Source organism: Acinonyx jubatus, chromosome A3 (genome assembly GCF_027475565.1).
Source record: "Acinonyx jubatus isolate Ajub_Pintada_27869175 chromosome A3, VMU_Ajub_asm_v1.0, whole genome shotgun sequence".
Classification (NCBI taxonomy): Eukaryota; Metazoa; Chordata; class Mammalia; order Carnivora; family Felidae; genus Acinonyx; species Acinonyx jubatus.
The window spans coordinates 4,855,716-4,926,024 of record NC_069388.1 but is presented as its reverse complement, the minus strand read 5'-3'; the positions used below and the strand labels follow the sequence as shown (position 1 = coordinate 4,926,024).

The following is a 70,309-nucleotide window of genomic DNA, read 5'->3' as shown; positions in this document are numbered from 1 at the left end:
TTCATGGTTTTATGGCTGACTTTACGTTTCCCGGAGGGAAGGAGATGTATTTCTGCAGTGCCCTGATCGAAGGAGCCATTCATAGCATGTTCTTACATGTTCCGTGTCAGCCTGATGAGACCTGTCCGGCCGAGGCATAAACTTTTGTACTAGCTGTCTCCGTATTCTGTTCAATAAATTCTGTGCTCTGAATATATTTAAAGGATGCTTCAGTGTAAAATTATTTTGAATGGATGGCTTAAGAGCATTTGGATATGCTTTAGAGAACACACTAGAGCCCATCGCTTTATTCTTTCACCGACTCTTAGGAACATAAAATCCGTGTAAATGGAAAATCATAGATACTTTGCGTGACGGGAGCCGACTTAAGGGGTGACTTAGGTCAACTTCCTCATTTTACTGATGAGGAAACTGGTCCAGGGAGACTCAGTATGGGGGCCAGGCACGATCCCTGCACTTTCCTGGGGGGAGCGGGGTGGGGGCATTTGTCACTGATTGTATATACAGAGTCCTGGCTGGTGTAGATGGCTTCCAAGTCTGCGAGGTGGGGCAACTTCTGTCTTTCACAGTGGTGGACGGTTCTCCATCTCACAGTATTTTTAAGACGCTAACGACATTTTAACTCCTCTCGGGAGAGTGACACATGCAGCCCATAAGACTTCACGCAAGTCCAAAAGATACCGCAGAGTCCCCCCTGAGGCCCAAACCCACTGCCCTTCTCCAAAGACTCCTGGAGTTTCCCGTTTCTTGTTTGACTCTTTCCAGAGATCGCCCCCGCCCGTGTGTCCCTGTGCACATACCCTGTGCGTCCTTACACACAGCACACACTACCCGCCCTGCCGTGTCTGTGGCTTTGTGACTTGGTCATCTGTTCGACATCATTTCGTGTCCACACGCATTTTCTTAACGGCTCTCTCGTTTCCCTCTGTGATGTGTCCGCAATTAACTTACTTGGCCAGCCCTCTGTGGAGGTGCACTTAAGTAGTTTCTAGTCTTGCTGTTATAAACACGGCTATGGCAACACCCCTTTGCGTGAGCAAGAGTAGCTTGGGACGGGTCTGGAAGAGGAATGTTTGAGTCAGAGGGGGCTCGCATTTTAAAGTCTGTGACTTCCACATCGTCTTCCAAGGAGGATGCACCGGCTCGCGGTCCCGGCACGGCCCGCCTCCCCCCTGCCACCAGCACGTCGCGATGTCTGATGTTTTTTTGATCCTTGTTCGTCTGGAAAAGGCACACGGTTTCTTAGTTTCGGTCCACATTTCTTTGCACGAGGCTGAGCTGCCTCTCCCATGTGCAAAGGCCCTTTGAACACACTCGTGAAGATCTGGGATGGTGGAAATTCAAAGGAAGTAAAGGCTTACCGTGCAAAGGGCCAGTCGTAGAAGAGCAAAAATGAAGACTCTAAAGGCATACATGTGTGAGTGTGGAAGCAGAAACGTACAGTACTTTACTAATGGGAAAATCACTTGCAGCAGAGTGCATAGGAACGGATTGGGCAGCGGGAGATAATCCTTTATTGCCAACTAATGGAGCTCCCATTTGTGACCTCTCCTAGCGGCGTCACAGTTGTGTTAGTCTAAATGAGCATCTCTCCCTGCTTCCCAGGGGTCCTTTTCACACATGGCACAAATGAGGCACATTTCAGCAGCCCAGACCGTGGGCGGTCCTGTAAGGGGCTCAAAACGGTGGTCACCCTTAGACGGTTAGATCCAGGCTGTGGCAGAGAGGTGTCTGTGTTCCAGCCAACGGTCGGAGGAGCCGTTCTGGCATTCTCTCTCTCACTAGTATCCCATCCCATCACTAGTGCATCAGGAGACACATCTGCCACGGGGGAAGTTGCCAGGGTCCTGGGATGGGGGAGACCCAGCCAACCCCCCAGAAATGGAACCCCTCCCCCCGTCGGGAGCTGCGCTTAGAGCCGAGGCTTGTCCGAGTCCGAGTAGAACTTCTGTTTCTGTGTTCTTAGCAGCGTTTGACAAGCAAAATCACTTCGAAGAAGAAAAACAAAAACTTGGAGAAACACAATATGCGTGTTATGGACTTTTTGAAAAATGTGCCTTTAATGCTACTGCAAAAATGTTAGGAAAATGTGTATAGAAGGCAGGAGGCTTTTTAAAGTCAAGGCAAGACCCATTGTTATTTTTCAACCTCCCCCCCCCGCCCCCCCCTGCAGTCACATTGCCCAAGGTCCTAAATGTGACTCCCAAGCACAGAAAGTATTTTCCGTTCATAATGATGAAACCATTAAAGAGGAGGGGCTGGCAGCTCAGGGCTGGTGCTTTGGGCATTTTCTCCGGTGTTTCCCTCAGTCTCCGACATTGAGGATGAGTCTGATTTGTACAAACGCAACTGCTGTTCCCCACCCCCCAACCTCCCCCCCCCCCCCCAAGCTCAGAGCCCGGAACCTGCTTCGGATGCTGTGTCTCCCTCCTCCTCTGCCCCTCCCCCGCTTGCACTCTGTCTCCGTCTCTCAAACATAAATAAACGTTAAAAGAAATTTTTTTTAAGTCTGTTTCTTGGTTTGTCTCTCCCTCCCTCCCCGCCCTCTGCTCATTGGTTTTGTTTCTTCAGCTCTACGTGGGAGTGAAATCCTGTGGTATGTCTTTCTCTGCCGTTTTGCTTAGCATTATACTCTCTAGCTCCATCCCTGTCATTGAACATGGTGCGATTCCCTTCTTTTTTATGGCTGCGTAATGTTCCCTCGTTATACACCCCATCTCCCTTACCCCTTCATCAGTCAGCACACGCTTGGGCTGTTTTCGTGACTTGGCGCTTGTAGATGCCGCTGCCGTGAACACAGGGGAGCACGTACCTCTTTGAATCAGGGTTTTGGTAAATACCCAGTAGTGGGATTGCTGGAGCACAGGGTCGTTCTGGTTTTGACTTTCTGAGCAACCTGCCTGCTTGCCAGAGCAGCTGCACCCGGTGTGGGTCCCACTTCTCCACACCCTCACCGACACCTGTCGTGTCTTGTGCTCTCGAGTCTAGCCATCCTGCTAGGTGTGGGGCGACAGCTCATCGTGGGTTTGGCTTGCATCTCCCCGGTGATGAGTGATGCTGAGCGTCTTTTCCCACGTCGTGCGTTTCGCGATGCTTTTACCTTGTACCGAAACCCGTCACGTGTATAGTGTCGCATGCAAAGCGGTCCTCACAGGCTCACAACGAAAGCCGGTAACCCTCATGGCCCTGCTTCCCGCTTGTCCAGGCAGCAATCTTACTAGCATTTGTATTTCTTTTCTTTTTTTTTTTTTTAACTTTTTTTTTTAACGTATGTTTATTTTTGAGACAGAGAGAGACAGAGCATGAGTGGGGGAGGGGCAGAGAGAGAGGGAGACACAGAATCCGAAGCGGGCTCCAGGCTCTGAGCGGTCATCACCGAGCCCGACGCGGGGCTCGAACTCACCGACCACGAGATCACGACCTGAGCTGAAGTCAGACGCTCAACTGACTGAGCCACCCAGGCGCCCCTAGCATTTGTATTTCTTAATCATGTGGCTATATTACTTTTTCTCGAGTTTTCCTTCTAAGGAAGGTAAGGATTTAGTTCCAATATAACCTTTCTCTCCACCCCCGTCTGAAACACAGTCTCTTTCCCTCCCTCTCATAGTGTTATGTCACAGTTTTTGGCTCTGTCGGTATCCTTTTGCTTGATAAAGATTTAAATGTTGTTCACAGCAAGGTATTGTCTGTTCTACGATTATATTTCCCATTTACTTATTTATTTATTTACTTATACTTTATTTATTTATTTAATTTAAATCCACATTAGCTAACATATAGTGTAGTAATGGATTCAGGAGTAGAATTTAGTGGTTCATCCCTTCCATATGACAGTGCTCATCCCAACAAGCGCCCTCCTGAATGCCCATCCCCCGTCTAGCCCATCCCCCCACCCACCTTCCCTCCGGCACCCCTCAGTTTGTTCTCTGTGTTTAAAAGTCTCTTATGGGGGCGCCTGGGTGGCTTAGTCGGTTAGGCGCCCGACTTCGGCTCAGGTCATGATCTGTCTGTCCGTGAGTTCGAGCCCCACGTCGGGCTCTGTGCTGACAGCTCGGAGCCTGGAGCCTGTTTCAGATTCTGTGTCTCCCTCTCTCTCTGACCCTCCCCCGTTCATGCTCTGTCTCTCTCTGTCTCAAAAATAAATAAACGTTAAAAAAATAAAAGTCTCTTACGGTTTGCCTCCCTCTCTGTTTTTGTCTTATTTTCCCTTCCCTTCCCCTGTGTTCATCTGTTGTGTTTCTTAAATGCCACATATGAGTGAAATCCTACGATACTTGTCTGTGGCTGGCTGACTTATTCCACTTAGCATAATACACTCTAGTAGCATCCACATTGCTGCAAATGGCAAGATTTCATTCTTTTTGATCACCAAGTAGTATTCCATTGTATGTATAAACCACATCTTCTTTATCCACTCATCAGTCGATGGCCATTTGGGCTTTTTCCATAATCTCGCTATTGTCGATAGTATTTTTTTATGTTTATTTATTTATTTATTTATTTTGAGAGGGAGAGAGAGAGCAGGGAGGGGTAGAGAGAGAAGGAGAGAGAAAATGCCAAGCAGGCTGAGCTGTCAGCACAGAGCCCGGTGTGGGGCTCGATCTCATGAACTGTGAGATCATGACCTGAGCCGAAACCAAGAGTCGGAAGCTTAACCAACTGAGCCACCCAGGTGCCCCCATATTTCCCTTTTATATATAACCTTTATCCCCCTTCCCAAGTTACTAAATCCCAGTGTTTTGTTTGCTTAGTTTCCTTCCTCCCTTCCTTCCTTCCTTCCTTCCTTCCTTCCTTCCTTCCTTCCTTCCTCTCCCTCTGTCTCTTTCTCTCTCTTTGTCTCTTTCTTTCTTTCTTTTTCTCTCTCCCTTCCTTCCTTCCTTCCTTCCTTCCTTCCTTCCTTCCTTCCTCTCCCTCTCTCTTTTTCTCTCTCTTTCTCTCTCTCTCTTTGTCTCTCTCTCTGTCTGTCTCTTTCTTTCTTTCTTTCTTTCTTTCTTTCTTTCTTTCTTTCTTTCTTTCTCTCTCTCTCTCTCTCTTCCTTCCTTCCTTCCTTTCTCTACGCCCAGTGTGGAGACCAATATGGGGCTTAAACTCACAACCCTGAGGTAAAGACCTGAGCTGAGATCAAGAGTTAAACACTTAACCGACTGAGCCACCCAGGCACCCCTTAGTTTCTTATATATCTTTATAATTAATTCAGCCCCAGACTCTGACAGAAGTGTAAGAGCATTCACATGTCAGGTACTGTGTAATTTTTTTTTTTATGTTTATTTTTGAGAGAGAGCACAAGCAGGGGAGAGGCAGAGAGAGAGAAAGAGAGACAGAATCTGAAGTAGGCCTCAGGATCTAAGCTGTCAGCACAGAGTCCGATGTGGGGCTTGAACACATGAACTGTGACATCATGACTTGAGCCAAAGTCAGATGCTTAACCAACTGAGCCACCCAGGTGCCCTGGTACTCTGTGATTTTTATGTATTTTCTCAGAAAAGTCCCTCCTGGAGCCCTCCATTCTCTTGCTGCTCTCTGGACTGATTGGTCTCTAGACCTGCTGTACAGCTCTCATCCCAGGAAGGCCCTTCCTTCACCGTTATCTTCCTTTGTTCTCTTTTGGGTCGATCCCGTTTTCCAGATCTCTAGCTTCCTCTTTCTTGTTTTACATCCTCATTGTGGTGGAGCACATCCTTAAGCTGGTTTCTGAGAAAGGAGTATGGGAGATAACTTTTCTGAGAACTTTACATATCTGAAAATGGTCCATTCTGCCCTCACACTTGAGTGATAGTTGTACTGGGTATAAAAATCAAGGTCAGAAATCATTTGGAGGGTTTTGAGAACGTTGTTTGCTGATTGCCGGCTTCCAATGTTGCCCTTAAGAAGTCTAATACCATTTTAACTCCTGATCCATTTTTTTTTTAATTTCTGGGGAAATTATTCAACTTTAATTTCCAACTTTCTCTTGATTTTTATTTGCTATTATATTTATAATTTTCCAGAGTCTTTCCTTTCTAATTACTATTGTTTGCTTATAACAGCCTGCTCTTGCTAGATATATGTGTTCTTTTCACTGAGGATATTATAGTTACTTTTTTCTTGTTCTGTGAATAAGAGGGACTAGATAATGGCGATGGTCTTTAAAAGGTTAGCATTGTTTTCACTGAGGGTGGTATAGTTCTTTTTGTTGTTGTTCTGTCCCCTGCATTATCTGCTTCATACTAGTCACTTTGGACTAAGTTTTATTCTCTGTCATTTTGGAGGCTTTCCTTAAATGTCTGGTGATCCTTGACTGTCCTTTAATATATTTACGAGTTAAACACCAAAAGGCTGATGGGAAGCTGCATTTGTGTAGGTGGGCTTTGCTGAATGGTAGGTATCCATGCAGGCTTACTGGGCAGGGACCTCACAGATACCTCCCCGGGGAACTTCTGGCTCTGGAATCTTCCTGTCTCCTGCCTGGCAGCAGAAGACTGACCTCTCAAGGAAAAAAAACAAACTGTGAAACCCAACAGTGTAATGTGTAGAGTTTTATTTGCTACCTCTGCTTTTAGCATGACATCTTGCCCTGGAGAGTCTCTAAGTCCAGACATCCCCTGATAACACTTCAGGTTTCATACAGGGGTTAGGAAGAGAATCTGGGGCTAGACCTCCTTTGTAGACTTTGAAATAGTCCTGTTTTCAGCCCCAGGGCTCTTTTGCTTCTGAGGTTCCTTGGGCCACCACTTGCTAAGACTTTGGGGGCACGAGTGGACTTGCTTCTGACCCCTCCCCCTCAACTGGCCTGGCAGCCCACCTTTTCTCTGCTCTCTGTCACCTGCTGTCAATATGTTGCCCATCAGACCTCCAGACTCCAGAAGGTTGCTGCCATCTCTCATTGACTGTGTTCTCTTCTCCTTTTCCATGTGTCCATGTGATCTTGTGCCTTTTTGTTCTCTTTCTGTAATTTATTGGGATTTCAGAAGGAGGTAGATGTGAAGGTATGTGTTCTGCCTGGCCCATGTTGGGTGCTCAGTACGTACATGCAGTTCTTAATAAACTGACGGTTGATTTTTTTTTAATGTTTATTTTTGAGACAGAAAGAGAGAGAGAGAGAGAGAGAGAGAGCAGGGGAGGGGCAGAGAGAGAGGGAGAGAGAGAATCCTCTGACAGTGCAGAGCCTGATGTGGGGTTCGAACTCACGAATCTGTGAGATCATGACCTGAGCCAAAGTTGGGCACTTAACGGACTGAGCCACCCAGGTGCTCCCTGACAATTGATTTTAACAGAAGTAATGACCACCTAAGGTTTTTTATTAATTATTTTTCTCCTGGGGGATTAAAAAAATACCAAGTGTAGGAGTGAGAGTAGGGGGTTATTAATAACCCTTAGGAAGTAAATACAACCTCACTGGAAGAAGACCCATCCTCACTGAGGTTTTTGTTGAAAGCCATTCCTCTTAGAATGTGTCCCTGCTTCCTCTTGAAGCTCTTACCAGGAACGGTCTTTCCACACGTCTCAGCTCATTCTTCTGGCGAGGGAACTGAACCAGGGGCTCCACAGCTAAGGGTGGAGAGTCTTAGGTGCCTGCATGATGCTGAACATCTGTGACATCTCTGTGACTACGTGTGAGACCTGAGGGGGGCTCCCAGGGGACCCCATCCCATGTCAGGCTGTGTGGCCCCCCTATTCTGGGATAGCAGTTGGCCCCACCTGGGTAGGAAAAAACAGATTTCCTCAAATTTGCAGTTCTGGGCTCTTATTTGCTTATTTATATTATTTATTTAAAAAAATTTTTTTTAATGTTTTTATTTTAGAGAGAGAGAGAGCAGGGGAGAGGGGCAGAGGGAAAGAGGGAGAGAATCTCACGCAGGCTCTGTGCTCAGCTTGAAGGCCGACATGGGGCTCAGTCCCACGACCCTGGGATCATGACCTGAGCCGAAATCAAGAGTCAGATGCTCAACCGAATGAGCCTCCCGTGTGCCTTCTCTGCCCATCTTATTAAAAACAAAACAAAGCAAAACAAACAAACAAACAAACAAACAAAAAATATATATATATATGGCAACATGAAAATTCGGAACCAGATTTAGGGGATGTGGTTCTTCGGTTTGGAGCCTCCAATCAGCACCCAGAGCGTTGATTCATTCAACCAGTGTTTACTGAGCTCCTACTATGTGCCCACGCACCTTCCCCACCCTGGGCACGTGGTGGGGGGACCAGACAGACAAGGGCCTGCTGTTCTAAACGAGAGAGGCCGACAAGAACTAAGGAAACAAAGCAAAGGCTCCTTACAGTGAAGGGTAAGGCGGTAGGACATTCCAGGCAGCGGGAGGGGTGAGAAGACCCTGACAGGTGGGGGCCCAGGTCGGCCCTGGGCCCTCACGTCCACCCAGTGGAGTGTGTGGGAGGAGGAAACCAGTCACTTAGGACCATCCGGCGCGGATTAGAGGTCTCCAGCTGCTGCCAGGCTCCCCCCGCAGTGAAGCAGAACCTGCTCCCCGGCCGCCGATGGCCGGGAGGTGGCCTGGGCCGCGGCCCCGATGCGGCCCCGATGCGGCCCTGATGCGCTTCTCTGCCTCCTCTGCGTCAGGAGCCGCCACCCCCGCCCTGCCCCCTGCAGCCTCCCTCTCGCCTGAGTCACCCAGGCCCCCCGGGACCGGCTGAGTGCGGGCGGCAGAGCCCGCGTCACTGTGAGCTGCTCTTTCCCAGGCCAGTAGCACCGCTGGGAGGTTAAACACATTCGCTTAGAGAAGACAAAGAAATAGCTTCTTCTGATAACCAGCATCTGGTAGTTAATGGGCCTCTGAGAGCTGTATACAATTTAAACTTTTTATTAAAAAAAAAAAAAAAAGCTCATTTACTCTCCTGGGAGCTTGCGCTATGAAATTATAAACTGCACGGGTTTTTTTTTTTTTTTTTTAAACGTGACTGAACATAGAACGGAGAACATTAATTTTGTGTTGTTTTGTTTTGAACTAGAACTATAGGTTTTACTTTCCCCTCCGTTGATTAAAGCTATCCTGGGTTCTATGTGGAGGGTATTATAAGGAGCCAAGGAAGGAGCCAGAAGGCTGGCGTCTGTGGGCTTGTCCCCAGCCCCCTCGGGCCGCCCGGATGACCCCTCCTTATTTCAGCCCAGAGTCTGGGAAGCACGGCCTCTTGCCCAGGAGAAAAGGCCTGTGGTCTTTCTCTCCGGCCATGATATTTTCTGCCAGCATCAGCCGTTCCAGAATCAAGCGGCCCTGGGAGAGAGGGCAGCTCAGTCCAGTCCAGAGAGCCTCCCGTTAGAAGTGGCTCATGCTGTGCCCCACAGAGCAGCTCTGACTTGCTTTCCCCGAATACAGTCAAGGAATCCCACCCTTGTGAGGGACTGGAACCCCGGAAGGACACCCCAAGACAGAGACTTAGCCCTCGGGTTCTGGGGAGCAGCTGGGCAAGGCCCCTTCTCCGGTCTGTGCCTTCAGCATCCCCTCCGAGCAAGATGCAGTTACCCACCCCTCACCTACCCTGTTGCCCGCCGCCCCCCCCCCCCCCCACCATGAGGGACGCTATGCCTGGCGTGTGTCTGTGGCCTCTTCGCAGGTCTTGATGTGGGGATTAAGCGGGAACGTCAACGTTTGTTTACTAGGCTGTATTTACTGAGGTCGCTAGCACGTGTCAGGCACTGCCGAAGCTGCTGGAAAAGACGGCAGGGACCGACTCAGTCCCTCCCCATTCCCACGGAGCTCACAGCTGTGGTAGAGGAGGCAGAGAATAAACATGAATGCAAGAGGTCATTTCTGACGGTGATCCGTACGCATTATAAGGAAGAGACGGCATGATGGAACAGAGGCGGCTGTTCGGGGTTACTGATGGTTGGCCTCCCTAAGCAGGAGACTAGAAAAAGCCAAGCTTCTGAGGATGGGGGTGGGGGGGGGTGGGGGGGAGGGACAGAGAAACGGCAATGACACATGCAAAGGCCCTGGGGTAGGGCACGGTTGATTGTGATCGAGAGACAGAAGGAAGGCCCGTGCAGCCAGGATGTGGGGATGCACAGCCAGACCTTGCGGACATCAGTGACCGAGGAACTGGGACTTTATTCTGAGTGCGCTGGAAGCTCCTGGAGAGTTTTTAACAGGGCAGGGCGGTAGCCTGAACCAAAGAAGCATGACAGAGAGCCAGAGTTCACCTCCACTGCGTTTATTCTCTTTCACACATTCTCTGGGAGACACTCACTTCGCTTCCTTTCTTTAGAACCATAATCCCCTTGGTTGACTTTAATAACCAGCAGGAACATTTTTCAGGCTGTTTAATTTTATTAAAAGATTCAAATTCGATGACAAATGGTGTCATGGTTGCCTCAAGCCTCGGAAACAAGACTTGCTCAGCCATGGACACGTTATCGCCACCCACCCCCCTCCCCACGGGGGAACCGCACCCCCCCACCCCGAGGCAGTCTGAGACCGTAAATAATCTTAATTACTTTTTGTACTTCGGTAAATACACCAGGAACTCTCCTAGCTTGGCGAGACCTACAGAGAATATTAACTTGGTGGGGTTCTTCTCTTTTGCATTTTTGTTGTTGCCGTTGTTGTTGTTGAAGAAGAATGGGTAGATAAGTCAGAGCAATTTCAGCGGGCTGATGGAACCCCACACAATCTCACGGAAGACAGGGGCTTGCTCTGAAAGCATCATTAGCCTCACAGACAATTGTTGTTCAAGATCTGTGATAAGAGCCAGAGATAGGAATGGGGGGGGGGGAGGAAGGAGGGGGCGTATCACAGGCACAGAGTCCCGGAGACCCTTGAGCCCACCAGGATGCTAGTTAATTTCGCAGTAGACAGAGGAGGCCCTGGGAACACAGGCAGGGGCCTTGTGTCCTCCCCACCTTGATGACAGCCCCCCCCCCCCCCCCCCAAGCAGAGGAGGGCATCACACGGCGAGCAGGCTGCCTCCTTCTCCAGAAGTTGCCACGGAGCCCGGTGACCCTGACCTCTCCCTGGGATGGTCCCCAAAACACACTCGGAGGTTCCTCTCCCTCCTTGTCACTTAAGCACAGGGAGCCTTGAGAACAGAGGACGCCTGTGCGGGGCTAATTACAGAGCAGGCCGGTGTCACCGCGATCATTAGTATTAATTACTCTCCAAGGGCTGGAAACGCCGGGTTCCTCCAAAGACCTGCCCGCAGCAGCCAGCCTGGTGCGGGCGCGGGAGGCGCTCTTCTGGGCCCCGGGGAGCGCTGGCCCCGGAGGGCTGCGCAGTGTGGCCGGCTCGAGGCCCCGGCTGGCAGACGCAGGGGCAAGTGCAGGCAAGTGCCAGCAGTCAAGGCGCAAGATAGCCGAGGCGCCCCCAAGGAGACCAGCCCTCCTCCAGAAAGCTGCGGCGACGTACCCGAAAGCCCGAAGCAGCATCTTTAATTCACGGCTGCGGTTTGAGTTTGTCTCGCTAAATTCGGATTAATCGTCTTTAGACGACAAGCCGCGGGCCCGGCCGAGCAGCCCCGGCCCCGTGCGGACTGTCGCTCCCGGTCCCCCAAAAGGCCGCGGGCGGAGTGGGAGAAGGGGTGCTGTCCTCCACCCTCCCGGGAAACCCCGGAGCGAGCGCTCAGAAACGCGGGGCGGTTGACGCGGCCGCGCCCAGGTTCGTGGTCAGCGCTCGGGTCGAATCGCCCGCCGTGCTGTCCTGGGCTTCGCAGGTGCGCCTGGATTCGGGTGCTCAGCTCCCCCCCGCCCCAGGGGGCAGCGGGGCCGCGTCGCTCTCCACGGCGGAGACAGAGCCGAGCGGGGGATGGGCACTTCCTCACGGATGGATGGAGGGGTCGGTGCCCCGAGGGAGTCCCCCGGGGCGGCGAGGGGCCAGAGGAGCGGCCTGCAGGTCACACGTTAATTTCATAGCCACTGGAGGAGGGCCAGCCCTAGAGCAAGGGGCAGGGCGGGGAGAAGGGCCGCTCGGGGACATGGCCCCCCGCCCCTGAGGTCGGGCTTCTGCAGCAGGGGCCCGGACACCCCGTCACAGAGCACCAGGGGCGCCTGGTAGGACGTGGGGCGCTTCTCCGGGGAGTCGGGACTCGACCCGTCCGTGGGCCTTTGTCCAATGAAGAGCAGGCTTTGCCCGAGGGGGTCTAGCTCCATCTTGAAAAGCTCGTACTCCACGTGGGGGAGCCTGATGCCCAGCGGCAGGCACCCGTTGGTGGCTGTGACGTCCCGCTCGGTCCCCAAGGACCAGGCCCCTGGGCCCCCGCAGCTGCTCGGCTCGGAGAAGTTGAGCATGGCCGTGGTGACCTGGTCCATGGGAGTCACCCGGGCCCGCGTGACCTGAAACGCCAGCTCGGTGCCCCCGAGGACCTTGTTGGACGGCGTGCCCCTGGTGTAACGGCCGGCTGCGTAGACGGTGAAGGTGGGCTGACGGCAGGCGGGGTCCGAGAAATGGTGGTAATACCCTTCCCAGGAGCGGTTGTGCCCGTGGAAGGTGAAGAGCCTGGTGAGGAACAGCACGGCGGGGCGCACCTCGCACCCGGGGCTGACCCAGCGGCCGCCCAGGTGCAGGGGCAGGGCCACCTGGGGGGGCAGCACGGGCGGGTGGTGCTCGTTGGAGCCGGCGATGAGGCTGCACGCGGGGCAGGGGCGAGCGTGGTGCTGGCAGAAGGCAAGGAGGACGGTGAGTGTCCGACGTGGACGGGGCGTCGGGGCGCACCCTGCACCGGGGCATCGCGGGCCCCCCCCCCCCACCCCGTCACTCCCTGCCTCCCGTGCCAATGGCCACTTTGCCCTCCTCGGACCTCCGTAAGCTCCGCCCCCTCCTGGGCCTCCGCACCTGCTGCCCCCCCCCCCCCCCCGTGTTGGCCTGGCTGCCTGCTCCTTGTCCCCCCCCCCCCCCCCCGAGTCTCGGCTCCGGGAGGCCTTAGCGACACTTTTGCAGATGGCAGACCTCTTCTCTCCACCCCTCCTCCTCCCCTCGCTGGATGGTAGGTCCCGAGAGCCCCGGAGGCCCCGCGGCTACTCTGTTCCCAGCTCCCTGCACAGGGCCGGGCTCACAGCAGCCACATACAGCGTGGGTGAATGAGCCAGAAACAGAGTGGAGGTGCCTTACGCCCTGGGATTTGGAGGTTTTCTGTCCCACACCCCGCCTGCTTGGTCCTGAGATTCGGCCATTCGAGTTTGTGGCCTTTCTCCTGGCTCACTGTTAACCCCCCTCCCAGCCCCCCCTCACTTTTAGGAGCTTCCTAAGTGCCAGGGTTGTGCAGGGCCCAGCTCGGGCAACCGCCACGTGTTCTGGCCGAAGCTGCTGGAGCTCCGGGAGCCCACGGCCCAGCCTGGACGTGGTGGAGACGGGATGGACCATGCCGTCTGGAGCCTCTTCCCCGACCCTTCCAGACTGAAAACTTCACCCTCCTCGGAGCCGCACCCTCTCCACCTCGGGGTGGAGAAGAGGCACTCTTTTAGCTTCAAAAACGTCCCCCGGGAAGGTGGGCATCGTTCTCTCCCTCCCTTAGAAAGCACATGTGGCGACAGGGAGGCAGGGCCACGAAAATACTCCTGCCCGTTGCTCAGAGTCTCACCGAGGAGACCGTGGAACAGAGACGCCGCCCAAAGATGTTCATTCTCGTGTTATTTATCATAGGGAGGACCTGTGGCCCACAGGTCGTCAGCCACCGCCACGGCCCCTGGTTGCCCCGGGCTGGGAGCTGCTTTCCTCCCTCTTTGGCCTTAAAGTTGTCCCTGCTTTACAGAGTACCCGAGCTGGGCTTGCAGTAAAACCCGTCAACAGGAAACAGATGCCAAATCCACGTGTGGGGAAGGACTCAGGCTGCATTTTGGAGGAAAGAGGCTCAGTTGAGGCCAAAAAGGAACCAGATATAGACATCTTGGTGTGGGGTTTTTTGTGCATTTGTTTTCGTTTTGTTTTGTTTTGCTTTGGAAGGGAGCTGTTGCCCAGAATTTGATCCAGAGCATCATTCTCCAAGGTAAATGTCCTGGGAGCGACCGCTTGTCAAAGCAAGGCTTGACACTGGGGACTGGCAGACATCCCAGGAGGGGACCTCAGGCCAGGGGCACGGGCAGGACAGGCCAGGGAAAAGAGGGGGCATTTTGAGAGCCCAGCTGGGAAGTCAGCTCCATTTTTTTTTGTCTTGCAAACACACACACACACAATTTCCACCGATTGCTGCTGGGTGAGTTTTATGCCAAACAAGCGGCCTTTGGGAGTTCTCATTTAGAAAGAAAATACTGGATGATTAAGAACAGGGGTTTTTGTGTTTGTTTTTAGTTTTTTGCTTTTCTCATTTTCAGATCTGCCTCATTAGCAGCTTTTATTATTTGTGTCTATGATGGACCTCCACTTGCCTCGATTTCCATAATATGGAAACCTGCATTATTTTTGGCTTGGGGGATGTTGACGTGAGGGCAGAGGACGGGAAGGCACTTTGCAATGCCAGCGAATGGCTGCAGAAATGTGACGGACAGAAGTGAGCAAGCTGGGTATTTAGCTGCCGGGCCGGTTAATTGGAACGCTGGCTGATAAGGGTCGAATTTAGGCGTTTTAACCCACATTCGGACTGGTGTCACACTGATGGGGATTGACAGGGCAGGATGCATTACATCAAAATAACACCAGGGCTGTTCCCCCCCCACCCCGCTTCCCCCCCTCCCTTCAAATCTTCTGCAGACAGGACACTGGGGATACTGTTTGGTAATTTGGGGAAACTGGTGTTCTGCATAACAAATCGAGAGGTAGTGAGCCTTTCAGGTGGGAGAGGAGAGAGGAGAGAGAACAGGCATTTCCTTCTCTGCTGCGCTTGAAGGGGAAGAAAAATGAAAAACCTTTGTGGCGTCATCCTGCAGAGGTCTGGAGTTGCACGTGTTAATACACAAGGCCCCAGCCAGCAGAATTCACGCTTGTGCAGAAGCCAAACTCTTACTGGTTCAAACCTGTTACATAAAGTTATCTCTCAAACAGCACATAACAGTTTCTAATTAACCCCCAGAGGTGACAGCAGGCTTAGATGATTTTGGTCGAGTGTTGGCTGATTGATTAGGATTCTACATCCAGGCAATGAATTTGGGGATCAAATTGGTTTTAAATTAACTTCTAAAAATGTTCATGTTTACCATCTGGTTTGGGTCATGGGCAAAGCTTGGGCCCCAGAGAGCATAAGGTAACGACTAATTCGTTCCTTGGGGGTTTATCTGCAGCATTTTCTTCTCTGAAATGATCTTTTTTTTTCCCAGGGAGGGGGCAGTTGGTGAGCGGATATTTAATTTAATGTCTGTGCATCTGGCACTGCTTGCCTGTGCCCACATTCCTGATCTGCTTCTCAGTCACCGTTCAGGTTGTATTGGCCACGCTGACTGGTCAGGCAGCAGAATGGCAGGAGTCTGCGGCCCCAGAGTCCTGCCTGGGGAGACCTGAAAATTGTCATCTTCTGTGCCCCGGGGGTCCGTCCTCTCTGTATTCAGAGCCGTTTGCCCTCCTAATGAGGTAGTGGGCACCAGTAATCACCCCACTGCCAGAGCCTTCTCCTCTCTAAGTAGGATTAACGTCAGACCAGCCTAGAACATTGGCTGCCAAAAAGGGAATAATTTTGAGATCACGAAAAGAACTCGGGCTGATTTTCTGATTATGAGAACTTCTCACGCTTCTCTGCTGTCCGGATCCTGGCTTGGGAGGAGGTGGTGGGAGAGGAGAGGAGGGCAGCTGGGCTCATCCCTGGTGCCCTCCTTTGGGGTACTTTGGGGTACCCTCCTTTGGGGTACTGGCAAGCAGCTGCTCCCAGAGATGAGAAATTGCCCATCTGGTTTAGTTCCGTGAGTGTTGAGTACACAGTAGGCACTCGATACATGCTGAATGATGCGAGCATTGCCTAAGAGCTCAAAGAACACTTGGTGGCAGAACTCCTGAACTCATCCATCCAATCTATTTGTTCCCAGTTTTGGGTTTTTTTTTAAATGCTTATTAATTTATTTTGAGAGACAGAGAGTGGGTATGTAGGAGTGGGGAGAGGCAGAGGGAGAGGGGGAGACAGAATCTCAAGCAGATTCCAAGCTGTCAGCGCAGAACCTGACACGGGGCTCGATCTCATGACGCATGAGATCATGGCCTGAGCCAAAATCAGGAGTCGGTCGCTTAATTGACTGAGCCACCCAGGCGTTCTCACTTTTGAAAGATATTCCTTGGGGACCTTGTATTGACATTCTCACCATGGCATCCTACCTTGACTTCGCTTTCAATAAACCCTAACAAAAGTGAACTTTTCTGTAATTGTGAGTGTAGGCAGCAAACCCCTGTACCCCGGGACCTCTGACTTTGTTGCCGGCCTCCTGGTAACACTGTTGCAGATCCTGGGAACATCGTTTACACCCAATTAGGGAGAATAAAGAATTCGCGTTCTTAGTATTCCCCGTGTTACAAATTAGTGCTTTAAGACTCGGGTAACTATTTTAGTAGAAGCGGTTTCCGTTTAAATTCTTTTGTATTTTATTTTATGCTTCTACAGACACTTTTCTGAGGGGGGGTCCTTAGGCCTCACCAGCCCCACTGGAGAAGTCACGAGCCTCCCTGCGCCTTGCTGGCCAGGCTCTGCGTTCCGTGCCGAGAGTCCATTCTGCAAATGAAACTGAGATTCTTTCTGCCCGTGTGCTCAGCAGGCAAGAAAGGGCGACCGGGATCTGCCCCAAAGGGGGGCGGTTTGTTTGTGGCCGCTTCATTTAAAAATGTACGTTAAGCACCTCAAGTGAAATTCACGCTGGAGTTGGGGTGGGGGAGGCGGGTCTCACAGGGCAGGTCCCTGGGTACTGCCATCTCCTGCCCAGAGTGGAGGGGGGGGGTCCACGGGCCATCTGGGAGCAGAACCCCAGGCCCCACCCCGGACCCACAGAACCTGACGCTGCATTCTCAGAAGGTGCCCAGACGATGCCGTCTCAAGTCGGCGTCGTGAGAACAGTCAGCCTCAGAAGGGCTGCTGCCCCTGACTTGAGTATGAACATCTCTGGCTCTAGGCCAACAGGGAGGTCCACGCGGCGCTTTAGAGCGCTGCCCTCCGCAGGCTGTGTGGTTGTCCAGCAGAGCCCTGGAGAAGGGCTGACCTCTCCCTGGTTCCTTCACTAGCATTTAGTGGCCCCGACGGTACGCCAGACCCTGGGCCACGTGTGGCGACACCGAAGTGGGACCCCACCCTTGCGGAACGTCTACTTCTAGAGGAGAAGGAGGCGAGTAACAAGTAAACCATGTAGCCCAGGGCAAGCTGAGCGCTGGAAAGTGTGCAGAGTGGGGATTGGAGGGCACATCTGATCTGAGAACTGAGAGAGGCCTGCCCAAGCCCACATGGCCAGCAGGGCAGAAGGGGACCCTCTGGGGCCCACAAGAAGGATGTCAGGAGGGTCTGACACAGACAGGCTGAAAAACGGTTCTTTTGGAAGAAGCCAGCCCCGTAAAGACCCGAGTAAAGGTGTCTCAGGCAGAGGGAACAGCATGTGCAGATGTCCTGAGGCACGCAGGCCAGAGTGGGGGTGCGGAGAGGGTCCTAGGCAGGGACCGGACCATAGAGGCCCTGCTGGGTTGGGGCTCAGTGCCCACCCTTCCAGGGCCCCAGACTCACCAGGGCGCTCTGAAGCGGGCGCTGGTAGCCCGTGGGCCGGTAGTGCCTCCTTTCCACTGGGTCGGTGTGGACGTCCCCCAGGTATAGCTCGTCCACCAGCCGGGGCCCGGCCCGGGGCTGCAGCTGCACGTGGCGCTGCGTGCGGACCAGGCTGAGCTCGTGCATGGTGAAGCCCAGTGCCTCCGTGCAGTCCCGCTTGGCCCGGGCGCTCAGCAGCTCGTACAGTGCCCCGGGCAGCCAGGCCTGGGCCGGGGGCAGCCGCTGGGCACAGTCCTGGCCCGCCCAGGTCTGGTTGAGGCTCCTGGTGACGTCGAGCAGCGCACGGCGGCTGTGAAAGACGATGCCCACCTTGTGTAGCTGGTAGTCAGCCTCGGTGGCACCCCGGGTGACCCAGGAGGCCCGGCGCAGGCGGACCTTGCCCTTGATGAGCAAGGAGTGGGCGGGCTCCCGGCAGAAGGGGTCCCTGTAGTAGAATTGGTAGCCTCGGAAGAGACGGTTGGGGTAGAAGGTGTAGGAACGGGTGAGGAACTCGGGTCCCGGGCGCACCTCGCAGCTGTCGGACAGAGACGGGGGTCGGACAGAGCCATGAGAACCAGCGCGTTGAGCTGAGCGCCTCCCTCTGGGCTGGGCTCCTGCAGCCTCAGTTTTGCTGCATGGTCTCAGCCCCACCCTTGAGCCCAGCGGCCCGCCACGTCATGCACTGTGGCCTCCTTCAGCAGACACCCTCCCTTGTGGCACAGGTCCCGGTGGGTCCTGTGAATCCCTACTGGCCCAAGAAGTGTGCAGGCCTTGCGGCCAGAGGACCCAGGCTCCAATCTCATTTCCGTCCCTCAGTGGCTGTGGGTAATGCCCCGCTCCTTCCTCTGTGACGTGGAGGCATCAGACTCACCGTCAGGGCCTCCGGGAAGCCTGAAGCACGGTGACAGTGCCTGGGGGGTGCTTGGGAAACAGAGGTTCCCTTGCACCATTTGGGGAGCCCTGTGCTGTGAGCTGCAGGAGGCGGTGGCCTGTCCGTCCTTCCCCCACTGGCTCCCCGGCACCTGGCCCAGAGCCTGGCACCCCATGGCCCCTCCCTGGGGCCTCACTCAGTGAATCGTGACTGATGGGCACTTACATTCGGTCTCCCCTTCGCTAGGTTGAGTCCCCTGACCAAGTGTAATCCATGTTGGTTCAGAGTTTGCTGTGGAGGGTTCAGATGGGGCAGATGTTGGATGAGTTCCAGGGGGAAAAAAAGAGTAGGCAGGTACCCCCTTCGCATGGCTCACACCATCTATACTCTTATTTTCGCAAGAGTTTTCAGACCAAGGCCGATGGCGCAAAGGAAACATGTTCTTACCCAGCATGCAAACAGTTCCCTTTTCCTTTCTTTCGGTCTTTCTGATTACGTGAAGGAGAAAGTCCCTGTTGGAGCTAACGTGTCTTTAACGCCAACCTCCCTTTTCTCCCAGAGAGAACAGACTCTGAGGCAGGCGACGAATCCAGTGAGGATTTAATTATGTTGTCTTGTTTTCATTGACTTTCTTTTTACAGTTGCCTCCTATTTATGGCAGGTGGCTGTGCTCTCCCTATCCACAGTGAGATTACGCTTCCGTTAAAAATAATTATAGTGCGTGGTAAATGTGTGCAGTTTACTGTATAGCAATTATACCTCAATAAAGCTGTAAAAAGAAATGAATATATTTAGGTAAACAAAAGCAAGCTGGTTTAAAGAAAAATGGTAAGGAGATGCCAGTACAGGAGGTAGTTAAAAACAGAGAGGGGTGACTCATCCACCTGAGGGTGGGCCACAGCCCTGTCCTCACCTGCATCCCAGACGGGGCCGGAGGTGGGAGATTTGCCTAATGGGGTGCAGCAGGCCACAGCGGATAACTCAGTGGTTCCCGGACTCTGGATTGTTCCCGGCACTGCCCCCAGGAAGCAGCAAAGCCCGTCTAGAGGGCACGAAGAGGAACTTTCTAGGAAGAAAGTTCTAGAAGTTTCTAGAAGAACTGTCCTGGAATGCCGTTGTCTCAGGGCAGAAGCAGCCTGCAACCAGTTCTGATGTTCCCCACACCCCAGTTCTATCTCAGGGTGACCCGGGCCAGTGGCACCCGGACCTCACCTGGGTTTTGGAGTCGGGACCGGGGCAGAGCCTGGGCGTGCATCCAAAGTGGCTTTACAGAGCTCATGTCCCCTCCCTCCACCCAGAGTGCTAACAGATGTTTGGCCGTCGGGTTTCTCCCTGACCCCACGAGGTGCATGGGGGACGTGGAGAGCCCAGTCCCTGAGCCCGGAGCAGGACTGGCCCAAAAAGGGATGGCGGGGGAGGCAGGGATGTATTAGGTGGGGAGGAGGCCACTGCCTTCTCCCTCACCCAGGAGGGAGGACCGCAGAGTTCACGCCCCACTGATGAGGGCGGAGCACAAAGCCGGTTGCCCCAGAGCAGCAGACAGGGCCTCTGAAACGTCAGGCGAGACGGTCAAGGTAGAGAATTCAACAGACCCGAGGGACGCCTGGGCCCTCTCTCGCCTGCTGCTTCCTGCCTCAGGACTCTCAGCTGAATCTTACCACCTCTGAGAAGCCTTCCCTGACCACTCTCAAGAGAGCCCTCCCAGATCACTGGCTATCACATCCTTGGTCTCGTGTCCTTCGTTACAGAGCTTAGTGCCATCTCAAGTTTACGTCACTGATTTCTGTGTTAGCCATGTTCAAGCTTGTTCCCACCGTGGCTCCCCCAGACCTCGCGCGTAGGTGGCACTCGGTGAGGACTGCCTACCAGGCGCTCACATGGATTTCATTCACGCTGGGACGTGATGCCCAGCACGGCCCTGCCTACCAGGTTTGCTCTGTGGAGGGGGGCGGGCAAAGCCATGTGTTTGACAGCTGGTGAGCCTCTCGGACCACTGGACGAGTCGGGCCTTGTGGACGCTGAGGCGCAGGGAGGGTGAGGTCTCCCTGCCAGGGGCCTGCGATCAGGGAAAAACCTCAGGGTCTTACCCAGTGGAGACCCAGGGCCCATCGAGGCGTGGGGGCAGCAGTGCCGTGACGGGTGCTCTGTTGGGCAGGGGCCGTTGGCAGCGAGGCTCCCAGTGTAGATGGCTGTCCCCTCCCGTCCCAGTCGCCTCTGCCGTGTGGGCTGCAAAGCAGACGGACGTGGGTTAGTGGTCCTGACTCCCTGCAGAGACTCTGCCCGCCCTGCCTGCCTCCCCAACCCATCCTGGGCCACAGCAGAGAGCCAGGCACAGTCTGGCTTTGGCCTCTCCCCAGGGTGCCCAGCTCCCCCTCAGCCGCACCCAAATCAAGGTGCCTAGAATCGGCCTCTGGACCCATCGTCTCCTGCATCTCAGACGTGACTGCCATAGAGTACTAGCCTCCCGGAGGGGGATTACCCCAGGTCCCAGCGCTGGAAAGTCTCTGAGAGTTGCTGCGCCACACCAGACTCCCAGGAGCCCAGATCTTCCAAAGACTCGCCGGGCGCTGCCCGGTCCACCGAAGAGCCCAGGTTCTCCTTGACCTCTGCCCCACGGAGCAGGCCAGAACGGCCACCTGCCTGTCGAGACCACTCGCATAACGGGCCCCCCTTGGCGGGGCCCGTGTGTCGTCCGTCTGGGCGTCACGGGCCCCCCCGCTGGCACCTGGCACATAGCGGGCGTCCGCAGGCCTGTGGTGGGTGCCCGGGCTGATGCGTCCGGCTGACGGCGGGGCCGGGGAAGAATCGGAGGCCCAGGCAGGACGGCCGTGAGCCGCGGGGGCCTCAGATCCTCCCGAGGGACCCCCACATGTGCTCATCTTATGGAGACAAGCCAGGCTTGGCCACGGGGCTGTTCAAAATCCCTCCTGCTTGCTGTCCTGAGGCGAGCGCCCCGGGGCCTTCAGCTGCCGAAGGGCAGCGGTTTCTCCAGAAACCGTCATCTCCACTCAGAGGGCCGGGCTTGACACAACGCAGATGGCGGGATGTGTGGGAAGCTGGGCGGTGAGCAGCGTCCAACTATTACGGCAACGGGCCGTGTCCGGGGACGGCCGGCCTCGACCCGCTGGCCAGCTCCCGCGGCAGGGCTTTCCAACGGCACTTCCTCCCACCGAGCCTGGGGGCCACGCGATGGGGGGCCAGCGGGGGACCCGGGCCCTGATGGCCCAGGGGCCCCAGGAAGGCTCGATGGTGGAGTGGAAAAGCAGACGAAAGGGACATCCCGCCCCCTTCTCCTCTGCACACCACACCTTCCTGGCACCCCCCCCCCCGCCCAGGGCAGGCCTGGGGAGGCCTGAGGGTCCCACACCAGCCCCTTCGCAGCCGTCCGATGGGGCGCGTGACCCCTAAACTCTCTGTGCCCCCGCAGCGTCTCAGGAAAATGAGGCGGAGCAGATTCCTCACTTCCTGGAGGCCCCGGGGTCTCATTTGGAGACCCTTGGGATCCCCCGAGATCAGCTGAGAAAGCAGAGGTGACGCCCTGGTGACCACAGTCATGGCAGGCACAGTTTCTGTGAACCGAGTGTCACCCCCCGCGGGTTTTATTCGCTGCCTGACTTTCGTGACGGCCCTCGGAGGCGGGCGTCAGCATCAGCCTCCTCTTATGGGCAGAGAGACAGGCTGGGTGAGCTGGGCTTGGCTTGCACAGGGGCATGTGCTGCCCAAATGTGACAAAACCCAGGTGGTCAGACTGTGGCTGGCTGGTTTCACTATTGGCCGTCTTGCATCACAGGAAAGGAGAAAGGGGCTGTTTTCAAGACTCGGTGGGATGAATTTGCTGGATGGATGGATGGATGGATGGATGGATGGATGGATGGGTGGATGGGTGGATGAAAACGCTGATGCCCCACTGCGTCCTTGCTATATCCCCAGTGTGTCCTATAGCTGATTTATGGGTTTTAACCCACTAAATAGGAGGAATGAAAACAACCACCCTACCAACTGGGGCTGACATGGCCCCACATGGACACATGTGGCTGCTGGAGGGCTCTCAGGCCATACCAAGGGGAGTCTTGAAGAAGAAGCTTGTGGGGAGTTCCGTATTAACTTGGGCACATCTCGTTTCTTGCGGGGCGTGGGTGGGCGGGCACTGAAATTGGGCCACGTTGCCAGCGTGACCCTATCAGGAATCCTGAGCCAGGGTGCATGTCCGAGCCAGTACCTCCAACCTCCTCCTGCTCCCACGAGCGGCCTCATCAGGGGACACGGGGGCCCCTGGATTCAGTCCTGCGGTTAATGCAAACATCACCAGCGTGAGCAAACCCTGTCTGAGAGTGCTGATTTGGAGACTGCGTGAAGCAGAGGGAAGAAAAAAACCGAAGGGGTGGGTGTTACCTGCCTGGCCGGAAAATTGAGCTTATGTCTCAGAGCACAACAGCGGACGGGCCCTGAAGGTTATGTTGGCATTGTCTCCACCAAGCTCTGTTTCTGGAGGAAATGTTTTCTGTTCAAAAGAAAACAAGCCTTTCCGCCCTGTACTCTCTGAAGGTACCGAGAAGAGATGGCCCTTGATGTTAAATTCTGTCCCGAGTCCTCAGAGGGTATATTCCCGCTGAGCGTGTTTTAGTTTGTCCTGTTTTCCTAGGAGAAATTAGGATCTAGGGAAGTAATGAAGTCCCAACTGTGTTCGGAGCAGACACATGCAAAACACGACACACAATCGGAGACCTTCGTGGCGAACGCACCAGAGTGGCGCATAAAACATCGCCTCTTGGCCGTTTGCAAAGCTTCAATTTAAAGGTCGCAAACATGAAATCAACCAGTCACCGATGAATATATGGAGGGCTTTCTGTTGCAGGTTTTGAGGTAGCTTTTTGGTTTTTTTCTCCCCCCACCTCGTCTGCCCCCCCACCCCCCCCGAAAAGTCTTAGCGAAAGGAACAGCTGAACGCAGATGGTGCCGTGGGTCGGTTGCACAACTTTTCGCGGGGACCTGATAGACCGAGTTCAATGCATGGGCCAAATTGATTTTTATCAACCATGGGTTTTTAATTAACAGTGGTGTCCACTTACCGCCATCCATTATTTACTGTTTACCCACTAATTAAAAATTATGCTGCCTTCGCACTCGTAAGAGCAGGGACATTTGAAATTAGATAGCATCGTTCAAATTACCTGCAGAATTACATCCAGAGCGCCCGATTGCTCAGACCAAGCTACTGGGGTTTAAAATATGATCTGCTCCGAGCTGATGTGCTGTCGTGAGTCAGAATGCCAGAAACAGCCTACAGAGGCCAACACCGTATGGAGCCTGCCGGGGGCCTTAAGGGGGGGCGGGAGGCTCGCTAAGCCTCTTCTGAACACACGTCTGCAGACCAGCTGCTCTGTCTGCATTAGGGTGGTGAGTCCTTCCAGCAGCCCCAGGGGAAGCAGCCTGTCAGTGTGCTGTACCCCCCGGTCACATCTACAGACCCAGTGGTATAATCCGCACGACGACCCGTGACGTAGGTTCTGCCGATGCCCCCGTTTTGCAGATGAGGAAACAGGTTCGGAGAGGTAGAGGGACTTGATTGGTGTCACTTACCCCAGGCAGATGCTTCCTTCCCAATTAAAAAAAATAAATACATTTTGGCGAAATACACCTAACATAAAACTCATCACTTTATTATTTTTTTTAAGTTTATTTATTTTAAGAGAGAGTGAGTGGGGGAGAGGAGCAGACAGAGAGGGAGAGAGAGAATCCCAAGCGGTCTCCCCACTGTCAGCGCCATGCCCAACCACAGGGTTCAAACTCACACACCATGAGATCGTGACCTGAGCCGAAACCAAGAGGCAGACACTTAACTGACTGAGCCACCCAGGCGTCCCTAAAGCTCACCATTTTAGCCATTTCAATTTTTTTTTTAACGTTTATTTATCTTTGAGGGAGAGAGAGCGAGCGGGGGAGGGGCAGAGAGAGTGGGAGACACAGAATCCGAAGTAGGCTCCAGGCCCCGAGCCATCAGCACAGAGCCCGACGTGGGGCTCGAACTCACAGACCGTGAGATCATGACCCGAGCCGAAGTCGGACGCTCAACCGACTGAGCCACCCAGGCGCCCCAAAAGCTCCTCATTTTAGCCGTTTCAAAGTGTACAAGTAAACTCCAGTGGCATTTAGGTCAGTCACCATGCCGTGCAACCATTGCTGCTCTCTAGTTCCAGAATGTTCTTCTCACCCCAAAAGGAGGCCCTGTACACGTCAGTGAGGACTCTTCATTCCCTCCCCTCAAACCCTGGCAACCATTAATCTGCTTTCTGTCTCCACGGATTTGCCTATTTTGGGTATTTCATAGAAATGCTGTTAACAATCTGCGCCCTTTTCTCATCCGGTCTTCAGAGGACGTGGTTATATCCTCATTGTGCAGATGAAAATGAAGGCTTAGAGAACTTTCACACCCAGCTCCCCCGTCCGTGTTTTCTTTAAAGAGCACGATAAGAGTGGGCCTGAATGAAAAGGGGTGTGTAGCCAGACGAGTATCAGGTCTTCAGAGATCCTTCTTTTGGGGGCAAAAAGCAACAGAAAAGCAGTCTGTCTTCCTGTCCTAATTGGCTTGTTCTGAGGTTCTGGGAGGTGAGTCAGCTGATTCTGGGTGCGGCTATGAACATTTCTTACCCTCGTGGTTGTGCGCTGATTTTAGAGGGTGTTAAAAAGCAGCCACGGGGCGCCTGGGTGGCTCAGTCGGTTAAGCGTCCGACTTCGGCTCAGATCGTGATCTCACGGTCCGTGAGTTTGAGCCCCACGTCGGGCTCTGTGCTGACAGCTCAGAGCCTGGAGCCTGTTTCAGATTCTGTGTCTCCCTCTCTCTCTGACCCTCCCCCATTCATGCTCTCTCTCTGTCTCAAAAATACATAAATGTTAAAAAAATAATAATAATAATTAAAAAAAAAAAAAAGCAGCCACAGTTACCGTAGCAAACCCGTGCTGTGTGGTCCGCATTGCCGAGGACAAGACCGAATTTTAAAAGGGGGTTGGTCTGTGCTTGATTTTACAATATTAAGAAACGCTCAAAGTAAATAACATTTAATAAGTAAATGCATAAATGACTCACAGACAGCCCGAGGGAGGTGCACAAAACGAAGGGGGACAGGCGTGAGGTTAACTCATCACTGCACCTCAGAAATGCAAAAGGACAGTGGCTGTGTGTCCTCGAGCTGCTCTGACAAGGGGCCACAAACGGGGTGACCCACCCAACACAACTTTATTTTGTCAGACCCTCAGACCACAAGTCTGCAGTCAAGGTGTGGGCAGGGCCATGCTCTGTCCGGAGGCTGGAGGGGAGGATCCTTCAGGCATCTTCTGGCCTCAGGTGGCTCCAGCTGTCCCTTGGCTTGTAGATACATCGCTTCAGTTTTCACCTCCATCTACACATGGGCTTCTCTCCTGTCTTTCCAGTGTCAGCCTACAGATGCCACCGTATTTCTCTTTTGGGCGTCCCTAGCAAAGAGGAGGGATGCAACTTTCCTGCCTCGGGGCTGTTGTACATGCTGTTCCTTAGCCGGAGCACTGTTCCATGTGCTTTGTGCTGGGTTCTCCCTCTGCAGTGAGGTCTGAGAGTACATGGCAATCCCCGGCAGGCTGATATCAAACACCCTCTTCTCCTCTTTTCCATTCCCTCTTTGTTTTGTGTGGTACTCGCTGCGCCTGGCAACTATTTACCCGCTTTCTGTTTATTTACTTTTATTTGTTGACTTTTCAATTTGAAATAATTTCAGCCTCACAAAAATGTTGCAAAAGCAGTAGAAAGTGCTAGCATACCCTTCCCCTAGTTCCCCAAATGTTAGTATCACGCACATAGTTCTTGATCAAAACCAGGACGTTAATATTGATAACAATGTCAGGAACTAATCTACAAACCCTACGCACACTTCACTGACTGTCCCATCAGTGTCTCCTTTTTGGTCCAGGATCCGGTTCAGGATCACGCATCACATTTATTTTTCATGCCTCTTGTGTCCTTTCATTGGAGACACTTCTTTGGTTTTTGTCTTTCACGACCTTGCTGGTTCTGAAGAGCGCTGGCCAGTATTTCGTAACGTGTTTCTCAATTGAGGGTTGTCTGAAGTTTCTTCATGATTACATTCAGCCTATGTAGTTTTGGTCGGAATGCCATAGAGGTGATGTTGTGCGACTGCCAGCGCAACCCCCCAGGAGACACCTGGTGTCACGTCAGTTTGTCCCAATGCCGGTGATGTTCACTTTGATTATTTGTTTAAGGAGCTGACCGCCAGGTTTCTTCACTGTTAAATTACTGCTTTTCTCTTTGTAGTTAATAATTACTGTATGGGCATAGACTTAGAGATAATGTAAATATCTTGTTTTTCATTATACTTTAACCTCCACTAATTTCAGCATCCACTGATGACCACTGACGATTCTTGCCTACAACAATTATTCCTGTAGTGTTTTCCAAATGGGTATTCTCTAGTTCATCAAACCTTCTGAGTTTATTGATTGGAATCGTGCTGTATGGAAGCACTGTCTGTCTCCCATTTACCTCTTTATTCAATTGTTGTTTGTATTAATATGAACCCAGATATATTGATTTTGTAGGTTACAATCCATTGCTATCATTATTCATGTTGTTGCTGAATTGTCCCTGATTTGGTCATTGGGAGATCCTTCAACTTAGCTCTTGTGTAACTTTCTATATGCCCTGGTCATTTTTGTGAGCACTTCCTCATTTTCTGGCACCGGAAGATCTTCCAGGCTCATTTTGTACTTTCCTTGCCCTTGCCCTGGAATCAACCATTTTTTCAAGGGATCCTGGCTCTTTTTTTTTTTTTTTTTTTTTTTTTTTGGTGGATGGTGTTTAGAAACCAAGATCTGGACTCTGGGTGTGCTCATTGTTGCTGGGGTGTCACACAAGTTTCCTCAATTTTCTTTTCTTTTCTTTTCTTTTCTTTCTATTCTTTCCTTCCTTCCCTCCTTCCTTCCTTCCTCCTCTTTTTATTTCTTTTTCTTTTCTTTTTCCTTCCTTCCTTCCTTCTCTTTTTCTTTATTTCTTTTTCCTTTCTCCTTCCTTCCTTCCTTCCTTCCTCTTTCTTTCTTTGTTTCTTTCTTTCTTCTTTCCTTCCTTCTCTCCTTCCTTCTCTTTTTCTTTATTCCTTTTTTTCCTTCCTTCCTTCCTTCCTTCCCCTTCCTCCCTCTCTTTCTTTCTTTTCCTCATTTTTCTTTATTTTTCTTTCCTTCTTTCCCTTTCCCCTTTCTTTCTTTCTTTGTTTCTCTTTCTTTCTTTCTTTCTTTTCTTTCCTTCCTTCCCTCCTTCCTTCCTTCCTCCTCTTTTTATTTCTTTTTCTTTTCTTTTTCCTTCCTTCTCTTTTTCTTTATTTCTTTTTCCTTTCTCCTTCCTTCCTTCCTTCCTCTTTCTTTCTTTCTTTCTTTCTTTCTTTCTTTCTTTCTTCTTTCCTTCCTTCTCTCCTTCCTTCTCTTTTTCCTTATTCCTTTTTTTCCTTCCTTCCTTCCTTCCTTCCTTCCTTCCTTCCTTCCTTCCCTTTCCTCCCTCTCTTTCTTTCTTTTGCTCATTTTTCTTTATTTTTCTTTCCTTCTTTCCCTTTCCTCTTTCTTTCTTTCTTTCTTTCTTTTTCTTCTTTCCTTCCTTCCCTCCTTCCTTCCTTCTCTTTTTCTTTATTTCTTTCTTTATCCTTCCTTCCTTCTTTCCTTCCCCTTCCTCCCTTTCTTTCTTCTCATTTTTCTTTCCTTCTTTCCCTTTCCTCTTTCTCTTTCTTTTTTCTTTCTTTCTTTCTTTCTTTCTTTCTTTCTTTCTTTCTTTCTTTCTTTCTTTCTTTCTTTCTTTTGTCTTTCCACCTGCCTTCCCTTCTCTCCTTACTTCCTTCCTATCTCTTACTGTCTAGTTTGTCCACTACATGAGAACAGGTCTTTATCTCTCTTGCTTACTGCTGACTCTTCAACACCTAGGGCAATGCCTGATGGATGCTCAATTCATATTTGTTGTCAAGACTTGAAAGGACTTAGAACAATGCCTGCCCATAGTAAATGCTCAATAAATGTTAGCTATAATTGCTCCTTTAGTTGAATGAATGAATGACTTGTGCACCATAACACTGATGCACATGAGCTCCCTGTTGACACATCTCCCACACTTTGGGGTTTTCCCTCCTAAAAATCAGCTGGTGATTTCCATTACATGTGTGGCTGTTAGGATCAGGCTTGAACTGGAAGCAGAGAAAGAGAAGGATTATGGCTGTTGGGATCCCTAACAATGTGGCTAAAGGTGCAAGGGTGGTGGATAAGGGAGTTCCCAGTAGGCTGGGGGTCTTGGGTGATCCAAACAAGTAGAGAAGAAAGAGAATTAGGTGGAGAGACATTTAAGTGTGAGCATCAAATCCTGCTGAGAGCTTCGAGGACAGGCTGGATCCAACATCAAAACCTGAGGCCAGGTGCTTTGCTTTAAATCCTTTGATGTTGTTGTTGTTATTATGTGTGTGTGTGTTTCAATGTTTATGTTTTGAGAGAGTAGGTGAGAGAAAGAGAGAGAGAGGGAGGGCCAGAGAGAGAGGGAGAGAGAGAACCCCAAGCAGGCTCTGCACTTGTCACCATGCAGCCTGACACAGGGCTTGAACCCACGAATGTGAGATCAGGACCTGATCCAAGATCAAGAGTTGGGCACTTAACCCACTGAGCCACCCAGGTGCCCCAAAGCCTTTGTTGAACCTTGGAACCTACCCCAGCCAAACCAGGACCCCGATGCGGTTGTATACCCCCAGGAAAGGCTCTACCTGGCTCCATGGCACTACTCAATGGAAAGAGAGTACGAGCCACGAATGTTAGCCATGCACATGATTTTACATTTTCTAGTAGCCACATTGAAAAGGCTAAAAAGTAACAGGTAAATAAATTTTAATGATATTTTATTCAGCCCCAAATATTGTGTCTTCACATGTAATTAATATGAAAACTATTAATAAGATAGATGCTTTTTTTCCTTAGAAGTCTTGGAAATCAGCTGTGTATTGACACTCATAAAACAACTCAGTTTAGAACTAGCTGCATTTCGGGAGCTCAGGGGCCACATGTGGCTGGTGGCTGCCACATGGGTGGCCTCGCTCTGGCTCAAGAGTGGAGTGTGTTTTACCTTTGCTTGTACTGGACGTTTTCAAGTTGGTTTCTGAAGACCACTAACGTTTTTTTCTAGGAGAAAAGGGGAGGCCCCGTGAGTGGAGCTGTAGCCTCCCCCCCCACCCCGCTTTAGCCCACGCAGCCCCTGGTTTATATATTGGGATGCTAATTAAGATCTGCTTTGGATAAAAGTGTTCTCTTGCTGAAAAAAAAAGAAAAGAAAAGAAAAAAGAAAATTGGAAACCCTCTGGTTTATTTCAAAATCCTCAGCTTGAGGTAATTCACCTGGAATGTTTGGACTTGGAAGCTTATGCACATTTTCAATAAAAATCCCCGCCCCCCAAAATAAGCCCTCCTGATTAGAGGTGGCCGCTTTTTCCAAATGGACATGTGCTGGTGTGCAACGGTACCCAGTGGCTGCTTTGCCAACAAGCTTCAGAAACCGGCTGTTGCAATGACAGCCATCAGTGCGTTGCGACAGCAAGAGACGTGCTTTCCGATGAAGTCATCGCACAAAAGGCACGCAGACTTTCCATTTAAACTCCCCCGAGAAGGTTACGGATTGTCATGCTAGGACGGTACCAGCAAATCACAGAAATATGAAGACAAACGCTGAATTCTAAGGAGTCAAAACTTCCCCTCTGGTGTGGACAGCGGGGTCTTCGGATCCCTCATATGTCCCTCATTTGGCCATAATTGAAACTCATCATCCATCCAATCCGAGGCCTTTGTGTTCAAGGCCGAGTGTTGGGGATGGGGAGTTGGGGCCGGGGGAGTGGAGATGGGCTTTGTGCTCTTGGGAAACTCAGAAACGGCGTGCCCTAGAAAAAGGACAGGCCGCTGCCCACTCCCCGCAGTGCCCGGGACTTTGAAGCGTGCCCTCCTCTGCTTGCTGAGCTCAGGGATTTGAAAGTCACCCTGAGGAATCCTGGAGGGACTGGGGGACTGGAGAAGCAGGTTCCGAGCTGGCGGGAAGGAAGAGGGCATCAGAGTCAGATGTCAGTGTGTTGAAGGGTAGTGGAGGGCACAGATGGGTCTGTTACTGTTCACTCCGTTCCCCACAACAAGTCCTGGGGGCGGCCTGGACCATGGCGTCGGTGGAAAAGGTGGGTCTCACTCGGTGCCACCTGGAGGGGGCGATTGTTTTACGTTTGTGTTTCCAAAATTGAAAACATTTTGTAACGGGGAGCGGCTGGTCTCGCAGACATTTCCCCGCCCCCCCACCCCCCACCCCACAGCTCGTGTCCAGCATTTCCTGCTGAGGGAAAAGGAAATGTACAGCTCCAGGGATGGGAAAGGAATGGGGGGTTTGGGAAATGAGTCTGGCCCACCAGGCCTGGCTCGTCAGCCAGTGTTTTTTGTTTGTTTGTTTAGGAATGTTCCAGTACAAAAAACGGTTCACATCAAAACTCTCCCTCGGCCCCATGATCATGCTAATTACTCCTCGTTCTGGCTGGGGCTTCCCCCCAGATGAAAACTGGAAAATTCCAGCCAAAGCCCAGCTGTTTCCAAGTAGTCAAGGCATTAGGGTGATTGATGGAAGTTTTTGCCTTTCACCCAGATGTTCTGGTGTCTTAGAGACAAGGCCTCGTCAGCTCGACTCCAGTGCCCGTGTTCCCAGATCTGCATGTTGGTCCTTAGATGTTCCTAAATGATACCAAGTCCAGCGGGATGTCCTGGTGCCTGCCGTAGGGGTGCAGTTACCAGTCAGCATTTGCTCAACAGAACGTGTGTCCCATTGGACCGAATCTTTGTTCGTCCTCTCGGCGGAAGCCTGAAGCTTTCATCGTTCCACACAACAGGAGTTGGGTAAGATGATCACAAGGTTTTGACACATTCAATGAGAAAGAAGACGTGTGTGTGATCGCAGTGAAGACTCTGGAAGAAAGCAAAGCAAAAGGCATCTTCGAGCGGCACCTTGAGGAGCTTAACTCTTCACGGGGCCTTGAGAGATGGGTCTCCACCAGCTCTTCCGTGGAGGGGCCAAGAACGTTCTCGTCCCACAGAAACATTTAGGTCTTAGAGAGAGAAGGATGGAGGCCAATGGTTTCCGTTGAGTGTCTTTGGGTTTGAGAACTGCCGGGGGACGTGGGGGGTCACGGGGAGCAACCCGATGTGGGGGGAAGTATACCACTTGCTGGGCTGTTCTTGGGAGTCTCCACAAGGGGGCCCTCTTGAGCTTCGGTTGGGGCGGTTGGGCGCCCCGGGTGAAACCCGGCACCACCTCCAGTGACCGGCCTCCAGCCTGGGGTCACCAAGGCTCCCTGGTCCACCGGGACTTCCGTAAAGAGGGAGCCCATGGAAGGCCAGCTCTGGGCCCCAAGTTTTCTCCCACAGGGCATCATTTCTCCTCCCACAGAGAACGTATTTGGAGACCAAAGGGCACGGGTAATGGGGTCACCCAGCCTTGCCTTCTTTCAGAGAAGTTTGCAGCACGGAACAAACACTCCAACTGGAACCACAAGAAAGGGCATCTAGGAGGCTTCATAAACAACAAAACAAAACCTCCTGGCTCCTTGAGTCTTTCCCTAAAGACACATATTGGGGGGGCGGGAGGGGGGGCTTTGGGTCAGCTACGACAGGAAGCACGGACATTTTAAATGCAGGAAAATTATTGTAATTTAACAAATCAATTTTTCTTACATTGCGTTGAGATTAAGTCCGTGGTCTCTTCCATACATCGAAAATAACGAATTTCCCCAGAGGGCAGTTTTGTGGGAAAACCTCCATCATGCTTCGAAAAACCCATTTTGTTAGGAGTTACCAGATTTTATTTTAAGAGAAATGGTAATATTTAATTATGGCATTATTTTACCGTCCAGAAAATTAATGTGCTTTCAGAGTTTCAGGAGTAAGGCCCTGCTGTAAGTCCGAACCCTATTTTTAAATTACCATACAAATAGAATCCCAAAGACGCAAATATTGGCTTAAGTGTTGCAGACGAGGGCCAGGAAAATGCGTTGGCTTCCTAAATGTTAAATAAACAGGCTTGTAATTCTTGCCTTCCCCTGCGACCCTGGGCGGGGGGCAGTCGCACGCTGGGGAGGCACCCGGGCTCACAGAGGGGACACAGCAGTGCAGACCGGATGGACACAGAGGATTCATCATCAATGTCCCTGGTACCATCCCGGGAATGAGCCCACATTTCTGTAAAGCTCCAGAGTCTGCAAAGCCCACATTCACGTCTCTGCCCGGTCGCGCTAAAGCCTTTGGGATGGGAACTTGATCACCCCATCTTACAGACGGGGAAACAGAGGCTCAGGAAAGGAGCGTCTGAGAGTGTCAGGCTTTGGTCACGTAAGTCGGTGGGTGGAAAGGCCCAATCTCCAAACCAGGTCTGTTCCCTGTAAATTCCAGTCTCCTTCCACCTACACACAGCCCCTAGTGTTTGCTCGACATTTATCGAGCACCTACTGTGTGCCTGGCACCAGGTGGAAAGATGCTTCTACAAGGGCTCAGGGTACTGCTCCAGGGCAACAGAACCTTGGAGATGTTCTGTGCGATGCTGACCCAGTTTGCCGAAGGGAAGAACGAGGAGGGGCCGCCAGGAGGGGCCTTGCCGCCTACGTGCTCCTTGAGAGGAGCTGCTTGACAGGTGGACGAGAGCCATCACGGGCACTCGGGCAGAGGCTGTGAAGGTGGCAGGGAGGTGTGAAACAGCAGACAGTGTGAGGGAGACGTAATTAGTCCCTGTGACGGGCGGGCACAGGGCGAGGGTTGTCATGGGAGAGGGAGGGGGGCAGGAGGCACCAGCAGCTACACAGGAGGCCCTGTTCGCCCCTTCAGGGGTCTGGAGTGTCCTTCAAACAGACGGAGCCATGCGGGGGCTGAGAGTGGGTGGGCGTTTTGAAAGGCAGGGCTGTGCCTACGTGGGTGACACTGGCCTTGATTCCGGGGGAACATGATGGACAGCTCACGTCTGATTGGTTCCATGTCTGTTTTGATTTGGTTCAATAACTGACACATCAGGCCTGGGATTTCGTTGGTAGGAGGCTAAAGCATACAGGGATAGGTTGGGTTTTTTTTTAAACTAAGTGAAAATGAGAGAGAGAGAGAGAGAACACAATCCAATTATAGGACAGTAGTGATCAGATATGGCCGAATTGCCATGGTGGCCGTTGGGGACCAACGCTCTAAGGCCTCCTGATTTCTGTGAAGGATGATCGATCTAGTGATGGGTGTTGGGTGGGGGTGGGGAAGGAAGGGCTTGAACCTGCGAGAGACCCCCTCGAATCCCAGGCACGGAGGTGAGGTGGGGGCAGGCGTGTTGAAGGGCAAAGCCAGCCTGGCGCCGTTGAGATGTGGGGTGAGGGCGGGAGCAGAGGTGGCTTGGCTGTGTGGGTTCTCAGCCCGGAGACCGGGTAGGGGGGTGTTGGGTACCACTCCGTCGCCCAGATGGAGAACTGGGGAGTTTTGTCTCTGGGGTTTGCTGTTTGAGGAGCTTCTGGGGCATCCAGGAGGAGGCAGCCGTGAAGGGCTCCCTGGGGCCACCCATCCGGGGACGATGCACACGTGGGGGTGAGGGCAGAGGCTGGAAGCCGGGCAGAGGCAGAATCCCAAGAAAAGCAGCCCCAAGGGAAGGGCCAGGGAGGGCCGAGGAGGGCCCCTCGGAGAGGATCAAAAGTGCTGGGAGCCTGTTGTTTAAAAGTAGGGTTGCAGATAAAATACAAGGTGCACACTGAAATTTGATTTCCAGATCCACACGGAAAAATCCGTTAGTGTCAGTGTATCTCCAACACCGCATGGACGCGTGTAGGCGTTTGGAGAAGAGACACGAAACCAGAGGGGTAGAGAGATTGTGTTTTATGGCTTAATTATTATTTTTATATAAGATCTTTTATGCCATACACAGGGCAAGAAAAAAATGAATCAGAAGATACAGAAAAACATGAAGGTGATATAAAAGCTTAGCCACAATTGCCTCACCCACAGTGAATTGCCATTAACCTGCTGGTGCACATTACCCTTCAGATTCTAGAGTCTGGGATGCAGAGAGAGACAGCACAGGGGCTCTGGTGCCCTTTGAACTTGCATCTGCAACAATGCTTGGCTCTCAGTAGGCACACAATACATTTCTGTTGAATGAATGGATAAATCTTTCTCGACTCTTTTTTCTTTTATACACACATACACGCGTTTAGTCCGTTATTGTTTACAAAACTGGGATCATTTTATGCATATTATTTGAAATCTGTGTTTTTGTCTTGATAATAGATTTTGGAGACCTGGGGGGGAAGGTTGGCTTTTTAGGACCGGTGGGGGGGGGGGCGGGGGGACTAAGGATTATTCACAGTCTTCAAGGGAGGAACCAGGGGAAATGATAAAGTAGCACCAGCAGGAGAAATAGTAACCGTGGGGAGCAGGTTCCCTAATCAAGGAGAGTCCGATAAAAACAGGCTAACCTCTTCAAACAAAAGCAATACAGGGCTTGCAGTGGAATTTTCAAAATGTATGAAAAAGGCATAAAATGAAAAGCGAAAGTTGCTTTCTACCCTGAAGCCCTGCTTGCTTTCTCCCACGTGCATCATTTTAAGTTACTCGTGTGTCCTCCCAGTAAATGGTTTCATGCCGATCTCTGCATATAAATGCATATGGTTTTTATTTGGCTGTTAAAATTTTTTTTTTATGGACGCGATCTTTCTATACACTTTGTTCTGCATTTTGCTTTCTACACTTAAATTATCAGGGATAGTCTTCTACCTTAGATGTGTCTCTCTGGGGCAACCAAAAACAGTATTCCATGATAAGAGATGAATCTTCATTTACCGAACCAGTCCTCGCAGATGGTCATTCAGACCGTGGTCAGTTTCTCTGGCTGGTTTCGTTTGTTGCTATTACTACCTACGGCAATATGTTGGACATCCTGTTAACATTTTAACGTATTTTGGTGGACATTTTGTATGTATCCTTTGGAGAAATCCCTAACAAAGAGATTTAACATCTTGTTGTACATTTAACATTTTGATAGATTTCACCAAATTGTCCTCCAAAAAAGCTGTTTCAGTTTAGCCTCCCCCAGATGGTATGCGAGAGTAGTTGTGTCCTTTTACCTTTTAATTTTTTTTTAATGTCTATTGATTTTTGACAGAGAGAGAGAGAGAGACAGAGCATGAGCGGGGAAGGGGCAGAGAGAGAGGGAGACACAGAATCCGAAGCAGGCTCCAGGCTCTGAGCTGTCAGCACAGAGCCGGACGCGGGGCTCGAACTCACAGTGTGTCCTTTTACCTTTTGACCACACTGGATATTATCACATTTTTCACTTTCTGCTATCTAACATATGAACAGGGGAAGAGAAATTACAAGCTAATGAGAGTTTGTGGCTAAGCACACATTTCTGTGCCTATAAGTAAGCAAGGGACACAAGTTAATAAGCAGACACTCCACTACCTTGGATTCATACCCTTGTTTATTTTCACTGATCCCACCCTGGGTCGGACCACCACCATTTCTCACCTAAAAGACTGACAGTTGCCTCTCACTGTTTCCCCAGCATCCACTCTGTCCCCCCGCCCCCGTCCCTGTAATCCTTTCTCCATGAAACAGCAACTGTGATCTTTAAGAGATGAAAATCAGCATCCTGTTTCTGCAGGGTGGCTCTCTGAATATTCGGAGGACACCTTCACTATGTACAACTAGATTTGATGTAAAGTATAATTTTGCAGAAAGTAGGGCAGCCTCTGAGTTCCCTGGCCCCAAGAATGAGCTGAAGTGGGAGCCGTGGAGACCCTCCTGGGGGCAAATGTCATTGTCAGCATTGTTAGTGGTCAAGAACCAGGTTGCTGGGAGAAACAAATATGAATGTTCTCTTGAGAAAAGCATGATCATTTTTTTCCCCCAAGATTTTCCATGGATTAAGACCAAACAAATATGAGTTCTCAGCTAAAGATCACCAAATACACAAGTAAACTATGGGAGTAAGAGTTAGCAGAAACAAAATCTTACATCCCAAGAGCATCAGATATTGGAATTACTATCACAGAAAAAAGAAAAGCATATATGAAATGTTTAATAAAGTTTGGAATTTAAAAAAAATGAACATTTAGCAAATAATCATTTCAGTAAAATACATCACCTAAGCTTAAATTTGGAAAATAATGAAGTTGATGCCCTTGTTATTACACTGTATAAAAATAGTTTCAAAACTGCTGTTGGAAGAAGACATACTTTTGCTTCAGTTCTGATGTTAGGCTGTTTACATTTTAACTTCTAATTTGCCTTGTCATTGAGACTGTACTTGATCACAAAAACCAAGTGCTTATTACAGGTGCATCTGTATCAGCAATTAAAGAATAAATAAGTAAAGGTGATACTGTAGGAGAAGCTGAAGCTCATATAACCTGTACCGGAAATCTGTTCATTAGCTTGCTTCCAAAAGAACAGAAGAACTCAGTATGAATATGATCTATTACTGATTGATTTCAGTCACAAATATACCAAATACTATTTTCTCACACGGCAATATGCTAAGTAGTGCTGGAGATACCAAGTTATGGCAGAGTTCCTGCGCTTAGGGTCTTTATCAAAATAAATAATCTTTACTAAGCAAAAAGAAAGAAAAAAGAATAACAAACATGAGCCTATAAGAAATGACCAAGCAGATTTGGAAAAAGAATCCAATAGAACAATAAGAAATAAAAAAAAATTATTAATATGAAAACTTAGTGTCTGGATCAAGGAGCAGGTTAGACACAGTTGAAAAGGGCATTAGTGAACTGGAAAATAGATGTAAAGAAATTACCCAAAATTCGGGAAAGGAAGAGAGGGGGCTGAAAACTAAGAGAGAGGGGTTGGAAGGCATAGCAGTTATATTGAGAAAGTCCGATATCTCCTAGAAGGAGAGAAAAGGAAGGGTGGTGGAGAAGCAACAGATGAAGAAACAATGACTGATAATTTTATGGAGGCAATAAAAGACCCCCAAACACTGGTGCCAGGAACAACAGTGAGCACCAGAGAAGATTAATAAAAATAAGTTAACCCTTGGACCTGCAGAACACTAAAGGTAAAGAGAGAGAGAGAGAGAGAGAGAGAGAGAGACAGAGAAAGGAGCCATTGGCTTAGAATTGTGTACCTGGTCAAATAATCTTTTAAGAACAAGGATTAAGCAAAGGCATTTTCAGGTAATCACTACTGAGTGGGGCACTGAGAGGACGACTATACTAACGACTTTTTATACAAGGGAATCGAAGAAGGAATGTTTGGCTTTTAAGACGATTTCATGAGCCAAGAATTTGAGAATGTTGTAAATCGAAACAACAACAACAACAACAACAACTGAAGTAATAATCTCTGATTCTGTGGGGTCAAAACAAAAAAAGACATGACTAAAATATTGGAAAATAGGAGTATGTGATTTTGGAGAGGAATGTTTAGGTTCGTGTTCCAAATTCTTTGTGTTCTCAGGAAAAGGGTGAAGCTGTAAGCGAAGGGTGAAGATATTAACGTGTTCTAATTTCAGAGGTAGTCACGAAAGTTATAAAAGTATCGTATAAGCTTCCAAACCAGAAGAAAGGAAAAAAACTAATGGGAACAAACACAACCCAACTGATCTTTTAAATATATAGGTGTCACGTATATGATACACAAATATAGATCATACATACATATATATACACACATACATATATATGAATATATATGACAAGAAAGGAGGAAGAAAGCATAAAAGCATAATTTGTAGAAAATAAGCAGGTGATAGAAACAAATGTGATTTACTTGCCACTTAGAAGACAGTGTCGAAGTGGATTTTCAGGACTCCCGCTATATGTTATTTACATACTGAAAGCCTAAGAATACAAAAAGGTTGAAAATAAAGTGATCGAAAGCCACTCATTTACTAATGCTAAGTAAAAGGAAACTGATGTCAGATAAAGTAGGATACACCATAAAAAGCATTATTAAGGATAGAGGTCACTCCATAAATGGTCCAATTTGCCAGAAAGATATCATAAAATAGCATCAAAATATACAAAGCAAAAATTGCTGTTGACATAGGGAGCTATTGACAAACCCATCATCCCGATGAAAGATTATAACAAAATGTTTTCAATTATTTATAGGTCAAGCAAAGTTAGTAATGACACAGAAGATTTAAAAACACAATGAACAAGTCGAATTCATTTTATATGTGTGTTGTATAAGCATAAAACTGTGCTCAACCATGAAAGAATATACTTTCTTTCCAAGCACACACACAATACTTACAAAAACTGACCCTGTGCTAAGTCATAGATTACGTCTCAACAAATTCAGAGAATTGGTATTGTACAGGCCACATTACTGATCACAATGCAACTAAATTAAAAGTCATAAATAAAAAAATTTTAAGAAATTCTATGTGTTTGGAAGTTAAAAACACTTCTAAAACACTCAGGTATTAATGAAGAAATCAAAATAAATAAAAAACAGAACTTACAGCTGAGTAAAAGTTGAAAATAGTACATATCAAAACTTGTAGAATGCACAGAAAGCAAGACTTCGAGGTAAGCGTATACACTTATAAACATATTTAAAAGAAGAAGGATGGGGTGACTGGGTGGCTCAGTCGGTTAGGCGTCCGACTTCGGCTCAGGTCACGATCTCGCGGTCCGTGAGTTCGAGCCCCGCGTCGGGCTCTGGGCTGATGGCTCGGAGCCTGGAGCCTGCTTCCGATTCTGTGTCTCCCTCTCTCTCTGACCCTCCCCTGTTCATGCTCGGTCACTCTCTGTCTCAAAAATAAATAAACTTAAAAAAAAATTAAAAAAAAAAAAGAAGAAGAAGGCTGAAAATTAAAGATACTTATCCAACTTAAAAGTTAGAGCAAGATGCCTGGGTGACTCAGTTGGTTGGGCATCTAACTCTTGGTTTTGGCTCGGGTCATGATCTCGAGGTTCGTGAGTTCAAGCCCCACATTGGGCTCTGTGCTAAAAGTGTGGAGCCTGCTTGAGATTCTCTCTCTCCCTCTCTCTCTCTCTCTGCCCCTCCCCTGCTCTCTCTCTCTCTCTCTCTCTCTCTCAAAAATAAATAAATAAACTTAAAAATAATTTTTTTTAAAGTTAGAACAAGAAAAAGAGTAAGCCCAAATAAGGTCAAAGGAAGGAGGTAATAAGGAAAAAAAAACAGATATTAATAAAAAAACACAGAATAAACAAGGCCCAAATTGATTCTCTGAAATCCTTAATAAGTGAGATAAATCTCTGTTAAAACTAAAGAAAAGAACTGTGGGTGGGTGGGCGAGAAGAGAAAAAAATCAGGAATGAAAGGGGGCAGAACTACGGACCGAGCAGAGATATTTTTTTTTAAAGAAGCTTATGATTCGATATATATAACTGCTGCCTAACTAGTTTCATAGCTGAGAAACTGAGCAGTAATTTGAAAACTCCCACCCCGCCAACAAACAGAAAACAAAACAGAACACAAAACGAAAAACAAGCACACAAACACAAAAACCCCAGGCCAGAGTGTTTTTACAGGAGTTCCACTAAACTTTAAAGAAACCGTTCATTCCAATTTTACATAAACTCTTACAAAAAGTAGAAAAGGAGGGAGCATCTCTCTCCTCCTACGTGAGGCCTTTTTACCAAGGGCAGGGCCTGAAGTTCCTCCAATTTGGGAGATCTCCCTGACAGCAACCCGTGCAGACGTATGCAAAAGTGAAATAAAAGTAAATCTTGATTTAGAAGGAGAAAAATATCACAAGAAATGACAAATGTGAGGCTGTGGAAAGATGTCAGAAACACAACACGCAGAACAGCACACCCTCCTTATCAGTCAGCTGCTCAACCCTTCTGCAGCCGCTTTGCCAACTTTTTTGGGGTTGAGGACTCTTCGATCACCTCTTCATATAACAAGGATTTTGTATTCCGTTTTCTTTGGCAAGAGTAGAAAGGCCATTCAGGCTTTCTTCTGCCCTTGTTGACTAAAAATATCTTTCTTTGGTTATTGATCATTTAGAACTTTTTTTTTTTTTTTTGGTTCACAAGCTCACTGTTCTATGTCCTACATTTCGTAGGGTGTTATCAATGTTTGGGAAATCACTACCAAATTTCCTTCCCATATGAGCCAAATGATGCGAAGTAACTTTCCATTCGCTAGCTCTGACCCCCTATGTTTCATGCCTTGTCTCTCCACCACCCGCATGATTTAGGTGACTGGTGCCCGAGGACAAATCCAAATGCACCTTCCTTCATGACAGTAGCTCCTACTACCCACCCAGGGGCAAGAATATTCCCGAAGCCAGCCCCACACCAGCTCAGGTAGCAATAACTTAACAATACAGGGACGTGGCTGCAAAGCATGTGAATATATCCCACGAAGTAAAGGATTCCCAACTCAACCTCTCCTTAAACTGGATCCCCCAAATGCCTGTGCTCACTCCAACACTTTACAGCAAGAGGCAGAGATGGAAGGGAGTCAAGGTGGAAAGAGCGAGCAGGGAGCAGGAAGAGACTCTCTCCTAACTGGATAATGTTAAATGGCTTCCATTTTCAACGTCTGTGAAAGCTGATCTCCATTTGAACATGTTGCTAGGGTTCCGCCCCCCACCTCTAGGTGTTGGAAGGGACCCTCACAAGAGAAAGACCGTGAAGCCTTTTGAAGACAGTGTGAAGAAGGGAAATTAAGGGCAGAGTGAGAAAGGAAAGTTATAGGGCAATCTCTTTATGGACAAGGTTGCAAAAGTCCCAAATAAAATATTAGCAAATGGAATGCAGTGGCATATAAAAGGATCATGCATCGTGTCCATGTTGGGTCCATCCTCATAATGCAAACACGTTTCATATTAGAAAAATCTATAAATGTCATTCACCACATTCACAGATTAAAAGAGGAGAACCATATGATCTGCTACTCATAGATGCAGAAAAGACATTTGATAAAATTGTACACCCATTGATAATTTTAAAAAATCTTATCAAAAGAGAAATAATTTTGAAATGTCCTGATGCTGATTAAGGGCATTAGTAAAACCTGTACATTAAAGGGTATATTCTTTTAAGTTTATTTATTTCTGAGATGCAGAGTGCAAGCGGAGGAGGGGCAGAGAGAGAGGGAGACACAGCATCTGAAGCAGGCTCCAGGCTCTGAGCTGTCAGCACGGAGCCCGACACGGGGCTCGAACTCACGAACCGTAAGATCATGACCTGAACCGAAGTCGGACACTTAGCCAACTGAGCCACCCAGGTGCCACTAAATGATATTTCTTCATAGTGAAATACTGAACTTTTGAGATCAGGCATAAGAAAAGATACCACCATCACAGTGGATGCCAGTTAGTTTCAATGCTCACTGTAGGTCCTAGCCGTAAGGGAAAAAAGGCACAAGGATTAGAAAAGAAATAAAAATATCACCATTTGTAGAAGATAGACTTATCTTTGTACAGAACTCAACATCTACAGAAAAATGGCTGGAAATAATAAGAGTGTTTAGCAAGATAGCTGGATAAAAGAAATCAATGTAAAAAAATCAATTACATTCTATAACAGCAACAAATAGTTGGGGGAAAAATACCATTTACAATAGTAGTAAAAAGTATAAGGTACCTAGGAATAAATCTCATAAAAGTAAGCAAGACATATTTGGAGAAAACTACAAAAATGTATTAAAAGACAAGATACGAGAAATGAAGTGATATATTAATGGATCGAGAGATGTCTGTTCTCTTCTGATACACAGACACAATGGATTCCGGTCAAAAATCCCAACAGGCTTTTTTTTTTTTTTTTTTTTTAGGATCTTGACAAGATGGCTATAAAATTTATACTGAAGAAATAGGATATGGGGGCCTGTTGTATCAGAGATCCAGATTTATTGAAAACTTGAATAATTATAACATTGTATATTCTGTGAAGAGATCAATTGACCCGTAGAGTCGAGAACTCAGATACTGGCTCATGAAATTTATAAGCTTGATATACGCGACGGGATTGCTGATCAGTGGGGAAGAGACGTCTTTCCAAAAAACAGGACCAGGACAACTGGTTTCCACACAGCAAATAACGAGATTGGAGTCCTGCCTCACACCATACCCCCAAGCCAATTTCCAGTGGATAAAAGACCTAAATATAAATGCAAAATGCGAAAACCTTGAGGAGAAAATGTAAAAGAATATGTTTAGGACCTCAAGGTAGCAAAGGATTTCTTAAACAAAACGCAAAGAAAGACAAGCTGACAATATTACATAAAAATTAGGAACTTGTGTTGCTCAAAAGACACCATGCAGAGAATGAGAAGAAAAGCCACAAACCAGGAGACGCTAATTTGCAACACAATAACCAGCAAAGGATTAATATACAGAATATGCAAAGAAGTCCTACAAATCTTAAGGAGAAGAAACAATACGGTAGAAACACAGACACAAAATACAAGCCAGTATTTCACGGGAGAGGAGACACAATAGTAAATAAAGCTATGTAGAAACGTGCTCAAACCCATTAATAGTCAGGGCCATGCAAATTATGATGCCACGAGGTAACATTTTATACTCATTAGATTAGCAAAAATTACAAATTCCATAAACAGCAAGTGCAGGTGAAGATTGGTGGGGACCCTGTCAGTGGGAGCGTAAATTGGGATAATTACTTTGCAAAGCAGCTCTTGTAACCCAATTTCACGAAAGTTTACCCTCTGAGAGTAGCAGCTTACAAGCATTTCCTGTGACTCCCAGTTGGAAGTGTGTCTAACTTCCACACCCACTACGTATGCTGCCCACGCACGCGCGCACACACGCACGTGCACAGGATGGAAGTAGCAGTTTGGGGGAACAATACTGGCTCTAAGAGATGACTGCTCTGTGGCATTCTCTTCTCTTTCGTTGAATAAAACCCACTGGGTTGGGCCCCACGAAATCGCCAGTAATCACCACTCAGATCGTGGAACTCTCGCACTCGTGTTACCCGGTGACGAGTGCAGGAAGGTTTGTGACACACTCGCTTGTGATAGCACGAAACTGGAAACAAATGGAATGTTTGTAGACCAAAGAACAGAAGAGTAACCTGTAGCAGCCTTATCCATTGGAACATTATACAGCAGTGAAAAATGGATATAAACTGTGGCCACATCCAACAGCACCCCCACATGGTGGAAACAGAGTACGGAGTGACGTAAGTGGGTGCAGAAGAACGTATACAGTGAGCAGTAACACAGAGCTCAAGAACAAGCCTGGCTTAAAATGTACATTCGGGGCGCACGTGCCCTGAAGAGGCAAGGACGGATAAACACAAGGAAGGGAAGGGAAGCTGACAGGTGGAGAAAGACGCTGGCGAGGTTCCGGGTCATCGTGCGAGAGACGGGTGCACAGGTGCTCATTTTATGTTACATTTCAGAGGACACGGAGTTTTGCTGTTATCAAGTATTAGGTCATAGAAACGTGCATCCGATCACGTTGCTTTCCTGTTTAATACTCTTCCCATTTGTAAGTCCTAAGAAATCCGATCTTGGCCTGGGATTCCCCTCATCATTTTCTCCTGGCGCCTGGTGCCAGGCACACTGACCTCCGGTCAATATTTTATCGCACCCGCGGTGATGGGCTGAATGGTTGTACCCTCCGCAATGTCAGTTGTTGAAGCCCTGCTCCCCCAGTGTGATGGCATTTGGATGTGGGGCCTTTGGGAGATAATAACAGGTTTAGATGTAGTCATGGGCGTGGGGTCCCCATGCTGGCATTAGTTCCCTTACAAGAATAAGCAAGACCCCCAGGCACAGCAAGAAGGTAAACCAGGACGGGGGCGGGGGGCCCTCACCAGACTGAGAATTTGCTAGTACCTGGATCTTGGGCCTCTGAGGTCCCCAAACTGAGAACCACATGTTCAAGCCTCTCTGTCCGTGGTATTTGCTGTAGCAGCCTGAAATGACTGAGGCACCCAGCTTGTCACCACCCCAGGGCCTTTGAACTTGGTACTGTCCCAGGGATGCTCTTTTTGGAACTTCTGGCTCCTTCTCATCCTTCAACTCCCTCTTTGGTGGGAGCTTCCCATGACCCTATCTTGAGTTGGGCCTTCTGGTGCCCCCTAGAGCCTGTCGTGCCGCCCTTCCCTCCTCCCCCCTCCCCCCAACCTACAGGGAACAATGGAAACCCTGGCCACCGCCTTCCCAGCACTGACCACTGTTAGTGCAGGTCAGGGCATTCGCTGACCACAGGCCCCTGCAGCTGACTGTGAGCCTAGGGAGGGCCGGGATGCCTCTGTCTTGCTCCCCTTGTCGTCCGCCAAGCCTGTTGCCGTATCTGCCAGAGTCTCACAGCAAACACTGGCCGCCAGAACCGGCTACATGATTTGCAGGGCTCAGCGCATGTTGAAAAAGCGGGGCCCATGTTCAGAAACTGAAGAATTTCAGGAGAGCGATAGCAGAGCATTAAACCCACTGCGAGGCCCCTCTCAGCCTGGGGCCCTGGGTGAAGGCCCAGGCCACGCGCCCACAAGGCCAGCCCTCTTGCAGATAAGTGTGGGAAAGAGCTGGAACCTGCATACAACAGCACAGGGCCTCGGGGTCTCACTGAGTGACCTGTGAACCGCATTAACCACCCCCCCCCCCCCCCCCCGCCCGCTGAAGGCGTGCTTCTCCTAGGGGACCAGGCAGGGGCCTCACTGCTCCCTGACCCCCGGCATACACCTGTCCCTTAAAGGCAAGGACCGTGGCCGCAGTGCCCCGCCGCTGGAGCCCAGGCTGGGCCGGACAAGGCTAGCCTGGAATCCAGCTTCTGTGGCTTTGGGTGAGATGCTGGTGCCTCACCCCAGGAAGCCTCGATTTCCTCATCTGTCCCACGGGTGCAGAGCTTGCTGAGGGGGACACGCAGGTGAAGCGCTCCGCGTGGTGTCCCACGCGTAGGGAAGAGCTCCACCCGCGTCTGTGGTCCCGTCGCGGCACCGAGGGAGGAGCGCGTGGGTCCACCGCTCTGGGCCGTGGTGGGACCCCCCCGGCCCAGGCACAGCAGGTGCTGCCTCTGTGCACACAGCCGGCTCCGCGGGGGCAGGACCCCCAGCTCAAAGGTCACTGCTCGCCTGCCTGTGGGCACCTGGCCCCCTCCCCACACCTCCGTTTCCGCATCCTCAGCCCACGCAGCCACATCACTCATTTCTGGAGCCGGGAGTGAGGACCACATGACAGAGGGTGCTGGGGGGGGGGGGGGGGGGTAGCCGCTCACTCTTTACGACTATTTTTATGAGCAGATGAGGGCAAGGGGCATTTCTATTCAGTCCCGCTTCCCCCGGGGTTAATGGGTTCAGGTTGGTTTTCTGAATCCTGAAAAGAAGTTTTAGTCAGTGCAATTAGTGCTTTCGTTTAGCAGTAACCTGCGCCCAGCCCCGGGTCACGCGTGGGAGGGCCGTGAATGGGAACAAAACGCCTAAGTGGCGCCAGAGGGGTTCCCAGCCCTGCCCGGGAGCCAGACCCCGGGGCAACGGTGGCTGTGGGGTGGGCGGGGCGTGGGTGCCGCGGGGCGGGGGGCCGTGCCGCGTGCGCTCCATGCATCGGAGCTGTGGGCTCGTGTGAGGTCCTGCCCGCAGGTGCACGCGGGGACAGACGCGGTTCACATGTGCTCGCGGATGACACGCGATGGCAAATCCTGACATGTCCAAGGAGATCGGGAGGGCTCCCCTGAAAGGACTAGCAAGGAGGGCTCCCCAAGACGGGGGCCCGGGGAGGTGCCTTTGGGGCGTGACACGCGGGCATGAGCTGGGGGCTCCCCAGCTGGGCTGAGGGAACAGCAAGTGCAGAGACCCCGGCGGGAAAGGGGAGGGCGGGGCCAGGGGGCGGCCGTGGCCTGGGGATCAGGCCTGGAGGCTCGGGGCAGTTTGGACTGTATCCAGAGGCCCCAGAAGCCCCTGCAGGGCGCTAGGAGCAGAGGCAGCGGAGGAAGCCTCAAGCTCAGCGCGGTAGAGGGGGCGGAGGGGGGCAGGAGGAGACCTCTCAGGGGCTTCCCGTGAGCCGGGCAAGGATGGGGGAGGCCTGGGCCTTGCACAGAGGAAAGGGGGCGTTGTTAGTAAGACTCTGATCTATGCTCAAGTGAAAAAAAAAAAAAATAGGTTACCCAAACTCTGAAAAAAAAAAAAGTCACCATTCAAATTTGCGTGTGTGCATTACAATGTCTGAGCTCAGGGACCTGTTCAGGAGGTCCCTCTGCAGAGGGACCCTGCGGGAGAGGCTCTGAGAGGGGCAGCTGCAGGGGTGGGCTGGGAGAGGGCTCAGGGGGCCCTTGGAGCCAAGAGCCCTGGAGGCAGACCAGGTTTTGGGGGGGACGGTGATTGGGTGTTTAGGGAGTCGAGCTGAGGTGTCTGGGGGCTCCCATTGTGCCCGAGGAGTGGAGGCCTGAGGGGCAGGTCCGGGCCAGAGTCTGGCCTGGGGACTGACTTCTCTCCGGGTCTCCAGGGAGGCCTGGGGCCCTGGCCGGGACTCCCCCTGCTCGGGGGTGAGCTGCCCCAGGAGAGCCCGAGGCATCGATCAGGAAGGACGCCTCTGGGCCTCACGAGGCTCAAGGCCGGGAAATGCAGGCATCCTAGTGAGTGGGAGGGGCCACGGCCAAGACCCTCAGAGGCGATGTGGCCGATCTGCGTGGTGTGGCCAGCGTGACTGAGGAGCTGAGATTTTTGAACGATGAATAAACTTGAGATTTAGCAGAGTTCCGGATTTACAGGAAAGTTGGGGAGATAGGACAGAGTCCTCCCGAACCCCATCCCCAACTTCCCTGCTATCAACCTCTCACACTGCCCAACACATTCGTCACCGCTGCTGACGAACTGATGTCGCACCATCGTCATTTACTGACACTCATGCTTGATTCAGATTTCCTTAGTTTTTACCTAAGGTCCCTCTTCTGAGAAACTAGATCTTAAATTTAATTTAAATTTGAAAGCGGAAATTCAACTCAGTTATTGGAACCACATGGGTAAGTGCATGTCTGTTTCAACCATAGATTCAAACCTAAATACAGATTCAGCATGTCCTCCCTCACTTCCTTCCTTCCTTCCTTCCTTCCTTCCTTCCTTCCTCCTTCCTCCCTTCCTTCCTCCTTCCTCCCTCACTTCCCTCCTTCCTTCCTTCCTTCCTTCCTCCCTTCCTCCCTCACTTCCCCCCTTCCTTCCTTCCTTCCTCACTTCCTTCCTTCCTTCCTTTCTCACTTCCCTTCCTTCCTTCCTTCCTCCCTCCTTCCTCCCTTCCTCCCTCACTTCCCCCCTTCCTTCCTTCCTTCCTCCCTTCCTTCCTTCCTTCCTCCCTTCCTTCCTCCCTTTCTTCCTTCCTTCCTCACTTCCTTCCTTCCTCCCTTCCTTCCTTCCTTCCTCCCTTCCTTCCTCCCTTTCTTCCTTCCTTCCTCCCTTCCTTCCTTCCTCCCTTCCTTCCTTCCTTCCTTCCTTCCTTCCTCCCTTTCTTCCTTCCTTCCTCACTTCCTTTCTTCCTCCCTTCCTTCCTTCCTTCCTTCCTCCCTTTCTTCCTTCCTTCCTTCCTTCCTCCCTTTCTTCCTTCCTTCCTCACTTCCTTCCTTCCTCCCTTCCTTCCTTCCTTCCTCCCTTTCTTCCTTCCTTCCTCCCTCCTTCCTCCCTCACTTCCCCCCTTCCTTCCTTCCTTCCTTCCTCACTTCCTTCCTTCCTTCCTTTCTCACTTTCCTTCCTTCCTTCCTTCCTTCCTTCCTTCCTTCCTTCCTCCCTCCTTCCTCCCTTCCTCCCTCACTTCCCCCTTCCTTCCTTCCTCCCTTCCTTCCTTCCTTCCTCCCTTCCTCCTTCCTTCCTCACTTCCCTCCTTCCTTCTTTCCTTCCTTCCTCCCTTCCTTCCTTCCTCCCTTTCTTCCTTCCTTCCTCACTTCCCTCCTTCCTCCCTTCCTTCCTTTCTCACTTCCCCCTTCCTTCCTTCCTTCCTTCCTTCCTTCCTTCCTTCCTTCCTCCTTCCTCCCTCACTTCCCTCCTTCCTTCCTTCCTTCCTTCCTTCCTTCCTTCCTTCCTCCCTTCCTTCCTCACTTCCTTCCTTCCTCCCTTCCTTCCTTCCTTCCTTCCTTCCTTCCTCACTTCCCCCCTTCTTTCTTTCTTTCTTTCTTTCTTTCTTTCTTCCTTCCTTCCTTCCTTCCTTCCTTCCTTCCTTCCTTTCTTTCTCTCTCTCTCTCCCTCCCTCCCTCCCTCCCTCCCTCCCTTCTTTCCTTTCGAGAGCGTGAACTTGGAGAGGGGCAGAGGGAGAGAGAGAGAGAATCTCAAGCAAGCTCCACACTCAACACAGAGCCTGACTCCGGGCTCGATCCCACAATCCTGGGATCATGACCTGAGTCAAAATCAAGAGTTGGACCCCCCACTGACTGAGCCACCCAGGTGCCCCAAGATTAAGTATTTCTGATGGAAATTTTCTGTCTGAAATGGGATGTACTTTAAGTGTAAAAATACACTGCAGACTTTGAAACTTACTGTGGAAAAAGAATGGGACTATCTCAATAATTTTAAAATATGGATTACATGTCAAAATCATAATACTTCAGATATATTGGGTTAAAGAAAAATAGAAAGATAATTAAACATTAATTGAAATATGTAATTACATAACTTCATTTCATTCATTTTACCTTTTAACAAGGTGGCTACTAGGCCGTTTAAAATTGCACGAGTGGCCAGCATCCAGGCCCACTGACCAGCCCTACCTTAAGAGGCAGGAGCCAGGGCACCTGGGTGGCTCAGTCGGTTAAGCTTCCGACTTCGGCTCAGGTGGTGATCTCACGGTCCGTGGGTTCGAGCCCCGTGTCGGGCTCTGTGCTGACAGCTCAGAGCTCAGAGCCTGGAGCCTGCTTCGGATTCTGTGTCTCCTCCTCTCTCTGCCCCTCCCCTGCTCTCACTCTGTCTCTCTCTGTCTTCCAAAAATAAGTAAACGTTAAGGGGCAGGAGCCTGCAAGGGACAGAGGAGCAAATTCAGGGAGCAGAGACCAGATGAGGGGAGCAGGGTGGGCTGAACCTGTCGCTGGTGGCCTCCGGAAGGGAGGGGGGAGGAGGAAGAAGGCAGGGTGAGTTCAGAAGGAGTCCCGTGGAGGCGGCAGGGGTGGAGTCAGTTTGGGGAACCAGTGGAGGGGGCCGGGGGGGCCTGACAAGGTGTGCCGAGGACTTCAGGGACTTGCCAGAGAATCGAACGAGAGAAGGCAGAGAATGTGTGGGTCACTGGAAGTGGACAGCGTGGGTGAGATCCGGTGATACGGATCCCTCCCAACTGCTTGCGTCTGGTGGTGCTGGTGGGAGAGCAGATGTAAGGGCAGGCATAAGAGCAGCCTGAGTGGAGACTGGAGGAGGTGGGTGTGATCCAGAGGCCGTGGCTCCGCGTCCAGCTCGCATCCATCTGAGCACTCCACAGAGGAGGAACTTGGACCCGCTCGCGACTTGCCCTTAGATGCCACATGCTGGCGGCTTCCACCATGGAAACGGATGCTCTCCCAGTTCTGGAAGCTGGAAGTCCCAGACCAAGGTGTAGGTGGGGTTGGTTCGTTGGCAGCTTCTCTCCTGGGCTTCTCTCTGTGTTTTCACATGCCTTCCGAGTCTCCCCTTTGCATGAGAATGCGGGTCTCGGTGGAGTAAGGACCCAGCCCAGTGACCTCAGTTTAACTCCATCACCTCTGAACAGTCACAGTCAGAGGTAGTGGGTTGGGGTTAAGACTTCAAGTATGAATTTGGCAGGGGGTGGGGGGCAGAACACGGTTCAACCCATAACACATACCCCCGCTCGCAGGATTGGGTCCTGCCTCTATCAATATATTCTCATTATTAAAAAATAATCCAGCATAGGGAAACAACAGCCTCTCAACATCCTTGCCCCTTCCTGGCGGCAACTGTTATTATTAGTTTGTGTATCTTTCCACAGCTTTTTAAATGGAGGAATATAAATAAATATGTGTTCTTGGGTTGGGGGGGGGCAGGCTGTGTTTAAAATAAAATTTAAATCCTGTTACGGTGAAAAACCTGGCTAATGAAAATTATGTTTCAAAACAGACGGAGGCATTCTTTGTGCTAAGTATGGTGTTCTTTGTCTCATTTGCAATGGAAACGTCCCTTGTTTAAAAAAAAATACATTATTAAGAGGCCTTACAATACAAACTACATTTTCCAATTCAATAGCGTACAAGGTCAGCCAAGCAAAGACAATGTAAACTAGCTTCAGAAGTGTCTTGCTCAATAATGAAATTTGTTCAGAGGGGCCGGCATGATAATCAGAGCCTCGTGTCGGCTGGCTGTGTGCTGCTCAAGCGTTAGCCTCTAAAATGAGCCCCTTCGGTGGCTGGGAACCTAGCCTATTAGAGGGTGTTCAGTGCAGTCCCAAATATCACATTTCCTGATTAACAAGGATATAATTTCTTGGAGTTAAAAAAACAAAAAAACAGGGAGGCACCCGGGTGGCTCAGTCGGTTAAGCTTGTGACTCTTGATTTCGGCTCAGGTCATGATCTCATGGTTGTGAGTTCGAGCCCCACCCCCCCGCATCAGGCTCTGTGCTGACAGTGTGGAGCCTGCTTGGGATTTAACTCTCCGCCTCTCTCTGCCCCTCTTCTGCTCACTCACTCTCTCGCTCTCAAAATAAATAAATGAACTTAAAAAAGACTAAAAAAAAGGAGGCCGTTAACATCCTTGGTCTTCTTGAATTGGCCTCTGAAAAAAGAACAGTCGCCTGTTACTGGTCCGGGGGGGGGGGGATGCTGACAGGGACACACTTGACCAGGAAGAGGGTCTTATTTTTTTTTTAATTTTCTAAAGATGTTTATTTTGAGAGAGAGAGGGAGAGAGACAGAGAGAGAGAGCAGGGGAGGGGCAGAGAGAGAGGGAGACACGGAATCCGAAGCAGGCTCCGGGCTCCGAGCCATTAGCACAGAGCCCGACGCGGGACTCGAACCCACGAACCGCGAGATCGTGACCTGAGCCAAAGTCAGACACTTACAGGAAAAGAGTCTTAAGGAGAACTTTTAGAAGAGCACGTGCAAACTGGCCACCTGACTTCTGTCCTGGTCTGGGCACCGGCCGAACCGGCACCCCCATCCCTGATAAACTTGGTCTCCCACTGAATAACAGCGTCTTTGACTACAGACCCTAAGCCAGAGCTGCTTCCAGAACATTCTGCCGCCTCCGTCAGGCCAAAGCACCTTGTCCTTGGAGCTCCGCCCTTGGTGGTCACCTCCTGGTGGATGTCATGTTGCCTCGCTGAGGCCGTGGGCTCTGCCCTCACATCCCCCCGCCCCCCTTCCCTGGAGTCTTGTCTCCACCGTGTGTCCCTCTGGGTGTCCGTCCGGTCCCCACCTTGGGCCCGCAGCCCTCCCTCCCTCACTTCCCGCACCAACTGCGCTGATGGGGATGCGGTTGTGGCTGACGCCGGCCGGAAGTTGGTTTCTACTCCGCAGGCCCGGCTGCCTGCCCCATGCCTCGGTGTGACCGTCGCCTGTGTGTCTGGCCCAATGGACTCCGAGCGTGTCTGCATCTCCAACCGGGGCAGGGAGGTGGGAGGAGGGACAGGCGTGCCCGTCCTGGTAGTCACACACATCACGGAGCCGGTGGCCCGCCAGCTGCGAGGGAGGCTGGACGACGCTGGGCCAGCAGAAGGGACTCAGGAACGGTGGGAGAGGAGGGGAAGGGGTACTGGGGGGGGGTCCCCGCCGACCACACCCATGCCCCCCCCCCCGCCCCGATTTCTCACTCTCGTCCACCGCCTGCCCTCCCAGAGCCACCAGCTCGATGTTTGGTTTCATGAACATCATGCACGGACCCACCTTCCTTGCCCAGCAGCTGCTGGAGAGAAGCCCCCCGACGCGCAGGGGACCAAGCCGCTCCTAGTCAGCTGCTTCCCTTCCCCTCGGCGTCCCTTTCAAACCTTCCTCATCTCCCAGAGCCGCTGGCCCGACGCTGGGGGTGACATCCCCGCCTCCGCATCCCACCTCCCTCAAGAAGAGTCCCCTCCCCCCGCCTTGCACCCCTCCCCCCAGCTCCTCCCCCCAAGCTCCGCCCCTTCTCCTTCTCCAGAACCTTCTGCGTCCTTTCAGAAGTACTGACCCTTCTCAGAAATACTCAGGCCTGCTCAGCTCTGTCACCCGCCCTGGCCTCACCCACCGCCTGGCCACACCAGAATGCTTCCATTTAATCTCCCAACAGGTATTCTGTGTGTGCCTACTATGCACCAGGCCTTCCGGAATCTGATAGTTCTGGCTTTTAAAGAAAGACGACATCCAGTTAAAAAACAGCAACAGAAAACAAGCCTCTGTGACCATGCAGGCTGTCAGAGGGAGCCTGTTATGAGCTTGCTCCGCTGAGCCGAGTCTGTCACCCCCGGGTGCCCCACTGGCCCCGGATGGAGCCCAAGCTCCTGGGCCGGGCTGGGGGCCTCTGCGACCTGTCCCCTTCCATCTGACTGCCTCCTACCACCGCGGTGAGCCAGGAATGACGGCAGAGCGCCCTTCCTCCTGTCCTCTTGGCCAACTCCCACTTGTCCCCCCGGGACCTCACCAAAACTCCTGTGCTCAGGGAGCCCTTCTCTGAGTCTCCGAGGGGGGCAGCCCATGCTCTTATGGAGTGTACCACCTGCATTAGAATTTTGTGACTGCTGTCAATCACACATCCACATGACTGCTGTCATGTCACCCTTCTGCAGCCACCTCCACGGTCTCTGTGAAGGAGGGGCGGTGGCTACGTGCAGCAGACAGGTGCCTTCTGTGAGTGCTAACGTAGCTGAGAACATCCTTGCTCTCGGGTAACTTGAGCACCATATGGCCAATCCGGATTCTTGATCTCCTCCACCTCCGACCCGATCCATTTGGGGTACAGCTAGTCCCTAAGGCTAGTAAGGAATTTGGACAACGGGTTAGAAAAAGGTGACCCTCCGGGCAGGCACAGTCCCCACCAGGGCCCTTGGCTGGGCTCGCGGAACACAGATAGCATTTCGCTCCTGTAGAGCGGACAACCCACCCAATAGTTCATGGTGGTCCAACCACCACAGTCTTCCCCAGATTCTATCATCCTCCTGATAGCAGAGCACGCATCTGGGAGTCATCTCGTCACCCCCCATCGTGGGTTGAATTGTGCTCCCCGGAAAGATACGTTCAAGTCCTAACTCCCAGTACCCGTGAATATGATCTTGGAAATCGGGTTTTTGCAGAGGTGGTCAAGTTAAGATGATGACATACTGGATGAGGGGGGGCCCTAGTCCAATAACCGGTGTTCTGAGAAGATGGAAATTGGGACACAGACCCAGAAGATGTAGGGAACCATGCCGTGTAAAGACGGGGATAGAGACTGGAATGAGGTGACCAAAAGCCGGAGAACACCCAGACCCACCAGCAACTGGAAGAGGCAAGGAAGGAATCTCCTTTGGAGCCTTTGGAGGGAGCACGGCCCTGCCGATACGTTGACTTTCCAGCCTCCAGAACTAGGAAAGAATACATGTCTGTTGTTTTAAGCCCTAGTTGGCGGTACCTTGGTCTGGCAGCCCCAGGACACTCTCACGGCATCTGCATCCGGTCCACTGACGAGTCCTAGTGCTCTGCCTCCGCATGTATTTAGAGATAGTTCTGCTCTGTCCATCTCCACCAGTGCAGCCCACCCTTCCCCCCTGCCTCCCAGAGACCCATTCTCCGTCCAGCAACCGGACAGCCCTTTTGAGCCTCTAAATTTGCCATTGGACTTGACCACAACCTTGTCCAAGACCTTCTACCACCGCACGAGCTGGCCTGCCCTCCCTTCTGACCTGTCTCCATCACCCTCTCCTCCTCCAGCTGTTCAGATTTCCCTCCCGTTCCCTAAACCGACCAAAGTGACTTGTGTCTCCGGGCCTCTGCACCTGCTGAGTCCCCGACTCTGGTTCCCTTCATCCTAGATCTTTCCATGGCCAGCTTCTTTTCATTTCATCTTTTTGGAGCGAGCTCCAAAGTGGCCTCCTCCCAGGTTCACGGGCAGCTCTGCCCCTGGTGGGTCACACCACCCCCTGGCTTCTCTTCTTGTCACAGAGACGTCACCCTCAGTCATTTCCTCGTTTATTTCTTTCCTTATTGCCTGCTCCCCCCTCCCCGCCCCAAGCCCCACACGGAACTAGAATGTGAGCCCCGTGAGGGCCACACCCGTTTTGTTTACTGTTGCGTCACCCCCTCCCTCAGGGTGTAGGACAGGTGTCTGGCACACAGTAGGCACCGCCTGAATGCCTGCCGAAGAACTGAAAACTTGGACAAAGAAATACACCATTGAGTTGAAGTTACGTGAAGTTGCATGAAGGGAGAGAAGTGTGTCTTTGTACTGAAGCGGATAAAAAAAGAAAAGAACTTTCCGAGCAAATTAATCTATGTAAACAGGGTGAACCCTGTGTTTCGCCCTGTCAGTAATGAACTGCAGAAGCCCTGGCCTCAGGCTCCCGGGAGGATCGCTCTGGAGACGGATATGTAAATTCCAGACGAATCTGTGTCCTTGGTGAAGCCCTTAGAGGGTTTGGGGGGGCTCAGGCCCCAGCCTGTCCTCCCTGGGCCCCCGTCAGCAATAATGAATGCTCTGGATAGGAACGGACTTAGCTCCTCACATGTACCTGGGGGGCTCCGATGGGAAGTCGGGTGGTCCCTAAGCACCGTTAACAGCAGAACACAGGTTCTGAATTGTCCCTAAGCAGGCGCGTACCAGCCCTGAACGCTCGGAGTGGGGTTTGCCAGAAGAATGATGCTGCTGCACAGAGTTACCCTGTCTGAGATTTCAGTGGTTACTTTAAAGACTATCTGTCTATCCATCCATCCATCTATCTATCTCTCATCTATTTTGAGAGACAGACAGCAAGCTGGGGAGGGACAGAGAGAGAGGGAGAGAGAGAGTCGCAAGCAGGCTCCGTGCTCAGCACAGGGTCCGAGGCGGGACCTGAGCCAAAACCAAGTGCTGGACACCCAGGCGCCCCTCAGTGGCTCCTTGAAATGGATCCGTCGCAAAAGGCCGAAGAAGACGCAAAAGCGCGGTAAGACCGGGGAGGAAAAAGCAAGGCCGAAGGTCCGCCGTTGTAAGATGCCAGGCACCCCTGCTCACTGGCAAGTTGGTTTTCGTTGCAGTCACTGGGGGCTGCTGGGAAGGAAGCTGGAGCCCAACAGATCTGGTGAAAGTTGACGGGCTAAACAGTAGACTTAAGTTTCCAACTATCTAGAAACCACACCCAACCACCAAAAACACATGTTAGAACAACTCTAATTGTATATTTCAAAGAACAAGCAGTTTAGTTTTGCTGCGGTCGCTGGTGATTCCAAGCTAAATACATCCGTGTCTTGCTCTCTGTTTTTAGGCATGTTTTCTCGGGAAGAGTGGGGTTGGGTGTGAGCTGTTGTTTTTCTTCCCCTTCTCTGCATAATTTAGTATTAAGGCTGGGGGACGCCAGCCCAGATTTTGCAATGCACATGGAGCCCTGGGGAGAGCTAACGATGGAGACCAGGGCATGCACCCCATCCAGCTAACTGTTCAGGGAGCACGGTCTCAAAATGGACATTGGAGGCACCGGCTGGGTGCTTTGGTTGTAAGCAACAGAAGCCGCGCCTGACTCAGCAAACCGAGAGGGAACTCCTTAGAAGAGCGTGGGTGAGCACTGACCTCAGCGGTGCCCTGCACCCGGCTGGTGGGAACTATCCTACGGTGTCCCTAGGACACCCTGCGTGGGTAGGGTGCACCCAAGCTTCCGGTCACTGCACGGAGATTCTAGGTCCTGGAGCCAGCATCCTATCTGCCCAGCCTGACACTCCTCCCCCAGCTGGAGGGGAGGCACCTTGACTGCCAAGTCCTCCAGGATGAGAGTCAACGGGGGAATTTTGCTGTGAGCAGAAGGAGGCGTTTGTCCGTCACATTCTGCGTCGGGCAAAGAGGACTTGAGAAGGGGGGTGGGCGGGGGATTCCTCAGGGCCAAGGAATCAATGAAGCGAATCTCCCTGGTGTTGGTGAGGACCGCACCTTCCCTGGTTCTCCCGTGTGGTGAGAAGTGGGTCCCTCAGCCCCTGGGCTGCCCATGCAGAGACTGTTTGCACCTCTGGTCTGCCAGGGAGCAGTGAGGCTCCCTGGGCTCACAGGGTCCGGCATCTCGCGTGCTCTGGATGGCTCCTGAACAACCACAGGCTCCGGTCTGCCCAGGCCTCTGCCCCTGAGAAGCCTCCTAACCCCGTGGCCTCCATTCACTTGGGGGTCCCATGACAATGACAGAGGCCCCTGGGTGGTTAAGCATCTGACTTTGGCTCAGGTCGTGAACTCGAGGTTCGAGAGTTCGAGCCCCACATCGGGCTCTGTTGTCGGCGAGGAGCCCGCTTCAGATCCCCTGTCTCCCCCTCTCTCTGCCCCTCCCCCATTAGGGCACGCATGCTCCCTCTCTCTCTCAAAAACAAATAAACATTGAAAAAATGGCAATGACAGCAATACCCGAATCACAAAGTGGCTGAGAAGAAATAACGTAATGTCCCCTAAAGTGCTTAATGAGAGCAGGTGCCCGGTGGACGTTAGTCTTTGCTGATACGGATACATCCGGAACCATGGCCTGGCCTCAGTCACCCTACACGGACTCTAGTCCCCTGTCCTGTAGCCCCATGTACTTCACAGGGCACAGGGGCACCTAAGAGCTTCTCTAGGCCTGGGACCCGACACCAGGCCCCCACCCCGCAGCTGGGGCAGGCTGAGCAAACCCCAGCCTTCATGACTTCTCCAACCAGACTTTCCGGTGGGGGTCCTGGCAAACCCGGGGGACTGTGGCTCTGGGAGGCTGCAAACCCAGCCCAGATGGAATTGATCCTGTAGGAAACACACAAAGACAGAGAAATCACCCATAATCACACCTCCCAGAGATAACCACTCACTCGCCTATCTTCGTCTAGTTCATTTTTAAAGAATAAGGATGCCCCCGTCCACCCCCCACCAGTGAAAATAAACCTGAGAGCAAATGTATAGATACCGGGTTTCTGTTCTAACGTTTTATCAAAAATATCTTTCCGTATCATTCAGTGTGGTTTTCTGACATATGATTTTTTGGTGGGTGCGTAATTCCCTCCAAATTTATTCAAGTCGTTGCCTCGAGTTGGAATATTTAGGTTTTGGTCTCCCGGCCTCCCTTCCCTCCTTGGGTCCCTGGGTCCAGCTTGAGCCCGTCCCACCTCTCAGCTGCAGTCCGGTGACATGACTTCCAGATTCTCCACTTCCCAGAAACACCCGCTGCCGTCCCACCCACGGGTGGGTCCTTCGGATGCAACACAAGGTGTCACAGGCAGATTTGCAGCCCCCCCCCCAAATATGTTCGAATCCTACCCCCCAGTATCTTGGCATGTGACCTTATTTAGAAATAGGGTCATTACACACGTAAATAGTTAAGAGGAAGGAAGTCATACCGGAGGAGGGGTGCCCTACGCCAAGATGACTGGGCTCCTTCCAAGAAGGGGTGAAGAGGGACAGACACGCAGGAGGCAGCCACGTGACGGCGTGGGCAGACACTGGAGGGCTGCATCTAAAGTCAGGGGAGGCCGAGGATTGCCAGCCAACACCAGAAGCCACGAGGGGCAAGACGGGATCCTGTCCTACGGGTTTCAGAGGGAGCGTGGCCCTGCTCCCACCGGGATTTCAGATTTCCAGAAGCCCGAGGCAGTGACTTCCCGTTGTTCTGAGTCACCCAGTCGGCGGTACTTTGTACGGCAGCCGTGGGACGCGACGCAGAAACACTTCCCAAATCCTCTGCCTGGAACACACGGCATCAGACCACCCACCACGGTGGGCCCTTTGGCTACCTGGTCGGGCAGAGGCCAAGCCCCCTTCCACCTGTGGAGGCAGGAAGCTGGGCTTCTGACCCCCTCCCCGTCCTCCGTGCCCCCTGCCAACCGTTTCTGACCCTTCCTCTCTGGCCGTGCTGCTGTTGTCCCCGGAGGCCTCGCAGCTGTCCCCCGAGACGCAGTGTCCCTTGGTCTCTGGATGGGAACCCGCGGGGCAGCGTCCTGTCCCCGTCTAATGGTGTGAGTGACCCAGCAAGCGCCTGTTCTGTGCCTGGCGCTGTGCTGACTTTTCCACCCACAGAGTCTCCTGGCAGCAACCCCGTGGTGTAGACGTTGTCTGGCAAAGGAGGAGACCGAGGCAAGAAGGATGAGTAATTAGTGAATGGAGGGGCAGCCGCTGGGGTCTGAATGTGGGAAGCTGTTTCCAGGACCCAGTCTACACCGCGGTCCTCTCTGACGGACAGTTGGGGTCCTTCCCGCTCCAACAGCTTTCTGATCAACACGTAATCGGGGATCTAGGAAGCTGTCCGGCCGGCTTGCCTGCAGTCTCTGTATGTGCTCCCCACGTCGGGCCACGCACGGAGACCAGGGCCCCGATGCCTCGGGCGAGTACGTCTCCCGGTGCCCAGACCTCACACGGGCTCGTGGAGGAAGGCAGCAGGGCAGGGAGGCCCCTGCCTGGGCTTGGAGCTGGATCCTCACTGGCGGGGCGTGGTTGGTTAAGGCATGAAGTTCCGTGGCCCACGAGTCTGGGCCCTGGGCTTCCCGCCGGATGACCCTGGGTGCGTGATCTGGCTTCTGTCTCCCGTGAAATGTGCCCATCACACAGGGAGGTCACAAGAATGAGGCAAAGCGAGCGGTGTGCCTGGCACGGCCCCCTGAGCTATGCCCTTCTCCCCAAGGAAAGTCGGTCTTGCTCTCCCACACGTACACTCAACATGTGGTCATTTATGGTAAGAACATCCGGCCATCTATCCGTCCCTCTGGGGAAAAATGCACGTTTAGCTTATAGCCTATGAATGTGCCCTTGCACATGTTCCAATGGAGTAGAAGCGAAAAGGCTGAGGAATTGGCAAGTTCCCTTTTAGGAAGCATGAGTGGCAAGTGGAAGGCCGCGAGAAACGGCAACATACGCAGGAGACCGTTTGTTTTCTCTATGTAAAGAGCACTCACAAATCAACAAGAAGAAAAGATGTTTTCCAAAAGGTCAATATAAAAATGGGCAAAGGATATGAGCAGACAGTAGTTCACAGGAAAATCAATTCCAGGGGTCCATGAAAATCCAAACAGACGTTCCTCTTTGCTCGTCATTAAAGGAATGCAAATCCAAACAAGCAAGCATCGCCACTGGCAAGATTTTTGAAGAATGATAATGACGAGGCCTGGCAAGGTTGGGAACTGGTGCTGTCCGAGGCCATCTGTGGGGAGCGCTAACTGGTGCAACCCATCTGGAAGGAAGGCTAGTGAAAGAATTTAACACACATTTTGCCACGGCAATTCCACTGTGAAGAACTTACACCCAGATGCACGGGTGAAGGGGAGGCTGGGGGAAGACCAGTGCGGCAAACGGAAGGGACGGCACGTGTGTGCGAGGAGAGCGTGGTAGAAGGGACTTCCTTGTGACTGCGTCACGGCGGTGACTGGCGGCCGCCGTCTTCTCCGAGGCGGAAGAGAGCTTGTCTGGGAAATGTGTGGGGACGGGGGTCCGATGGGGACTGACGGGCACCAGAAGGAGAGGAGAGAGGACAGAGTCGCAAGGAAGAGGGGTGAGTGGAAAACGCGCTGAGCTGGACAGAGGGTCTGGCTGCGACGGAGTCCCATGCACGCTTTCCTACCGCCTATATCGTGACAGGATATGAGCATTTTCAATCTCAAAATGCACCCCCCGCCGGAAGTGGCTGACAGCCTCGATTAGATGAGGAGGAGAGAAATGAGGACCGAGGAGCCAGAGTAATGACCGAGGGCTGGAGGCTGGGGAGGCTGTGTTTCCCACCCCTGCTTCTCCTCCGGGGAATGCTGTGCGTGTGCTGACGTGGGTGCCACGTGGAGCGTGGGCCTGTTGGACGTGTTCAGATAGCCCACCGCTCTTACCAGCATGACTACAAGGCTCGGGATTCGGGGAGCCTGCGGGGGGCCAAAACCACAGTCAAAAGCATGTGTCCTTGTTGGTGAAGCTCCTTAGGCTCAGAGACTTTCAGGGCTGGAGGCAAATCCAGGCAGCTTCCTCACCGAAGCAGCCCCCCCCCCCCCGCCCACATCATTCCGTTCGCTCTTGGATGCCTCCAGTGATGGGGAACTCACTAGCGGGTTCCTTCCCTGCCAAAACCCTTCGGTGGATCCTCCACTGCCCTCGAGGCGAAGTCCAACTCCTCCTTGAGGCCCTCTCTGATCAAGCCCCTGCCAACCTCCGAGCTCACCCACAGCCACCCCCCTGCCCCTCCGCTCCCCCCTCGCCAGCCCCGGGGCCCTCCTCTCTGGTCCCCCAGCACATCACTGTTTCCTTTCACACCTCGGTCTTGGCACATGCCGGTCCCTCTCCGTGGATGTTCCTCCTCCGGTTAACGCTTCCTCTTTGGTCAGATTTCAGCTAGCATGGCACCGCCCCACCCCGCTGCCTTCCGCCTAGGCTCCGTGCCCCTGGATGTGCTCTCTATGGTGCTCATCATTTTGTCATCAGTTGCTCTACTGAAGATTTCCTCGCCCGTTTGACTCAGGCTTCCACGAGGACGGGGGGCGGGGGGGCTGCCTGATTTGTTCTTGTCTTCAACGCCGCATACCAGCAAGGGACACGAACCCAGCGAGGCCCCCGGTGCCCGGTCGCCGAGACGAGCCTCACTTGGGCGTCTCTGCTGGGCAGCTGCTTTCGTCAGCCTCACCCAACGGCAGCCCCGGGTGCGGCCAGCGCTCCCATTTCGCAGAGGAGGGGCCTGGGGACGGCGGCTGAGGCTGCGGGACTTTGGGAGGCAGCGCACAAGGACGGCTGAGCCCAGTTCACTCTCGGGGGGGGGGGGGGGGCGTGCCTCGTTTTGTCAGGGTTGCCGGTCCCATCGCAGTGGTCACGGTGTCCTCAAGGACATGCAGGCCATCAGAGTGGGAACCAGACGGACGTTGAGGGACTCGCTCGAGCTCGGGTTGAACCGGCGACTGGCGGAGAGCCGGGGCCTGCCTCTTTCCTCTGCAGGGCTGGAGAAATTCGTGCAGGGTCTGGCTCTTTGCAGGGAGAGCACGGAGGGTTCACCAGGTTCTGGGGCGAGCGCTGGCCTCAAATCCTCTCAGGTAACCCTTCTAGCACCGCCTGAAGGCTAGGGCTATTCCCCACTGACTGATGGGGACATCGGGGACAGCATCGGCGCCAGAGCTAGGGGTGGGGACCAGGTCCGTCCCAATTCCCAAGATGCCGCTCTCAAGCTCTCTGCAGCACACAAAACGTGCGTTGGGTTCGGCCACGCCCGGCCGGGCTCCGGGCGCACAGGTGGGGGGGGGGGCCTGGGTGGGGACCGGTCCCGCACCCCCTCCCCCATGCTGTCTCGGTACCCCCCGGACCCCAGGCGGCCCCTCCAGCTGGGAGGTGTGACATTCGCTGGGATACGCTAGTCCCTGTGGCACCTGCCCCGCCCGCTCGTGTTCTGCAGCTCACTTACTGGGTCGTACAGTTCGTTTCCTGCATCAGGATCTTTTGGAAACTGTCTGAATAGCCCAGGAGGACGGGGGACTGGCTTTGCACGGAGGGTTCCCGAAAGCCACTTGGGCCTAAGCAACGACCACACCACACGTCTGGCCACACCTCATGGCCAGCCCCTGGTGCCAACTTCAGAACTTAGGTCTCAGCTCCACTGTCCTCAAGTTCAATCCGATTTCAGGGTCCTCCTTTCCCTGCATCGGGCTATCGATCTTCATTTTCTAGACCGGCTTTGGCGGTGAAAGCAATATGCCTTGGAAGTTTCATCAGGGGCTCATTCTGGCTTGAAGCTTTCATTAACACAGTTAACTTCCAGTACATTGCACAAATGTTTCTTCATGTGTGGCTTCTAATGGGTCTGCCATCCAGATGGTTTTGAAATTAAGGAAGCTGCTATATTTGCCTGGAGCTGCTTATTTTGAATTTGGAGATTAGACCCCCGGTCAGGAGATAAGCAACACAGCTGGCCACCGAGATCCGTCCCCAGCCATTGCCTGTGCGGCCAGAGGAAGTTTCCTATGACAGCTGTCTGTGTTTTGTTTTGTTTTTTTAATTTTTTTTAATGTTTATTTATTTTTGAGAGACAGAGAGAGAGAGAGAGACAGAGTGTGAATGGTGGAGGGGGCAGAGAGAGAGGGAGACGCAGAATCCGAAGCAGGCTCCAGGCCCCGAGCTGTCGGCACAGAGCCCGATGTGGGGCTCGAACTCACGAACCGTGAGATCATGACCTGAGCCAACTGAGCCACCCAGGTGCCCCGTCTATGTTTTAAATAACTAACTCAGGGGCACTTGGGTGGCTCAGTCGGTTAAGCGTCCGACTTCGGCTGAGGTCATGACCTCACGGTTCGTGGGTTCGAACCCTGCGTCGGGCTCTGTGCCGACAGCTGGGAGCCTGGAGCCTGCTTCGGCTTCTGTGTCTCCCTCTCTCTCCGCCCCACCCCTGCTTGCACTCTGTCTCTCTCCGTCTTTCAAAAATGAAAAAACATTAAAAAAAATTTTTAAATAACTAATGTAATTACCGATCTTCATCCGCATTTGATCTTCAGATGAGCGTCCTTAATTTTCTTCCCGGTTTTTACTCTCGGTTTTGAAAGGGAGTCCCACATCGACAACTCATTTATTACGGAACAGCCTGTGACTCTGTTTTAGTTAATCTGTCTTGAAACGATAACTTGCCATCACAGAGAATATGGCTCGAGATAAAAGCAGGACCGAAATTAGAAAAGAGAAATACAAATGAGGGGGAGAAAAAAAAAAAAAGAGGCTGTGGTTTTTCGTTTTCCCCCTCAAGCAGCACTTGCTGAGTAAGGAGATTTTTAGAAGCCAGAAATTGCTGCGGAGCAAACCAGTGCTGGAAGCTGGTGAACTGGCACAGGACCCCGTCTGGCACTGCAGGGCTTGGGGGAAGGTCTCTGCTGCAGCAGGGGGACTAGACCGCTACCCACAGCCGCGCTCCCGTCATCCCCGAGGAGGAGGACGTTTTCAGAGACAAGAGGGAGGGAGGAAAAAAAAAATCAGCGTCCAAATTAGAAACTACCTAAGCTGCCTTGTTTTTCTTGGGGCCCCCACTGTGCCTTTGATTTCCTGATTGCTCCAAGCAAGAATAACAAAATTCATCAGACCCTGTGATTTTGGTAGATTTCATTTGAAAAGCCACCAGTTGAGTTGGATTGATCCACTCCAGTGGTTCTCCAGCTGGGGCGGCTTTGCAGCTGGGGGACCCTGGGCACTGTCTGGAGGCCCTTTGGGTCGTTGTAACTGGGAAGCTGCTGCTGCTGGCATCTGGGAGGGGAGAGGCCAGGGGTCCCGCCACATATCCTGCCGGTACAAGGGACGGCCCCCCGAGCGGAGGATGGTGTGGACCACGACGTCAGTGGTACTGGGGCTGAGCAACCCTGGCGGTGTGCACGCGCGTGTCCTCAGTAGGAGTTCGCCTGGTGGGGCCCCTGGTGTGCCTCCCATTCGATACCAGATTTGCAGAACCGGAGGCCTAAATGATGGACGTATCTGAAGGATTAACGGGGTTCTGTTTCCTTTCACTAAAGGCCAAAGGGTCTTGCTGCCGGGAGGTGCAGCCAGGGGTGAAAAGAACTTCTGAAGAAAGTGTTCAGCGGCAGACGGTTGCCCCAGTTACGAGCAGGGAAATGCAAGGGCTGCCCGCAGGGGACCGTCACCCTTTCTAGCCACAGCATCTGCCTCGAGCGGGGGTTCCGGGGCGTCCCTGTCTGCCCCCCGGGGCCTGTCAGGCGCTCCTGGCTTCTCTCCTGTGGAATCTGTCGCGCTCGCTATGGCAAAAGGTCGCCAAGGAGTGAAGCGCCCGGGCTCCCCGAGAGCCAGCCGCGATGCTGAACTTCCAGCAACTTTATTAGCATGACGAGAAGTGCGGGGCCTGCCAAAGACAACAGCCCTGTGCTGTGACCAAGACTGCAGGTTTCTGGGGCAATCTGCCCTCTTGCTCTTGATGGCCCCATCCCGGCGGTGCCGATGGTGGGGGGAGCCTCCTCCCCGCCCTCCTCCCACTTCAGCCCCCAGAGGAAAGTGCGGACGTCCTTGGCCAGGCTCTCCCCTCGCCCTCCACTCGTTCTCTCCCGCCCTCTCTCATGGACCAGCAGGGCAGCCCTGGCCTGGTTTTGCATTGGTGGACGAGTCCCAGGCAAAGGACGGGCGAGTGACTGCTCACCCCTGGCCCTGGCAGCAGGGAAATGTAGCCCCTTCTGATGGATGTAGCTGAGACTCCCCACCTTGCCAACCCGGCCCTCCCTCGACCTTCCTTCGGACCCCTTTCCTCTCTTCTTCAGATATCTTGCTTAGAACTTTGGGGTTGGGAAGAAAAGACTCGTGGATGAGCTCCTGTAGGTGGCCCAGACTGCTCCTTGCCCGCAAGTGGAGGAGAGTGGCCGGTGGCCCCTGCCAGTTTACGGGCTGCCCTGTGGCACCCGGCTGCCAGCTTGGAGAGTGCTCCCAGGCAGCGTGCTGAGGGGTTCCCCTGCATACCTTCTCGCACCCTCACAACAATCCCAGGCAGAGGGAGGATTCTGTAAACCCATTTGACAGATGAGAAAGTTGAGGCTAAGACAGCTGATGGACATGCCTGCCCAAGGCCACACAGGTTTGATATGAAGCCTGATCTCGTTTCTGAGCCAGGTGCTCTGACTCCAGGGCCAAGATGATTTTTCTTCCTTTTTTAAAAAAATTTTTTTAATGTTTATTTTTGAGAGAGAGAGACAGAGCGTGAGTGGGGGAGGGGCAGAGAGGGAGGGAGACACAGAATCTGAAGCAGGCTCCAGGCTCCGAGCTCCGAGCTGTCAGCACAGAGCCGGATGCGGGGCTCGAACCCACGAGCTGTGAGAACGTGACCTGAGCCCAAGTCGGACGCCCAACCGACTGAGCCACCCAGGCGCCCCTCCGGGGCCAGGATTCTTAACCCTTCACGATGCGAAGGTGCTTGGGGGTGAACCTGGGATGGGGCACACTTCCACGACTATGGCCGTTCTCGCCCTTGTGGCCAGTGTTGACGTAGTGTGGTCAGTTGGCATTTGTAGAGAGTTCTGTCTGTGCCCACCCAGCGGGAGAGCAGTTAGTCCTGGAGAAAGCACTGCCTCCCCTACCTGGAGTCCCTTGGCTGTCCTCCCTCCTCCCCGTCAGGCTTGTCGGACACAGTGTGCGCTCAAGGTCACTGCACCTTCCCAAACTTCTCTCCCGAGCTCCGCTGCAGGGGACAAACCCTGAACACCCACAGTTCAGGACTCAGTGGGCAAGACCGTTTCCTGCAGCCCAGATCGGAGGGATTTGGGGTTTATAACTTCCCACGGGGGTTTCAATGGGCCTGGGGTCCTCCCACATCTTCCTGGAGGTCGGGGTCCCCCTGGGGGCCCGGCAGGCGCCTGGAGTCCGGGCCCCGACGGCACACAGCACGGCGGTGCAGAGGGGAGAGCACGAGGCATGGTAACACGGTGCGCGGGGGCGCAGGGCGCGGAAGGACCCCGGAGGAGCGGCAGGTGCTGGCCCGGGGAGGCCGAGGAAGAGCTCGCGGGGCGCAGCACCGCCCGCCCCGTGCGCAGGCCCCCACAGCAGTCCCTGCGAACCTCCCAAGGAAAGTCCGACGGCGAGCTCCCTCCCTCCCGAACTCAGGCGGCGAGCCGGTGGGGGGGACGGGGGCACCTACCTCCCAAAAGCACCAGGACGCAAGCGTAGGGGAGCATGGCCGTGGGCATCCCGTCGGGGCTGGCCGGCTGGCCCGCGGAGCGCCTCCGCAGTGCGTGGAGAGGAGGCTCGGGGCGCGGGGCGCGGGGCTCTGAGGGCGGAGGCGGGCGCTGGCGTTACAGCTGGGGTCCTGCGCTGAAGTCGCGAGGGTCCCGAGCCCCCCTCGGCGGCGTTCACTGCGCTCACCCGCCCGGGCTGTTGATAGCTGTAAGTCGAGCCGCGCACTCATAGGTCCGACTTGCCAGAAGAGGTGGAGACAGCCCCGGGCGTTGCGCGCACAGCAGTGCAGCGCGCCCAGCCCTCCGGCGCTGCTCCTCCTGCCATTCGGACCCCCCAGCGGACCCCCCTCCGTCCCCTGGGCCTCGCCTCCCCCGAGCTCCTCGCGGTGAGCAAGGAGGCCTCCCTGCAAGGCTTGTCCCGGCCAAGCCCAAGCGGTGCGGTCCTCCCGCCAAAGCACACCCCTAGCCAGGCCGGTCCCTGGAAGGGCATGGGGGTTGGTGGGAGACTCCTCTCTGCCCTGCTGGGTCCCAGGACCCCCGATGTTTCTATTCAGGCCTTTCAGATACTCTTGGAAAAGTTGCGGTCAACTTGGAGCCCAGAGAGCTCGGGAGCGCGGTGCGAGTGGCCAACCTGGGGTGCCCAGCAGCCTCTCTCTGTAACGAGCGCGTCCCGCTCCAGAGAGCATCCAGGCAAACAGCGTGGAGCCGACCAGGGCGGTTTCCTCCCCCCACCCCACCCCAACTCCTCCTCCTCCCCCCTTCTCATCTGAGTGAGTCAGTTTAGGGTGGCAGAGACAGGGCAGCTGGGGGGAGGAGGAGGGGAAGGAGGAGGAGACAAACACCATGCCCCCAAACCAGACAGCTCTTGTCCCCCTCCGCAGGCCCCGGGAACCTCCCTGAGTGCCAGGGGATCCTTGAATCCTTGATGAGCATCTGGGAAGGAGGTCCTCTGCAGCTGTTGGGTTTGTGATGGAAGCAGAGAAAAAGCATCAGGGCTTTAGCTGGGTCATTTCTGCCCTCATGGACCATGTGGGTGATGGACGTGAAGCTGTGTGGGGGAGGGACGCATGGGGGCTGGACACGGGTAGATCTGAGGTCCATTTCCACGCGGTTGCCATTGACCGAGAGGACGGAAGGAGGGCGAAAGAGAAGAGAGACCCCGGGGAAGAGAGAGGAAGGGAAAGAGAGCTGGCAGGGCGAAAGGGGCGCAAGAGAGGCAAAGGAGGAGTGGGGAGGCAGAGACAGAGAAGCCAGGAGGAGACGCGGGCGAGAGACAAAGAGGAGACAGGAGGATGGGAGGGCAGAGCAGAGATGGAGACTGTCCCCTCCGGACGGCATGGGGACCTCGGGGCAGGTCTCCCAGGGTGCACGTCCACACCGCCGGCCCGCCCTCTGAAGGGCTTATAGACCCGTGTGTCCACCTCTGTCCTGGGGCGGGTGTCTGAGACAGCACCCACCTGTGGATTCCTCCAGAAGCTTGGGTGAGGCCCCCAGGAGCCCTTCGGCTAACTTCCACCTCAAGGACCCCCGATCTGGGGACCCCCTCCCCCCCGCCCCGGGCCGGGCCCTAGCTTTTGTCCTCTCCAGATGCGGCAGATATGAGCAGGAAGGGCAGAACGAGGCCACAGCGTGATCTTACACAAACGGAAATGTGAGAGAAGCGATCAATTCTCTTCCTGAAAGTGACATTTTTTTCTGGTCTCTATGGATTACTGAGAACAGCATGAGACCAGAGTGGCCGTGCGGAAGCCCAGAGCGGTCTCAGCTCTCCCTGCAGGCAGTGGCCACAGCATGCATTAAGTTCAAGTGTGTGGGGGGCTGACTTTTATGGCGGGCAGGGAGTTGCTCGGGATGATTGTTTATAATTGCGTAATTGTGATTATTTGTGGCAATTCTGTGTCTTTGAATCCGCAAAACGTACAGCGACGGATGGTTGTGCTAACTGCATGCTGTCCCGTCCTTACCGTTTGAGACTGCATGGTCTGGGATTTTTTTGCAGCCCCAGGCTGCTGACCGGGTTTGTCGTGGGGAGGGGCTGTTATAACCCGGGTGGGTTTATAAGTCAGTGCTTTTAGAAGTTACTGTACTGCTATTCGACGTGGGAGCTCCCCCACTGAGGATGGTGCCCAGTTATTAATTGTTGGATTGGCTTATTTATAAATAAATGCAATTGCCCGTGGCATTGAGAGCCCGGCGTGGGCCAGGTGCTTCAGAGGCATATATGCCTTCCCTGCAAGCGACCTGATGGGAGGTAGGAATTCTCGTTTGCCCCATTTTAAAAAACGGGGAAACTGAGTTCCGAGAGGCTGGGCCACGGTCCCAAGGCCACACAGCTGGAAAGTGGCAGAGTCCCTTCTTGTGACCAGGATGCTCTGCGTCTCCGTGGGGGCTCTGTCTCACCACGCTGCTGGCTCTGTTCTAAGTCTGAAGATCCTAGACGTTTTTTTTTTTTTTTTTTTTTAATGTTTTATTTATTTTTGAGACAGAGCATGAGCAGGGGAGGGGCAGAGAGAGAGGAAGACACAGAATGGGAAGCAGGCTCCAGGCTCTGAGCTGTCAGCACGGAGCTGGATGCGGGGCGCAGACTCATGAACCACGAGATCATGACCTGAGCCGAAGTCAGACGCTCAACCGACTGAGCCACCCAGGCGCCCCCAAGTCCAAAGATCCTAAAGGAAAAAGCCCATTCTGTACCAACAGCCTTTCTGGGAAGAAGCTTTGGAAGGACGATGACGGGAGAGCAGTCCGTAAGCCTCAGCGGAGCCCGACAGTTAGGGCTGGGACCCGTGCCCACTTCCTCTTCACGGTCGTGGCAGGGTGGCCCTCAGGAGAGGCCATTCCGGGACAGATACGGGCTCCTGTACAGGTGAGGAAACAGAAGTTCAGGACAGCGAGCTACCTGTTCTGAGGCAGATTTTACTCCCCGAAGAGAAAAAAGCGAAGAAAATGAACAAACGGTGTTTGAATAAGACTCTCCTGTAGTTACAAGGAGGTAAAACAAAACAGAAAGAAGGGACCAAAGCTAAAACTTACTAACTGGCCTCAAAATATGTTTATTTTTAACAAACAAACAAGCGATATTGTCCAGACCTTGCATTTTGCCAGAGGAAGGGTGGGTATACGCTCGGTTCCGGACCCCTTTTTTACATATAGAACAATCACTTAATTATAAGGCTGTTTGGGGGACAAGCGAATTCTTACTCAAGTCCCCACTCTGCTGGCTGTGAGTCACATCCATGGGCACTATCACATTTTGGCCTCCAGAACCGAGCCTTTCTGGGCTGGTAACCACAGGGACCCTCCCCAGGCGGTCAGAGCTATTGGGGCTGGTGGGGGGGGGGGGGGATGGTGGCCCAGGGTACGTTTTCTGGGGCCGTGCACAGCCAACGTGAGGGAGGCAGCCATGAGCCAGATGTCCATGATGGGAGGGCAGGAGGCCAGCCTTCCATGCTTTGCTTTTACGTCCCACCCACCCCTCCCCGCAGATCAAAGTCTGGGGGTAGGTCCGTGGAAAGCACAAGAGAACGGTAGAACGGAGCCTCTTCCTTTCCCTCCCCACCAAACACCTACCTCCTGCTCCTTGTCTGCTGACAACGCCGTGGGAAGGTAAAATCGCCCCATGAAATCTTGCCATAAAATGGTCTGTTTCCTCTGCTTGTTATCAGGGGTACCTGATCAAAGCCAGAGTGCTCAAACTTGGTTATCTAATAACCAAATAAACAACCAGGCCAGCTTCCCTGGTCGGCAGCGGGGGGGTGGGGGAGGGGTGGCTCTGGATGAAGTGAGAGGCAGGCCAGAGTGGCTGGGTCCCTCTTGGTGACCATCCCTGCCCAGGCAGTGTCACACTGGCCAGATCCTCGCTGTGGACCCTGTGCTCCAGGTGGAGAAACTGAGGCAGGGAAACCATGTTCCTGCCCTCCGGGGGAGGGTAACCGGCACTCATTTGTCCCCTCTGGTGATTGCCATGGCATCAGCCTTATTCCCCAGGGTACCCGTGCTCAGGCCATGCCTTGCGTGTAATGGAGGCTCATCACAGCTTTGCTGAATGAATGAATGAATGAATGAGCACTGGGTTTACATCAGAAAATGTGGTCACGCATCTTTTTTTCTTTAAAAAAAAATTTTTTTTTAATTTACATCCAAATTAGTTAGCCTCTAGTGCAACGATGGTTTCAGGAGTAGATTCCTTACTGCCCCTTCCCCATTTAGCCCATGCCCCCTCCCACACCCCCTCCAGTAACCCTC

At 52.3% G+C, this 70,309-nt stretch overlaps 1 protein-coding gene across 1 annotated transcript; it reads right to left on the bottom strand.

Annotated features, from left to right (window-relative positions):
• Window positions 1-10,378: 10,378 nt before the first annotated feature.
• APCDD1L (APC down-regulated 1 like) lies at window positions 10,379-66,775 on the bottom strand. Its single transcript, XM_027046526.2, has 4 exons — window positions 66,028-66,775; window positions 20,515-20,653; window positions 17,539-18,091; window positions 10,379-12,580 (listed from the first exon to the last, which is right to left on the bottom strand). Exons 1-4 carry the CDS (start codon window positions 66,074-66,076, stop codon window positions 11,834-11,836), a joined length of 1,488 nt encoding a protein of 495 aa, XP_026902327.1. The 5' UTR covers window positions 66,077-66,775; the 3' UTR covers window positions 10,379-11,833.
• Between the last annotated feature and the right edge of the window lie 3,534 nt (window positions 66,776-70,309).

Bases quoted from the DNA above. Each gene is read 5' to 3' on its own strand.
- APCDD1L (XM_027046526.2), bottom strand. From the start codon at position 66,076: ATGCCCACGGCCATGCTCCCCTACGCTTGCGTCCTGGTGCTTTTGGGA. The intron at 18,092-20,514 runs GTAAGACCCTGA...TCTGTCCGACAG, and splicing joins GGGCCCTGGGTCTCCACTGG to CTGCGAGGTGCGCCCGGGAC. The intron at 12,581-17,538 runs GTGAGTCTGGGG...GCCTTCTGCCAG, and splicing joins GCCCGCTTCAGAGCGCCCTG to CACCACGCTCGCCCCTGCCC.